A 69,578-nucleotide genomic window follows, 5' to 3' on the forward strand; every position below is an offset into this window, starting at 1 on the left:
CTCCACGCCCAACAAACTTATCCCAGAGATAAGTGGCACCGCGCAGTTCTCCTGCCTCAAGGTGTGCGCCGAGAGCAGCATGGAAGAACTTCTCTCCTGCTCCCGGCGAACAGCCGCGCCTGTTTAAGAAATCTAGATAGTACATTGCTTCTGGTAGCGCCGTGGAGGAGTCGCTTGAAACAAGCGTAGTGAGGAAGGCGTCTTAGGCAGGCACGTTGTCAGGATCAACACCAATGGCGCGCACCATTTCGTCGAACACGTCGCGCGCGGCCCGCGGGTCGGCGACAGCCTCGCAGCCCTCGAGGAGGATGGCGGCGCGGGCGTCGTCCAGGCGGTCGGCACGACAGAGCGCGGAGAGGAGCGAGTTGAGCGCCGGCGTGTCGTCCATGAACGCCTTGAGCGGGGAACAGCCGGGGCTCGCCGCCAGGTAGGAGAATACGGAGACGGAGGCGAAAGTGTCGAGCGAGAGCAGCCGCCGCGAGTGCATGGAGTCGACGGTGTCCCACATGCGCGCGAAGAGGCGGTTTGTGCCGAGGATGTCGACGACGAGGTTCCACGAGTAGGGGGAGTGGTTCCCCGCCCAGTGAAAGAAGGCGGTGGCGGCGCACGGGTGCGCGTAGGATAAGCGGAGCACCTGCTCGACGTCAGCGGTGGTTACGCCGCGGATGTCGGCCTTGTCGAGCGCGGAGTCCACGTCGTCGTCGGCGCGGGAGGCCAGGATATCGCAGAAGATGCGGGTCTTGGAGGGCAGGTCGGGGGCTTCCTTGTTCGTGGGGAACGCCGGCGGACGGGTCGTGGGTGCGCTTCGCCGCTGGCGATGCCATCGTGGCTGCGCTGTCGGACGGCCGCTTCGCCCGGTGATGGGACATCACGGTGGGGGAACTCGAGTGGTGGCCTGGACGGTGGACCGGACCCCGAGAAGCTGCACTGCTGCAGGTATAGATGAAAACGGGACCGGAAATTCCAGTAGCGACGGACACCGTATACCGCATTAGCCCATCACATACCATTTTTGCATTAAAAACAGTAAACGAGAAACCGACACCGTATTTTAGACTGGAACATGAACACAATCAGTCAAGGAATTTTCCCGACCGTATTCACAGCTCCCGTATTCGGATAGGAAAATTTCCGATGGTATTCCCGTATCTTGTACCCCTAAACCTCATATTCAGCCCACTGATTGATGCAGCCCACGAAACCTCCCGCTCTCCCGCGCCACAGGCCCCGCCCACTCACGTCCGCTACTCCTTCCCGTCCGTCCCAAAAACGACGACCAAACCCTATCCGCTATCCCCGAGTCCCCGACTCGACGACTCCCGTCCCGTGCGGCGCCGCCTCCGCCTCTCTGCGAGAGCGAGACTGGCTGGCTGCCCCTGACGACTGCGAGCGGTCGAGCGCTGCGCGCCTGCGACGCTGCCCCCAGCCGGCCAGACTCCCGTAGACCCGCCTCCGCCTCGGCCTGGCACGCGCCAGCCAGCCTCCTCCCATCCTCCGACCCCTAGCCGCATCAGCTGTTAGCGGTCTACATCAACGAGTAAAGGTCAGGTGCTGTTCTGGCTGGAAAGTGGTTCGCCCATGATGAGACACCGGAGGGGGGCCTTCAATAGTTGGATTGACCTACCGCCGGTTGCTGATCAGCGTGTGCCGGTGTAGCGCTACCTACCTGTTACCATCTCCTGCGTGTGAGGCTGCACTGATTTTTTCGTCATGATGCAAGTCACAGCCGACGACGGATTCAGAACTGAAAACTGATGGGTGGCATCTCCCTCCACATAGCTATATTGCTGCATTAGTCGCATCTGGACTAGAACACGGATGCCAGAAATGGTGAGCTGTGAGACTGATCGGGTGTGTGCAATAAACTAGTAGATTCTGAAGAAGTAGATGTCAATGATTTTTGTTTCTAAACATGGAGGGGAAGTCAATGTCAGTGTGGGTTCACTGGATGAGGCAAGGCGATATCAATATACAGTAGTTGCTAAGTTTCGGTTTCAGTCATCAATTATGTATCCTTCATGGTTCAACAATATAACAACGCTCTAGACGTTACGAACTTGTCCACTTGTTTGCATAGGGTTGCTATTGTTGCATCGAGCTCATTGTTTTAAGTGGTTACATATATTGATGTTCCTGTTTTGTGTTACCGCTTCCCGATCGTAATCGACACGTTCCCATTCGAAATATTCCGCTCCCGATATCCCGTAATACCTGTTTCGTTTTCCCATCCGGCCTTCCCGTTCCCGTTTCCGTTCCCGGCAAAAAAAATACAGGAGCGGGAATGGTTAAGACATTTTCCTGACCGTTCCCGACCGTTTTCATCCCTAGCTGTAAGGGTCAGGTTGGGCCGGTGTGAAAGCTCTAGTTTGGTTTTGGTTAATTGATGAAACCCTAAGTGCTAACCTAGTTTATCAAGATGATTATGAGATAGGTAGCACTACTCCAAGTGATGAAGCAATGGCGAAGATCATGACAATGGTGATGGTCAAATGCTTAAACTTGAAAAAGAAGAAAGAGAAAAACAAAAGGCTCAAGGCAAAGGTATAAAATGTAGGAGCCATTTTGTTTTAGTGATCAAGACACTTAGTGAGTGTGATCACATTCCGTACTATTAAGAGGAGTGAAACTCGTATCGGAATGCGATTATCAAAGTGCCACTAGATGCTCTAACTCATTGCATATGCATTTAGGATCTAGTGGAGTGCTAACACCCTTGAAAATGTTTGAGAAAATATGCTAACACTTGTGCATAAGGTGATACACTTGGTGGTGTTGGCACATCTACAAAGGAGGTGGTGTTTGCAGGGTCGGCGGGATTCGGCGCTTTCGGGAAAATAGAATGCCTATTTTCTATTGCGCCGGATGCAAATTCTTGTGGTTGGCTCATTGGAGTAAGGGTGAAGAAGTTAGAAGTGAAAACAAGTTGATCGCGAAGACGCTGGCGTTGGTCAACTGACCGGACGCTGGACCTGAGATGCACCGGACGCTGATTTATGCGTCCGGTCAAACTGACATTGCGACACAGTGACTAGGGTTTAGCACCGGACGCTGGACCTGAGATGCACCGGACGTTGGTTTCTGCGTCCGGTCAAACTGACATGGCGACACAGTGACTAGGATTTAGCACCGGACGCTGGTCTGTGTCCGGTCAAGGTAGACCGGACGCGTCCGATTGAAGAAAACCGTATTTGGACCCTTACTGTAAATGACCGGACGCTGGTGGTTCAGCGTCCGGTCAGTTTTGTCGGAGCGTCCGATCAGTTAATAGCTGTTGTGATCTGGCGGCTCAAGTTTAACTCAGAATGACACGTGGCTTACATCTGTGGACTGGACGCTGTGTCCAGGGTCCGGTCAGTATGACCGGAGCGTCCGGTCAGAGCGCGTTTTGCCCAGTGAAGGGGTATAACGGCTCTATTTGATGGGGGCTCTATTTATAGCCCCATGGCCGGCTCAAGGGAGAACTCTTGCATATTTTCATTGACATAGCAACCTTGTGAGCTTAGCCAAAGTCCTCCCACTCATCTCCATCATTGATTCATCATCTTTGTGAGATTGGGAGAGAATCCAAGTGCATTGCTTGAGTGATTGCATCTAGAGGCACTTGGTATTTGTGTTGCGCTGCGGATTTCGCTTGTTACTCTTGGTGGTTGCCATCACCTAGACGGTTGGAGCAGCGGTGGAGGATTGGCACGAGTTGGTGATTGTTCGTGGCCATCTCCGGTGATTGTAAGGGAAGTTGTACCTTCCCCGGCGGAGCGCCGAAAGGTAACTCTAGTAAATTGCTCGTGTCATTGAGTTACCTCATTTGTGGGTCGGTTCTTGCGGTGTCCTATCGTGTGGACGAGGTTTGTGAAACACCTCTTAGCCGCCGAACCACCAAGTGTTGGTTAACACAACGGGAACTAGCGTGTTGGCAAGCACGTGAACCTCGGAAGAAAAATCGATTGTCTCTTGTCATTTGCATTCTCCCGGTGATTGGCTTAATGTTCATCTAGTGATTGGTCCATCCCCTACACGACGGTATAATCACCCTACTCACCTATTTACATTCTTGCAAACTAGTTGATACAAGCTCTTTAGTGTAATTAGAATTGAGAGCTTGCTTTATTATTGTCATTCATCTAGTTGAGCTCTTTAGAGTAGCAAGATTGAGAGCTCTTAGTGAGTAGTTACATAGCAAGTTTGGGTGCCTAAGTAATCATTGCAACTAGAATTGTTGGATAGGTGGCTTGCAACCCTTGTAGAGCTAGAGCAAGTTTGCATTACGCTATTTGTCATACTAATCAAATTGCTCTAGTTGATTTGTAGATTTTTAAATAGGCTATTCACCCCCCCCTCTAGCCATATTAGGACCTTTCACGGTGCCGGTGGGGGGTTATTTATGTCACGTATTATTTCCTTCGTGCCTCTTCCCAAAATAATGGGAATAATTTTACAGGAACCGGTTCAGGAAAAACGCAGGAAGAGGAATTTTTTTCGCAATCCAAACATGCCCTAACTTTGACTAAATTTATAAAAACTATTAATATTTATGTATATATAATTAATATCATTAGATAGATTGCTGAATCTATTTTTCTGAAAATTTTATTTGGAGATACAAATGTTATATATTTTCTATAAATCTAGTCAAATTTATCGGCACACAAACCAACAACGACAAAAATTAGTATAGTTTTGGAACCGACCGGAGGCAGAAAATGGGATATCACTAACAGAGTTTGTCTATGCCACGCTCGGGTGTTGGAACATTCAATTTTTTTCTTCACTGTCTTCTTCCTCCTCCCCACACACCGCCGTTGCCTAGTGCCCACCGCCCCATCGCGTCAGATATCGTCAAAATTTGCAAGCCAGCGTGAGACTCCCTCATGTTTTTAGATTTTGCACGTTTGTAGTTAGCTTACAAAGATCGCTACCCACCTAGCCGCCACCCTATCCGTCTCCACCTCAAATGTTGCTATTCCTCACCTACTCATTGGCGTGCAAACCGCCACTCACCACAGACAAGCAAGTGCTCCGCGTCGGTACGCCTCACCGGCACGGCCGCATAGATCCACCAGTAACTAGGCCGGTACTCATCACCGCCATGGTTGCTCGAGCTCACTGCCGCAAGATCCAAAGGCAAGGGTAATGCTTTCTCGCACTTCCCTTATCTATGTTTCTTGGCTTTTTATTCCCCTCGTATCTCATCTGAGTACGAATCAAAGCTTCCATCTGATCATTAAGGAGCTCACGAGCATATCCCCGCAGGTGCTCCTACTCTGATTCGGGATGACAGCGCTGCCGCTTCTATTGCTGGCCCCGCTCCACCACATCCTAGTCAAGATGGAGGAGGAGGCCACCAACAAGAGGAACGAAGTAGACATCCTCATAGATGATGTCTTGGTCCTTATCCTCCTCCGCCTCACTGCCCGCACCTTATGCAGCTGTAAGTGTGTGTCGCTCCTAGTACCGCCTCATCTCTGAATCCAAGCACCATAAGGAGCTGCCCCAGTTTGTCGCCGAATTCATGTATGGCAACTGGAAAGGCAAACGTCATCGCCGATTCACCAGCTTCACAGGTGAATACCCCTCCTTTTCCTTCTTGTCCTTCCCCATTTAGGATTTAGTCATCTCAGATTGCTGCAGAGGCCTCTTTCTCTGCTAGTGCGTTGGGCTTCGCTGTGTTGTTCGCAATCCGGTAACTAGTAAATCAGTGGTACTGCCGCATAGCAACCTTTGTTATGGTTCAGCTCGCTTGGGGTTTGATCCCACAATCTCTTTCGCACTTCCATGTGGTAGAACTGTGGGTAAGGTCACCTGGGGTGTTAGTTGTCAGCATCTACTCATCCAAAACTAGAGCATGGATGCATAAAGAATCTGAATGGAGAGATGATATTCTAGTATGCAAATTTTCAGAAACTGTGTTTCTTAATGGTTTTATGCACAGGCTGGAGGTGTCCCACATAGTTGTTGATATGGAGGGAAAGACATGGAGAAAAATTCTTAGGCCACTAGGTCCTGCATTGTCCATCCATAGAGATCAGGGTTAGTTGTGTCTATTTACTGCTTATATTTTCAATACGTCTGACCTTTCAATCTCCTTGAAGACTATGGTACTAGTAAATGGACATTGAAGCATACGGTGAACACGCTGCAACTATTTGGACTAAACAATATTGAACTCAATTTCAAGGCTGCCAATGCAGACTACAGAGTGATTGCAGTTCACCTAGAATGGAATTTGATTTTCCTTATTAGGGACGACAGAACACTGATGGCATATGACATGAGCCGTAGAAAAGTTCATGTCCTTCTTGCCCGGGTCGTCCGCTATCCTAAAAGTACCTGGAGTATTTATTTGAATGGACCTCACTATCTGCCTTATGTTCCCTTATTCATGGAGTCATTAGCAGAGCAGTAAATGTGTATATGCTGTATTTTATTGTTAGGACAAGTCTTTGTTTAGGTAGGGAGTTGTTTTGAGTCTATATATAGTTCAATTTTGGCTTGGTAACTAATCCAATGGTATGTTGAATAATATTAATTCTACTGCTTTGCATTGTGCATGTTTTGGAGTCTCTGTGCTTTTGAATGATTTTCATGCAATGGCTATGGGAGGAAAAAGAGGGGTTCCACGCTGCATTGGCTGCCAAGCTGATCAAGGAGTGCCAATCTGAAGGAGCAGAGCGTATCTACCTCGTTTTAGTTATGTAAGTCTGTAGGGAGCAGAACCTTTATTATGTTATCTATGTACCGCTTGTGTTAATTCATCAGTTGACATAATTGTTATGTTAATGTCGAGCATTGTTATTATAACAAGTACTCTTCGTTGTGGACATGATAAATGATGTGTAATGATTATATATGTATGGTGTGTGTGTTCAGTAAGTTATTAAGGCCTAGCTAAATTAGTAAATACATTGTGAAAACCGGATGCAATTCTATCACCGTCGAATATTAGGGCCGTTGGATGTTTTGTCATCACCGCCGTACCACTCGCCTTCGGTGAAGCAGACGACCATCACCACCACTATTCGTCTGATGCGGCAGGAGCCAATAGTGCATCACCGCCAAATCGTTTAGTAACCCGACACCGACTAAAGGATCATCACGGGTGGATCGTACTGCAACGCTACGGTGACAATGCCCTATGACCAGACGGATCATACACTGAAGCGACGGTGATGTTCGCCTCGACACAGGTGGGTCACGCTCCAATGCGATGGAATAAGGATTTGATCACGGACGGATCATAAGTCATGTGGCGGTGTCAGTGGATACCCACACGTGGGGTCATGCTCCAACGCGATGGAAGTAAGGACCTTATCACGGACGGATGATAAGCCAATACGGCGGTGTAGTGTACACCGCTGACGGTCTCAGATAGCGACAGTGAGAGCTATGAGTATCACTGCCGACAACTTACCGCCGAGGCCAAAATTGGACTGCGATGTGGGTTACGACGCAGCTGTGAAAGGTGAGTATAGTAGTGAAGGGCGGGTTGTCTCCCTCTCCTCTGGCAGTGGCTCGTCGTTGCGATAGCCAAGGGCGGCAGGGCGCCATGAAGTGACGAACGAAGGTAAGTGAAGACTAATCACTCGAGCCCTCCGCCTTTCCTGCTGAAAAAAAAACAATTGTCTACTCACTTTTGTTTGGGAGCCTCTTTTTTGATGAGGTGCTTGGGAGCCATTGGATCTTAGGCGTTGTTTAGTTACACAGTGGTAATGTCAACACAAATGGAATCATTCCTTCGCGGGAATGGAAAGAGAATAATTGATTGCGTGTTTTGTTTGGTTCGACCACGCTCTGGCTTGTTCGGCTGGTATTAAAGCCGGCCGGGAGTGGAATGGTTTGCCCAATAATTCGAATGTAAACGGCGTACTGCAGTGGGGGATGGATTACCGTGGCACTAGATCCTGTTGGTGATGAAACAGACATAAAGTACCACCAGCAGTTCCCACTGTGATCGGTTCACATGCATTCATATTTGGAGAATGGATGCGAGGTGGTAAGTCACGCCGTCACTTGCTAGAGCAAAGTCACCGAATCTGCCTCCATTCTAGAGATGGGCCTGTGTGGGTCCACAGGAGTAGTCGCCTCACGATGAAGAGCAAGAAGAGAGTAGCAAAGCCTGAGATCCAGGCAAAAAAACATGCTCACGAAGAAATGGGGATTAGACGCAGAAGACCAGGCGGTCGACACCAATGCTTTTGTGGCATATTTGGATACAATCCTGAATAAGTTGTCTGGGCTTTTCATGTGTCCGTAAGTTGCCTGTTGTTGATAGAAAAAAAATGCCTGGTCAGGTAGATGATATGTATTCATGGTTGCGTTTGGACGAAGGGCTGGCGCAACATCAGCAGGGTGGAGGGCACGTGCGCAGCCAGCCCCCGGGCACACTTGACTTTTCGGACGCAGGTTTGCTGGGCCCTCGATGCAGGGCGGCTCCATGGCACGAGCGACTGCTCTCCCAACGCGGCTGGGAGGAGGGTGCGGGACGACCGCCTCCGTGGTTGCAACCAGGGGGGATGGCTGATGAGCTCTACATCGAGTGGCCTCACAAATATGCACGAGTTCACGTGACGAGCTGGCTTTGCGCTTGTTTGATTGATAAGTCATGGCTGAAAGTACTGATAACTGATTTGGTGTGAGAGAAAAATACTGTTTGTTGACTGAAAAAGTACGATTTATAAGTCAAACAAATCCAAACGAACAGAGAGCTTATGGTTAGTGGTTTATTGGACGACGTGGCCCGATCCACCTGTACGCTTTTTTATGCATAATTCCTCGAGCGTCCGGTTTTCGGTTTAGTGGGTGAGAGACCCGCTAACATTCGTATTGGACAATTCACGTGATGGGCCGGCTCGATCCTATAGCTAGCGGGTTATTGAATGATGTGGCCTGATCCATGGACCCACCTTTTTATGTAGGATTCCTACATTATTTTATTATAGAGAAGATTCATAAGGTGCAGTGGAGCCTGTTGAAGCCGATGATGAGCTTTTAGGACATCCGCAATGGCTTAATTCATAAGCTAGCTCTAAATATTTTTTCATATTTAATAGAAGAGAAAGAAATGCTAACTCTTGATCAAGAGTTACGGTCATATGTATATTCCAAGAATACGTGGGAGTGTAATGCGGGTCTAATCATGCTATGAACCATTAGTAAAGTTAACATTATTGAGGAGGTTGACTTCAACGGAGTATCTATATGTGAGACCCATGAGTATCCTCTCTCCTAAAGACTTATTTATAGAAATAGTTTATTTTTAGGTTTTTTTGTTAGAGAAGATAAAAATAGGTATTAAATTTTTTTTATCTGTAGCGCTAAATGAAGTTATTTTGCGACGTTGTCGGAGATAGTTGCAAGCTAGGAGGGCGGTTGGGGCGGGCAACCGGGCAAGGGCCAAAATGGCGGCTCTCGCGCTTCGAGGTGATGCGACCTGGCGTCCTGGCCTGGGCTGTTTGTTTGAGGCAAGTGGCGAGAGCGGCGGTGGGCGGTGCCGAGTGGCCGCCGCAGCACCGTTGCAGCAGGCCAAAACCGGTCCACTTTTACTGCTGCTCGTCTAGTGCAGTGCAAAGCAAAACCAGCAGCGCAGTGACCAGTGAGTGACCCCCCCCCCCAACTTTCCTCCCCCGCCCGTTTCCCTCTCTGCCGCCGCCGCACAAGAAGGTAGCCCCTGCCTGCGGCATGGCGACGCTCTCCCTCGCGGCCTCCTCCGCGGCCCGGCGCCCGGCACTGCTGCCGCCGAGGCTGCTGGCGGCGAGGGCGATGGCGACGTCGCTCTTCGGCCACGTCGAGCCGGCGCCCAAGGACCCCATCCTCGGCGTCACCGAGGCTTTCCTCGCCGACCCCTTGCCCGACAAAGTCAACGTCGGCGTCGTACGTAATCTGCTCCGCTCCGCGAACCTCTGATCTTCTCTTCTCTTCTCCCCCCGCGGTTGATCGCTGGCTGTCGTGCGGAATCTTGCTTTCTAGCTTTGTCCTCCGTTCCTGAATCCTGATGAACGGGACGGGTGCTCTTCTGCCGCAGGGCGCCTACCGGGACGACAACGGCCAGCCCGTCGTGCTCAGCTGCGTGCGCGAGGCCGAGCGCCGGATCGCGGGCAACCTCAACATGTGAGACATCTCCCCTCCTCCTTCGCGACAGGTCCCCCTGCATTGCTTTCTTCTCCCCATTTCCATGCGATCCGGCGAAAATGACATCTTTGGAATGATGCTGCGTGTTGCTCGATCCATCCACCGCGTAGCTTGGCTTCAGCTTACTTATTAGTATTAGATTTTTGCACTGCCCCGCTTCCCCCCTTACCGTGAAATTGATTTTTGCTCATCCTAGGCATGCTAATGCTAAGCAGTCTTCAGGTTTAGTAATGTAAGGATGCCGTGGGTTCTGACCATTATATCCGCTAAATTTGCAATTCAGGGAGTACCTTCCGATGGGAGGCAGTATCAAGATGATTGAAGAGTCACTGAAGCTGGCGTACGGAGAGGATTCTGGCTTCATCAAAGATAAGAGGATAGCAGCGGTGCAGGCTCTTTCAGGCACTGGTGCCTGCCGGCTCTTTGCTGATTTCCAGAAGCGTTTTTTGCCTGATTCGCAGATCTACATACCAACACCAACGTGGTCCAAGTGAGTTGACACCTTGCTGTGACACCAAATGTTATTTTGTTTACTTCACAGGAAAAAAAAGAAGGAATGAGGTAGTAGGGCTATGGAGATGAGTGTGCACTGCACTCCCTTGCAATTCGTTTGGCGAAGAGTTGATCTCAACTTATGTTTACCTGCTATGTACCTATGGACCATGGTAGCCAACTAGCCATCCAGGATTCTTTACAGAGTTAACATTGACCTTTCATTGTGACTTTATATTGGCTTATAATGTGGGGACTTCTCCAGCCATCACAATATTTGGAGGGATGCTCAAGTGCCACAGAAGACATTCACATACTACCATCCAGAGTCAAGAGGGCTTGATTTTTCAGGATTGATGAATGACATCAAGGTGGTTCATTTCTTTAACATTTTAACACGTTCAATATTGTTTCTTTTTGTTCTTCCATTCTTGCTGCTTCCCGTATGTATTAAGCTTTTTATGGATTCATTCTTAAATCTCGTGTCCTACCAGCTACAAATTTAGCTCCGCTTGTTACTTTGGTAGCAATTTGTATTCTCCATTGTGCATTTATAGTTCTCTTGGTACAATACAGATACCCAGTCAGTTTAAATTTGGAAATGGAACCCTGAGAGACTATTTTCTGCTCAGTGAATCCGTTCTGTTCTGCTGAGTGCTGAGAATGTCTGAAATTCCTTTTGTTTATGTTTTTTCTGTCATCTGCAGAATGCTCCAGACGGTTCATTCTTTTTGCTTCATGCATGTGCTCATAATCCTACTGGTGTAGATCCTACAGAGGAACAATGGAGAGAAATATCCCATCAGTTCAAGGTAAGGGGAACTGAACTGGGGAACAGAAAAGTTACAGCATTTCCTGTGAACTCCTACAAGCCACACCTATCAAATTTCACTCTTGTTCCTCTATAGGTGAAGAAACATTTTCCATTCTTTGACATGGCATACCAAGGGTTTGCCAGTGGTGATCCAGAGAGAGATGCCAAGGCAATCCGAATTTTCCTTGAAGATGGACACCAAATTGGATGTGCTCAGTCATACGCAAAGAATATGGGACTTTATGGACAGAGAGCAGGATGCCTGAGGTATTTAGTTGACCAGTGCCTTAGCTATTGTTTACATATAGCATTGTCACCTGCTGTACTTCTTAGTATACCGACATGCGTGATTTTTTGAAATGACATGTGGCTAGTTCTCTAATATAACAGCTGTTGGATTTCTTAGTATTCTTCATTGGGGTTTTCTATGCTTCTGAGAGAAAGAGTTGTTGGATTTCTTACGATATAGAGCATTCTAAAGAAAGGGGGAAGGGGGGGGGCAGACTTAGACTTAATGAAAGACTTGTTTTTTTTCCAATTTGAGTGCACCTTATTGCATTCTCTCTGTAGCTAAGTGGATGATATTTAATATAATTGGTGCTCCATTGTTTAAACTTTTGGTCAAATAGTGTCTATTGTGTGATTACTTTTAGTTTTTAGATAATGGTAGTACACTAATCACTATAATGTGTGCTTGTTACCAATATTGCAGTATTCTGTGTGAGGATGAGATGCAAGCAGTTGCTGTCAAGAGCCAACTGCAACAGATCGCGAGACCAATGTACAGCAACCCACCTGTTCATGGTGCACTGGTTGTTTCTATAATCCTCAATGATCCAGAATTGAAGGGTTTATGGTTAAAAGAAGTCAAGGTAAATTGTGAATCCTACATAAGTACTTAATGTGCTTAAATGGCTAGATGGTTAAATCTATTGTTAGTGAATACAGAAGAATTTTATCAACACCCTACTGATTGTTTCAGGGTATGGCTGATCGTATCATTGGCATGCGGAAGGCACTTAAGGAAAATCTTGAAAAGCTAGGTTCACCTTTGTCATGGGATCATATCACTAATCAGGTAATACAACTATGAGAAATCACTTCCATGTTTCTGAAATCTGAATATAGTTATTGATATTTAGAGTAACATGTATATTCTCCAGTTTACAACAGTGACCCGCAGCTGGTTATCCCAAGGCTGAGGTTATCTGGTTTGTATCATAATGTCGTTGGAGTTCAGTTTGGTGCGTGGTTTGGATTAGTAAATAAAAAAAATACAAGGCCCTTTGAGCTGGCCAACCTTGGGACTAACAGTTGGGAATAGATAATGACAAACAAGGGCATCTAGTGTCTTTTTTACTTAATGCTTTGAGCACAGATAAGTCTGAGATACACCCCTTTGATCATTGATTTTTATAGTGACATCTAGCAGAATGTGTGGCAATTGTGATGATATGTAAGTATTTTTTTTAGAATGAAGAGGAATCCATTACTGCTATTTTCATGAAGCAAAAATTGTTCATTCATATTAGCTATCAAAATGTTTAGTTCGATATTCTAGGAAAGAAGTACAATGGAAGGACTATATCCAAACTTTTGAAGTTCCAAACGAAGAGCCGGTACATCAGCCAATCATATTTTGAACTAACCAGGACCAATCTCATCATGTGTTTCTGAATTTGCTGATACCTTTACTGGATAGCAATAGATCTCCTTGCAACATGTCTTTTCCCGTGCCACTGCATTTTGTTTCAGTACCCTTTTTTATTAGGTCAGACTCAATTTACGGCTTGTGTGGCCGTGGTGAATTTGTATCTGAATAAAGGGTACGTGTCTTTGTATAGATCGGAATGTTCTGCTACAGTGGGATGACACCTGAACAAGTTGACCGCTTAACAAATGAATACCACATTTACATGACACGCAATGGGAGGATAAGGTACACTTCCTGATTTTTTTTTTTTTTTTACATCACGTTGATTCATTGATCTGTTTCTTCATACCTTCCGAAGAATGAATCTAACTTCATTCCCGTGCCAATTTCAGCATGGCTGGTGTAACAACAGGAAATGTTGCTTACTTGGCAAATGCGATTCATGAGGTTACCAAACCAAACTGAGTTACGGTCCCTACCTTTGGCCGATGAAATGGGGCTTTGAAGTGCCTTTTTTTTTCTTTCCTGACATAATAACATGGTGGTCCTGGAGAAATAAGTTCAGCCTACTGGTCCCACATGCATGGAGACCATTTCGTAACACATTCTCTCTATCTATTCTGGGATGAGCCATGATTCCACTACAACCATCAGACATTCATGCTCCCATCCCTCTATCTTTGTTTCGCTAGCAGCCTCACCTCACTGCTGCTGAGGAATGGAAGAGATTGTACCAAGTCCATAATGGTCAAGATTCCACACAGAAGGGTCCCTGGAGAAATAAGTTCAGCCTGCTGGTCCCACATGCATGGAGACCCAGAGATGTAAAACTTCAGTTTTGAGAGCTACATGCTGATCCTGTTCCTTCTATTTTCTGTCTCCCGGTCTTGTCATGACAATTGTTACACCAGCTGCAAAAGGCTATATAGCATAATGTAAAAACTTCAGTTTTGAGAGCTATATACAGATCCTGTTTCTTCTAGTTTCTGTTTTCTGGTCTTGTCATGACAATTGTTTCACCAGCTTCAGAAGGCTGTAGCATAATGTAAAACTTCAGTTTTGAGAGCTATATACGATCCTGTTTCTTCTAGTTTCTGTTTTCCGGTCTTGTCATGACAATTGTTTCACCAGCTGCAAGGCTGTAGCATAATGTAAAACTTCAGTTTTGAGAGCTGCATACTGATCCTGTTTCTTCTACTTTCTGTTTTCCGGTCTTTCATGACAATCGTTACACCAGCTGCAAAAGGCTGTAGCATAATTTATAGTGCGAAATTTAAGAACTGATTTGTCCAGCGTTTCAGTTGTTTTGAAGATTAGAGTCGTAAATTAAGGCGTGCCTGCTAAGCGAATCTGCATTTTTCGTTATGCTATTGACAACCTTCATATTTAGTCGAAACATTTAAATTAGCATTGATTGGGTGGGGCATGCTTGGGGCTGTAGAACATCGACCAAGCGAGGCTCAAATCAAATCATTAAAACTCTGCACATATATCAATAAAAAAACTAAATTAGCTTTGGTTGGGGTGAACATTTAAATTCTGCTCAGATCAATCCAAAATTTTAATTTTGGTTAGCTTTTTTTTTACAACAGTTATCTTTGATTGGGGTGCAATTTTGCTCATTTCACATATCAGTCATCAAATATTTACATTAGCTTTGGATGGGGTGAACATTTAAACTCTGCTCAGATCAATCAAAAGTTTTATTTAGCTTTGGTTGGGGTGCGCCAGGCTTGGGCTGTAGTGCAACGCCCAAGCGACACTCGAGAGGCCCAGTAGCAAGCTACTGTTGCAACCTCTCCGCCACAAAAAATAAATTTAATATCGAAGTGGGCGCATGGCCCACATATCAGATATTAAACTGATAAGAACAGATACTACACTTGATCTTAGCCAAAAGGCCGAGAAAGGTATGAACACCAACCGGGCACCCTCGCCTTCTTTTGTAGAGCGCCTCGCGCCCCTCCGCGGCTCAGCAGGCGATGTGGGACTAACAGCTGCGCCGCCTCTACTCGCCCCGCGGTCTGGAGCTCCCCCGTGGGCGCGGCGCGCTTGTTTGGGCCCAATGCTAATTTCCCGTTTGCGGCTGACATGTTCAGCCCTCCTATGCCGGCCCAGGTTTGTAGTCTCATGGGCCGTTGCTGTAAAAGGGCCCATGCGTGACGAACTGAGGGTGCATGTCGCAAGCAGACTGTCTCTCACGGTCACGGCCTCCTATACTGCTTTTTTTTCTTTCTCAGAAAAAAAAAAAGGAGAGCTTGCCTCAAGAAGACAGCAGTACAGCACTATGAACTGAGGTCAAGTTAGGCCCCGTTTAGATCCGAAAATTTTTTGATTTTGGGTACTGTAGCACTTTCGTTTATATTTGTTAATTAGTGTCTAATTATGGACTAATTAGGTTTAAAAGTTTCGTCTCGCGATTTCTCACCCAACTGTACAATTAGTTTTTTTTTTCGTCTACATTTAGTACTCCATGCATGTGCCGCAAGATTCGATGTGATAGATACTGCGTAAAAATTTTTGGGTTTTAGGAGGAACTAAACGGGGCCTTACTGCAACTGGCAATGAGAACTTAGAACTGACGTATTTGTATAGAGTGCACAATTTTTCCAGCAATTTTCTGGTGGAAATATTACCAAATTGTGGATTGAAAACTCTGTAGATCTCAACGTAGCTAAAATTGTTTATACCTATCACAGTGAAAGTGTTTGTTGGAGAAATTAAACCACCTCCATGAATATTTCGAACATGTCACGGCACGATGACCGGCTTATGGGTGGCAGATGCAATGTAAAAACAAAGCTAGGGGGTAAAACTATAGCTTTGAACTTGATGGATCATGCGACAAAATAACCATCATGGCCACCCCAGCTCCATGTTCAAAATGATCTGTACGGTGCTTCAACACCCAACAAACTCTTTCCAAGTAGAACTACATCCAGGATATACATGTTTTGTACAATTTTACCGTTTTTCTGTTTCTTTTCGCTCCAACCAGACCGACAGCAGCTGTCATCTGGGACCAGATAGCTCAATTGGCTCTATTATGAAGGACGACGAATCATGTGGGTCCTCGTGTCTTATAGAGAAACTGTAAGGTACGCCATTAGGAAGAGGTTCCCTATTCAACTCAGCGCTGCTTTCCGCCAGCGTGACGTTAGCTTCAAGAGCGTGCAGAACTTCTGACATCTTAGGCCGCAGTATAGGGTTCGTCTGTGTACATTGGATGATCACATCGACTGAACATTCCAGCTCGAGAATATCAAATGAATCTCTGAGATCCCTGTCGACCAGCTTATCCAGTTTCTTTTCCTCCTTTAGCTCCCTAACCTGAAGAGGAACACAGGTGTCAAATCTGTGCAGCGTGGGGTTGAAATACAGTAAATAGTACGTAAATAAGTGCACAGAAGTTTACCCAATCTAGAATCATGCCTTTCTGAGACTGGCCATGTCCATTGCTCAAGGTTTTAGGACCAGTAATCAGTTCCAACAGGAGAATACCAAACCCATAAACATCAGTCTTCTCTGAGGACTGTCCAGTTGAGAGATACTCAGGAGCAATATGCCCAATAGTGCCCCGAACTGCAGTAGTAACATGTGATTCCTGACGGTCAAGAAGTTTTGCCAATCCAAAATCCCCAACGATTGCTTCAAAACTTTGATCAAGCAATATGTTTGCAGCTTTGACATCCCTGTGAATGATCTTAGGATTGCATTGTTCATGAAGGTAGAGTAACCCCCTGGCAGCGCCAAGAGCAATCCGCATGCGTTTACTCCAATCAAGAGATGGTTTTCCATTACGGTAATCTGAAAATTGCAACCCCATATATTACAAAGTGATAAGGATATATAAACAGATGATATGACCGTGGCAAAGAACCAACCAAAACACATAGTATTAGGCAAAATATTTACAAGGAATGCGAAGGACTTGCACAGAATGCCAATTGTAGACTTAAATAACATTGAAATGTTGTAGACAATTGAGTTACCTCTCAAGCGGTCAGCAACACTGCCATTTGGCATGTATGGATATACAAGCAACCGTTCTTTCGAGGTCATGCAAAATCCATACAGACGCAAGAGATTCCTGTGCACAGCGAGGCCAATCAACTCAACTTCTGTTTGAAATTGGACTTCACCGGTAACATCAGGATCTTTCAATCTCTTCACTGCCACTAAAGTTCCATTTCTCAAACAGCCTTTATACACAATGCCAAAACCTCCTTGACCTAATATATTCTTCGAATTAAAATTGTCCGTTGCACTTTGCAGGTCATGAAATGAGAAATGCTTCACGTGACCCAATTCAAATTCTAGATCTTGATCTACAAACAAACAAAAACGTCAAATCATGTATATTTAACCTGTAAAGAGAGCATACTACATAGGCTTGGATAATTACCAGCAGAAGCAAAAGGCAAGCGCCATCCGCGGCTTTTAGAGTTTCCACCCTGGACGCTTGCTGTGAGCCATTATTCAGAAGAAGACTGGAAGGAGAAAACGAAGAAAAAAATCACAGAACAACAAATGAACACAAGTGTATTCCCTCTACTTCGCCTTGCCTCCAAATTTATAACCGCAGGGGACCTCTATAATGGGCTCATCGAGTTACGCGCGAGATTAGGGGGCATGTGTTCACACCAAAATTTGTTACTCCCTCCGTCCTAAAAAGAATGCAATTCTCGCTTCCCGGGGAGTCAAGGGATTTCAACTTTAACCAAAATTACACAGAAAATACTAACATTTATAATCCAAAATAAATATCAATAGATTAATGACAGAATATATTTTCATAATAAGTCTTTTTTGGGGACGGAGGTAGTAAGATGCACAAGAAGCCCAAAACTCAGAGAAGCGTGCATGAGTGCCGAATGTCATCCCAACTTCCAACACCGTCCCTAGCATTTGTTAATCCAAGAACCATTGTATACCTCGTCTTCCCTGATACGTGTTCCCTAGTTCACGCATCTTAATTGCACTGAGTTTGGGTGCATCTTCAAGGTGAGTGTTAAATGTCCCAACTTCCAACACCATCCCACCACTTGTTACGCCGGGAACTATCGTATACCTCGTCCTCCCTGATGCGTGCTCCCTAGATCACGCATCTTAAACTGCATTGAGTTTAGGTGCATCTTCAAGGTTGGCCTATTTAAGTCGAGTCTGGGTGCACTAAGTCTCTCGCCCCTCCCCTTCCCTCCTCTCCCTCCAAGTCCCTTAGCATTAGACTGAGTGAGAGAGCAGCAACTCCTTTCGTCCACCATGGTTCATGGTGTACTTCAGCGGCTCCGCCGTTGCTGAGAGAAGGCTTTCAAGATCGGGTTCTGCAGCGGCCTACTGGTGGTCGTTCGTCTTGGGTGTTAGAGGAAGTACCGCGAAGAGATGGGGAAGAACAATACCATCTTCGGTGCCCTGGGTCGCCTGATGACAGGGTGGCTAGGCTCGTTGATGGTCGGCGTGCGGGAGACTTCCAGGTTAGAATATCTATAGGAAATGCTGGAGGGCGGAGGGTGCCTTGATATTGTCAGGAAACCTTTTGAGCCCACAGATCTCGACCAGGGATCTCTCGACGTCGTGGCATACGTTCCTCCTCGACGTTGACGAAGACGGCGCGGGCAAGGCTCCTTGCGGGGTTCCTCATCCTCTCGGATGTAGAGGGAGTTCCATGAGGTGGTTCTTCCCCAAGCTTCTTCCAGGCGTCATCCCTTCTTGTGGCGAAGATTTGGAGGCGCGGTGACGGTTAGTTACGCCTTCATCCGGCTTTTACGCTTCATGAGATGTCTATCGCTCGGTGCGGGGATAAACCTACGGTCATCGCTAAAATTTGGCTTATGTTGATTTGTTGTGAGAAAAATATTGTTCGTTTGCTGAAAAGTACTACTGAAGTAGTATTGAAGAACAGAGCCAAGGTTTTTGTCATCATACTGTAGTTGTTGATAGATCCTTGTTATTGTACGTCTAGTGAATGAAAAGTGTAACAGAGTTAATCGAAAAAATGTCTTTTGTTGATTTTGAACACTGTTACCTCACTGTGATGTTGGTGGGGTGTTGGTTTGTATGTGCAAACCGCCATATGGTACGGCTTTGTAATCACGTCCATTGTTATTGTAGAGATCAGTACCTTTATTATGCAACATTAGCTGACGAACTTTATCATGTTAGCGTCCATTGTTATTGTAAAAAGAACGCTGTGTGTTCAGTAAGCTACTAAAGCCTAGCTGAATTACAATGTACAATTATGTCAACGTCGAATATAAGCATCGCTGAAAAAACTGTATCACCACCGCTATTCGTCGTTAGGTGCTAACATCTTCTTGCTGTAACCTACAAAAATAATGTTCATAATATTTTGTTCCTTTCCAACGTTCAGTTTTTGTATGACACGCCCATCGTTAGGTGCTACGTACCATCTTCTTTAAGACCCAATCACCACCGCCAGTACCCTTCATCGCCGATATTGTCAAAATTTGCAAGCCAGCGTGAGACTCCCGCGCGTTTTTAGAATTTTTGGCTCATTTGTAGTTAGCTTACAAAGACAGCTACCCACCTAGCCACCACCCTGTCCGTCTCCACCTCAAGTGTTGTTATTCCTCACCTACTCATCAGGCGTGTAAACCGCCACTCACCGTAGACAAGCTAGTGCTCCGCACCGGTATGCCTCACCGGCATACCCGCACAGATCCACCGGTGATCCAGGCTGATACTCATCACCGCCGTGGCCGCTCGAGCTCACTGCCGCAAGATCCAAAGACAAGGGTAATGCTTTCTTGCACTTCCCTTATCTATGTTTCTTGGCTTTTTATTCCCCTCTTATCTCATCTGAGTACGAATCAAGCTTCCATCTGATCATTAAGAAGCTCATGAGCACATCCCTCGTAGGTGCTCCTACTCTAATTCAGGTGAAAGCGATGCCAGCTTCCATTGCTGACCCTGCTCCACCACATCCTAGTCAAGATGGAGGAGGAGGCCACCAACAGGAGGAATGAAGTAGACATCCTCATAGATGATGTCTTGGTCCTTATCCTCCACCACCTCACCGCTCGCACCTTGTGCAGCTGCAAGTGTGTATCGCTCCTGGTACCGCCTCATCTCCGAATCTGAGCACCATAAGGAGCTGCCCCAGTTTGTCGCCGGATTCATGTATGGCAACTAGAAAGACAAACGCCGATTCACCAGCTTCATCGGTGAATATCCCTCCTTTTCCTTCTTGCCCTTCCCCGTTCAGGATTTAGTCATCTCAGATTGCTGCAGAGGCCTCTTCCTCTGCTAGTGCGTTGGGCTTTGCTATATTGTCTGCAATCCGGTAACTAGAAAATTAGTGGTACTGCCGCATAGCAACCTTTGTTATGGTTCAGCTCGCTTGGGGCTCAATCCCACAATCTCCTCGCACTTCCATGTGGTAGAACTGTGGGTAAGGTCGCCTAGGGTGTTAGTTGTCAGCATCTACTCATCCAAAATTGAAGCATGGATGTGTAAAGAATCTGAATAGGGAGAGGATATTCTAGTATGCAAATTTTCAGGAACTGTGTTTCTTAATGGCTTTATGCACATGCTGGAGGTGTCCCACATAATTGCTGTTGATATAGAGGGAAAGACATGGAGGAAAATTCTTAGGCTACCAGGTCATGCAATGTCCATCCATGGAGATCAGGGTTAGTTGTGTCTATGTACTGCTTATATTTTCAATACTTCTGACCTTTCAATCTCCTTGAAGACTATGGTACTAGTAAATGAACAATGAAGCATACGGTGAACACGCTGCAGCTATTTGGACTGAACAATATTGGACTCGGTTCTGAGGCTACCAATGCGGACTACAGAGTAATTGCAGTTCACCTAGAATGGAATTTGATTTTCCTTATTGGGGATGACAGAACACTGATGGCATATGACATGAGCCGCAGAAAAGTTCATGTCCTCTCTGCTTGGGTCGTCCGCTATCCTAAAAGTACCTAGAGTATTTATTTGAATGGACCTCACTATCTACCTTATGTTCCCTTGTTTATGGAGTCATTGACAGAGCAGTAAATGTGTATATGTTGTATTTTTTTGTTAGGACAAGTCTTTGTTCAAGTAGGGAGATGTTTTGAGTCTATATATAGTCCAATTTTGGTATAGTAACTAATTCAATGGTATGTTAAATATTATTAATTCTACTGCTTTACATTGTGCATGTTTTGGAGTCTCTGTGCTTTTGAACGATTTTCATGCAATGGGTATGGGAGAAAGAAGAGGGGTTCCATGCTGCATTAGCTGCCAAGCTGATCAAGGAGTGCCAATCAGAAGGAGCGGAGCACATCTACCTCGTTTTAGTTACATAAGTCTGTAGAGAGCAGAACCTTTATTATGCTATATATGTACCGCCTGTGTTAATTCATCAGTTGACACAGTTGTTATGTTAGTGTCGAGCACTATTATTATAACAAGTACTCTTCGTTGTGGACATGATGAATGATGCGTAATGATTATATCTGAATGATGTGTGTTGAGAAAGTTATTAAGGCCTAGCTGAATTAGTAAATACATTATAAAAACCGGATGCAATTCTATCACCGTCGGATATTAGGGCCGTTGTATGTTTTGTCATCACCGCCGTACCACTCGCCTTCGGTGAAGCAGACGGCCATCACCACCACTATTCGTCTGATGCGGCAGGGGCTAATAGTGCATCACCGCCGAATCGTTTAGTAACCCGACACCGACTAAAGGATCATCATGGGTGGATCGTACTGCAACGCGACGGTGACCATGCCCTATGACCAGACGGTTCATACGCTGAAGCGACGATGATGTTCGCCTCGACACAAGTGGGTCACGCTCCAATGCGATGGAATAAGGATCTGATCACGGACGGATCATAAGCCAAGCGACGGTGTCAACGGCTGTGGGTATGCATTGATCCGTGACTGCTCTCCCAGCAGTCGCTCGGTGTAGGGCGGCTCCATGGCACGGGCGATTGCTCTCCTAGTGTGGCTAGGAGGAGGGTGCGGGACGACCGCCTCCATGGTTGCAACCAGGGGCCATCACCTTCTCGATGACTCTCCGGGGGGGATGGCTGATGAGCTCGTACCTCGGGTGGCCTCACAAATATGCACGAGTGTTTGGTTTCCCGGTTTAATGGGTGACGAACCCACTAACATTTGTATCGGTCGGTTCAGTCGGTTCACGTGACGAGCTGGCTCGATCTTATGGTTAGCGGTTTATTGGACGACGTGGCCCGATCCTCTTGTACGTTTTTTGATGCACAATTCCTCGAGCACTCGGTTTTTGGTTTAATGGGTGAGAGACCCGCTAACATTTGTATCGGACAGTTCACGTGATGGGTCGGCTCGATCCTACAGCTAGCGGGTTATTGGACGACGTGGCCTGATCCATGGGTCCACTTTTTTATGCAGGATTCCTACATTATTTTATTATAGAGAAGATTTGTAAGGTGCAGTGGAGCCTGTTGAAGCCAATGACGAGCTTTTAGGACATCCGCAGTAGGTGACTCATAAGCTAGCTCTATTTTTTTTTTCATATTTTAACATAAGAGAAAGAAATGATAACTCTTAATCAAGAGTTAGGATCATATATATATTCCAAGAATACGTGGGAGTGTAATGCGGATCTAATCATGCTATGAGCTATTGCTAAAGCTAACATTATTGAGGAGGTTGACTTGGAACTCATATCTAACTTTTACTGTTGCGGTGCGGATACCCTTAGACTGTGTCCTCGACCTCCAACGGAGTACCTGTATGTGAGACCTATGAGTATCCTTTCTTCGAAAGACTTATTTATAGAAATGGTTTATTTTTAGTTTTTTTTGTTGGAGAAGATAAAAATATAGGAAAAAGTCTACTCCACCCCCTCAACTATGGAAGATGGTCTACATAACCCCCTCAACTATGAAACCGTCTGTTTTACCCCCTGAACTTTCCAAAATCGTCTAATTTACCCCCTGGGCGGTTTTCAGGGCGGCTGTGCTACAGTAACGACGGGTTGCTACAGTAACAGCGTGTTTGCTACAGTGTCGTCTGTTTTGAATTTCCTTTTTTTTGTTTATTTTCGTTGAATTTTTGAAAAATCATAGTAAATCATAGAAAAATCGTAAAATGAAAAATCTAATTTTATTGGACTCCACATGAGTAGATCTACACAGTGAATATATAATACGGTATGTTTTAGTACAAATTTTTTTTGTAGCTTTAGATTAATTGGAAAATCCAATTTTGTCTGTAATTAATTAGAATTTATCTATAACTAAGTTATACATAGTCCAATGAGTACGAAATTTTTACTATAGTTCAAGCATACAATAATTAGCGTACCATAAAAATTTCACCACAATTGGACCATAGAAGCTGCAGCTATGAATTATTCCAATTAATTACAGACAAAATTGGATTTTCCAATTAATCTAAAGCTACAAAAAAAATTTGTACTAAAATATACCGTATTATATATTCACTGTGTAGATCTACTCATGTGGAGTCCAATAAAATTAGATTTTTCATTTTACGATTTTTCTATGATTTACTATGATTTTTCAAAAATTCAACGAAAATAAACAAAAAAAAAAGAAATTCAAAACTGGCGACACTGTAGCAAACCCGCTGTTACTGTAGCAACCCACCGTTACTGTAGCAAAACCGCCCTGAAAAACCGCCCAGGGGGGTAAATTAGACGGTTTTGGAAAGTTCAGGGGGTAAAACAGACGGTTTCATAGTTGAGGGGGTTATGTAGACCATCTTCCATAGTTGAGGGGGTAGAGTAGACTTTTTCCTAAAAATATATATTAAATTTTTTTAGCTGTAGTGCTAAATGAAGTTATTTTGTGACGTTGCCGGAGACAGTTGCGAGCTAGGAGGGCGGTTGGGGCGGGCAACCGGGCAAGGGCCAAAATGGTGGCTCTCGCGCTTCGAGGTGATGCGACCTGGCGTCCTGGCCTGGGCTGTTTGTTTGAGGCAAGTGGCGAGAGCGGCGGTGCCGAGTGGCCGCCGCAGCAGCGAATCGTCGCAGCAGGCCAAAACCGGTCCACTTTTATTACTGCTCGTCTAGTGCAGTGCAAAGCAAAACCAGCGGCGCAGTGAGGGCATGTTTGGATAAAGACCGATTCTGAAATGTTTGGACCGGACACCTGTATATAATCTTTCTGTAATTTATTTGATTGACATCCTGAGAAATCTGCCTACTACAAATTGCCTATGAGTAGGAGTAGGAAATCAACTGCCTGGGCTCCAATCCAACTTCCCTGGACCTGGTCACCCTACAAAAAGCCACGTGAAACATATCAACCAAACGCTGCCCCGTTCCTCTGTCTACCTCCAGGACGTCAACCAAACAAGACAGCACATGCAGGGTCCTATCCAAACATGCCTGAGTGACAAAAGGCCACAGCCACAGCCACAGCCTTCGCGCGCAAAACTTTCTTCCCCCGCCCGTTTCCCTCTCTGCCGCCGCCGCACAACTGCACAAGAAGGTAGCCCCTGCCTGCGGCATGGCGACGCTCTCCCTCGCGGCCTCCTCCGCGGCCCGGCGCCCGGCACTGCTGCCGCCGAGGCTGCTGGCGGCGAGGGCGATGGCGTCGTCGCTCTTCGGCCACGTCGAGCCGGCGCCCAAGGACCCCATCCTCGGCGTCACCGAGGCTTTCCTCGCCGACCCCTCGCCCGACAAAGTCAACGTCGGCGTCGTACGTAATCTGCTCCGCTCCGCTCCGCGAACCTCTGATCTTCTCTTCTCTTCTCCCCCCGCGGTCGATCGCTGTCGTGCGGAATCTTGCTTTCTAGCTTTGTCCTCCGTTCCTGAATCCTGATGAACCGGACGGGTGCTCTTCTGCCGCAGGGCGCCTACCGGGACGACAACGGCCAGCCCGTCGTGCTCAGCTGCGTACGCGAGGCCGAGCGCCGGATCGCGGGCAACCTCAACATGTGAGACATCTCCCCTCCTCCTTCGCGACCGGTCCCCCTGCATTACTTTCTTCTCCCCATTTCCATGCGATCCGGCGAAAATGACATCTTTGGAATGATGCTGCGTGTTGCTCGATCCATCCACCGCGTAGCTTAGCTTCAGCTTACTTATTAGTATTAGATTAGATTTTTGCACTGCCCCGCTTCCCCCCTTACCGTGAAATTGATTTTTGCTCATCCTAGGCATGCTAATGCTAAGCAGTCTTCAGGTATAGTAATGTAAGGATGCCGTGGGTTCTGACCATTATATCCGCTAAATTTGCAATTCAGGGAGTACCTTCCGATGGGAGGCAGTATCAAGATGATTGAAGAGTCACTGAAGCTGGCGTACGGAGAGGATTCTGGCTTCATCAAAGATAAGAGGATAGCAGCGGTGCAGGCTCTTTCAGACACTGGTGCCTGCCGTCTCTTTGCTGATTTCCAGAAGCGTTTTTTGCCTGATTCGCAGATCTATATACCAACACCAACGTGGTCCAAGTGAGTTGACACCTTGCTGTGACACCAAATGTTATTTTGTTTACTTCACAGGAAAAAAAAAGGAATGAAGTAGTAGGGCTATGGAGATGAGTGTGCACTGCACTCCCTTGCAATTCGTTTGGTGAAGAGTTAATCTCAACTTATGTTTACCTGCTGTGTACCTATGGACTATGGTAGCCAACTAGCCATCCAGGATTCTTTACAGAGTTAACATTGACCTTTCATTGTGACTTTATATTGGCTTATAATGTGGGGACTTCTCCAGCCATCACAATATTTGGAGGGATGCTCAAGTGCCACAGAAGACATTCACATACTACCATCCAGAGTCAAGAGGGCTTGATTTTTCAGGATTGATGAATGACATCAAGGTGGTTCATTTCTTTAACATTTTAACACGTTCAATATTGTTTCTTTTTGTTCTTCCATTCTTGCTGCTTCCCGTATGTATTAAGCTTTTTATGGATTCATTCTTAAATCTCGTGTCCTACCAGCTACAAATTTAGCTCCGCTTGTTACTTTGGTAGCAATTTGTATTCTCCATTGTGCATTTATAGTTCTCTTGGTACAATACAGATACCCAGTCAGTTTAAATTTGGAAATGGAACCCTGAGAGACTATTTTCTGCTCAGTGAATCCGTTCTGTTCTGCTGAGTGCTGAGAATGTCTGAAATTCCTTTTGTTTATGTTTTTTCTGTCATCTGCAGAATGCTCCAGACGGTTCATTCTTTTTGCTTCATGCATGTGCTCATAATCCTACTGGTGTAGATCCTACAGAGGAACAATGGAGAGAAATATCCCATCAGTTCAAGGTAAGGGGAACTGAACTGGGGAACAGAAAAGTTACAGCATTTCCTGTGAACTCGTACAAGCCACACCTATCAAATTTCACTCTTGTTCCTCTATAGGTGAAGAAACATTTTCCATTCTTTGACATGGCATACCAAGGGTTTGCCAGTGGTGATCCAGAGAGAGATGCCAAGGCAATCCGAATTTTCCTTGAAGATGGACACCAAATTGGATGTGCTCAGTCATACGCAAAGAATATGGGACTTTATGGACAGAGAGCAGGATGCCTGAGGTATTTAGTTGACCAGTGCCTTAGCTATTGTTTACATATAGCATTGTCACCTGCTGTACTTCTTAGTATACCGACATGCGTGATTTTTTGAAATGACATGTGGCTAGTTTTCTAATATAACAGCTGTTGGATTTCTTAGTATTCTTCATTGGGGTTTTCTATGCTTCTGAGAGAAAGAGTTGTTGGATTTCTTACGATATAGAGCATTCTAAAAAAGGGGGAAGGGGGGGGGGGGGGGGGGCAGACTTAGACTTAATGAAAGACTTGTTTTTTTTTCCAATTTGAGTGCACCTTATTGCATTCTCTCTGTAGCTAAGTGGATGATATTTAATATAATTGGTGCTCCATTGTTTAAACTTTTGGTCAAATAGTGTCTATTGTGTGATTACTTTTAGTTTTTAGATAATGGTAGTACACTAATCACTATAATGTGTGCTTGTTACCAATATTGCAGTATTCTGTGTGAGGATGAGATGCAAGCAGTTGCTGTCAAGAGCCAACTGCAACAGATCGCGAGACCAATGTACAGCAACCCACCTGTTCATGGTGCACTGGTTGTTTCTATAATCCTCAATGATCCAGAATTGAAGGGTTTATGGTTAAAAGAAGTCAAGGTAAATTGTGAATCCTACATAAGTACTTAATGTGCTTAAATGGCTAGATGGTTAAATCTATTGTTAGTGAATACAGAAGAATTTTATCAACACCCTACTGATTGTTTCAGGGTATGGCTGATCGTATCATTGGCATGCGGAAGGCACTTAAGGAAAATCTTGAAAAGCTAGGTTCACCTTTGTCATGGGATCATATCACTAATCAGGTAATACAACTATGAGAAATCACTTCCATGTTTCTGAAATCTGAATATAGTTATTGATATTTAGAGTAGCATGTATATTCTCCAGTTTACAACAGTGACCAGCAGCTGGTTATCCCAAGGCTGAGGTTATCTTGTTTGTATCATAATGTCGTTGGAGTTCAGTTTGGTGCGTGGTTTGGATTAGTAAATAAAAAAAAAATACAAGGCCCTTTGAGCTGGCCAACCTTGGGACTAACAGTTGGGAATAGATAATGACAAACAAGGGCATCTAGTGTCTTTTTTACTTAATGCTTTGAACACAGATAAGTCTGAGATACACCCCTTTGATCATTGATTTTTATAGTGACATCTAGCAGAATGTGTGGCAATTGTGATGATATGTAAGTATTTTTTTTAGAATGAAGAGGAATCCATTACTGCTATTTTCATGAAGCAAAAATTGTTCATTCATATTAGCTATCAAAATGTTTAGTTCGATATTCTAGGAAAGAAGTACAATGGAAGGACTATATCCAAACTTTTGAAGTTCCAAACGAAGAGCCGGTACATCAGCCAATCATATTTTGAACTAACCAGGACCAATCTCATCATGTGTTTCTGAATTTGCTGATACCTTTACTGGATAGCAATAGATCTCCTTGCAACATGTCTTTTCCCGTGCCACTGCATTTTGTTTTAGTACCCTTTTTTATTAGGTCAGACTCAATTTACGGCTTGTGTGGCCGTGGTGAATTTGTATCTGAATAAAGGGTACGCGTCTTTGTATAGATCGGAATGTTCTGCTACAGTGGGATGACACCTGAACAAGTTGACCGCTTAACAAATGAATACCACATTTACATGACACGCAATGGGAGGATAAGGTACACTTCCTGATTTTTTTTTTTTACATCACGTTGATTCATTGATCTGTTTCTTCATACCTTCCGAAGAATGAATCTAACTTCATTCCCGTGCCAATTTCAGCATGGCTGGTGTAACAACAGGAAATGTTGCTTACTTGGCAAATGCGATTCATGAGGTTACCAAACCAAACTGAGTTACGGTCCCTACCTTTGGCCGATGAAATGGGGCTTTGAAGTGCCTTTTTTTTTCTTTCCTGACATAATAACATGGTGGTCCTGGAGAAATAAGTTCAGCCTACTGGTCCCACATGCATGGAGACCCAGAGATGTAAAACTTCAGTTTTGAGAGCTACATGCTGATCCTGTTCCTTCTATTTTCTGTCTCCCGGTCTTGTCATGACAATTGTTACACCAGCTGCAAAAGGCTATATAGCATAATGTAAAACTTCAGTTTTGAGAGCTATATACAGATCCTGTTTCTTCTAGTTTCTGTTTTCTGGTCTTGTCATGACAATTGTTTCACCAGCTTCAGAAGGCTGTAGCATAATGTAAAACTTCAGTTTTGAGAGCTATATACAGATCCTGTTTCTTCTAGTTTCTGTTTTCCGGTCTTGTCATGACAATTGTTTCACCAGCAGCAGAAGGCTGTAGCATAATGTAAAACTTCAGTTTTGAGAGCTACATACTGATCCTGTTTCTTCTACTTTCTGTTTTCCGGACTTTCATGACAATTGTTACACCAGCTGCAAAAGGCTGTAGCATAATTTATAGTGCGAAATTTAAGAACTGATTTGTCCAGCGTTTCAGTTTACTTTGAAGATTAGAGTTGTAAATTAAGGCGTGCCTGCTAAGCGAATCTGCATTTTTCGTTATGTTATTGACAAACTTCATATTTAGTCGAAACATTTAAATTAGCATTGATTGGGTGGGCATGATTGGGGCTGTAGAACATCGCCCAAGCGAGGCTCAAATCAAATCATTAAAACTCTGCACATATATCAATAAAAAACCTAAATTAGCTTTGGTTGGGGTCAACATTTATATTTACATTAGCTTTGGATTGGGTGTACATTTAAACTATGCTCAGATCAATCAAAAAATTTATTTAGCTTTGGTTGGGGTGCGCCAGGCTTGGGCTGTAGTGCAACGCCCAAGCGACACTCGAGAGGCCCAGTAGCAAGCTACTGTTGCGACCTCTCCCCCACAAAAAATAAATTTAATATCGAAGTGGGCACATGGCCCACATATCAGATATTAAACTGATAAGAACAGATACTACACTTGATCTTAGCCAAAAGGCCGAGAAAGGTATGAACACCAACTGGGCACCCTCGCCTTCTTTTGTAGAGCGCCTCGCGCCCCTCCGCGGCTCAGCAGGCGATGTGGGACTAACAGCTGCGCCGCCTCTACTAGCCCCGTGGGCGCGGCGCGCTTGTTTGGGCCCAATGCTAATTTCCCGTTTGCGGCTGACATGTTCAGCCCTCCTATGCCGGCCCAGGTTTGTAGTCTCATGGGCCGTTTCTGTAAAAGGGCCCATGCCTGACGAACTGAGGGTGCGTGCATGTCGCAAGCAGACTGTCTCTCACGGTCACGGCCTCCTATACTGCTTTTTTTTCTTTCTCGGGAAAAAAAAAGGAGAGCTTGCCTCAAGATGACAGCAGTACAGCACTACTGAACTGAGGTCAAGTTACTGCAACTGGCAATGAGAACTTAGAACTGACGGTATAGAGTGTACCATTTTTCCAGCAATTTTCTGGTGGAAATATTACCAAATTGTGGATTGAAAACTCTGTAGATCTCAACGTAGCTAAAATTGTTTATACCTATCACAGTGAAAGTGTTTGTTGGAGAAATTAAACCACCTCCATGAATATTTCGAACATGTCACGGCACGATGACCGGCTTATGGGTGGCAGATGCAATGTAAAAACAAAGCTAGGGGGTAAAACTATAGCTTTGAACTTGATGGATCATGCGACAAAATAACCATCATGGCCACCCCAGCTCCATGTTCTCTTTCCAAGTAGAACTACATCCAGGATATACATGTTTTGTACAATTTTACCGTTTTTCTGTTTCTTTTCGCTCCAACCAGACCGACAGCAGCTGTCATCTGGGACCAGATAGCTCAATTGGCTCTATTATGAAGGACGACGAATCATGTGGGTCCTCGTGTCTTATAGAGAAACTGTAAGGTACGCCATAAGGAAGAGGTTCCCTATTCAACTCAACGCTGCTTTCCGCCAGCGTGACGTTTGCTTCAAGAGCGTGCAGAACTTCTGACATCTTAGGCCGCAGTATAGGGTTCGTCTGTGTACATTGGATGATCACATCGACTGAACATTCCAGCTCGAGAATATCAAATGAATCTCTGAGATCCCTGTCGACCAGCTTATCCAGTTTCTTTTCCTCCTTTAGCTCCCTAACCTGAAGAGGAACACAGGTGTCAAATCTGTGCAGCGTGGGGTTGAAATACAGTAAATAGTACGTAAATAAGTGCACAGAAGTTTACCCAATCTAGAATCATGCCTTTCTGAGACTGGCCATGTCCATTGCTCAAGGTTTTAGGACCAGTAATCAGTTCCAACAGGAGAATACCAAACCCATAAACATCAGTCTTCTCTGAGGACTGTCCAGTTGAGAGATACTCAGGAGCAATATGCCCAATAGTGCCCCGAACTGCAGTAGTAACATGTGATTCCTGACGGTCAAGAAGTTTTGCCAATCCAAAATCCCCAACGATTGCTTCAAAACTTTGATCAAGCAATATGTTTGCAGCTTTGACATCCCTGTGAATGATCTTAGGATTGCATTGTTCATGAAGGTAGAGTAACCCCCTGGCAGCGCCAAGAGCAATCCGCATGCGTTTACTCCAATCAAGAGATGGTTTTCCATTACGGTAATCTGAAAATTGCAACCCCATATATTACAAAGTGATAAGGATATATAAACAGATGATATGACCGTGGCAAAGAACCAACCAAAACACATAGTATTAGGCAAAATATTTACAAGGAATGCGAAGGACTTGCACAGAATGCCAATTGTAGACTTAAATAACATTGAAATGTTGTAGACAATTGAGTTACCTCTCAAGCGGTCAGCAACACTGCCATTTGGCATGTATGGATATACAAGCAACCGTTCTTTCGAGGTCATGCAAAATCCATACAGACGCAAGAGATTCCTGTGCACAGCGAGGCCAATCAACTCAACTTCTGTTTGAAATTGGACTTCACCGGTAACATCAGGATCTTTCAATCTCTTCACTGCCACTAAAGTTCCATTTCTCAAACAGCCTTTATACACAATGCCAAAACCTCCTTGACCTAATATATTCTTCGAATTAAAATTGTCCGTTGCACTTTGCAGGTCATGAAATGAGAAATGCTTCACGTGACCCAATTCAAATTCTAGATCTTGATCTACAAACAAACAAAAACGTCAAATCATGTATATTTAACCTGTAAAGAGAGCATACTACATAGGCTTGGATAATTACCAGCAGAAGCAAAAGGCAAGCGCCATCTGCAATAACTTAGCCAATACACGAACAACAAAACTAATATTGTGGAACAGGTGACACTTAAAGAAATTGCCAGAGCTAATTGATGATGGTTCTTGGCCTTTTGGACCTGTCTCGACATTGTCCCTGCCATTAATGTACAGTTAAGTTCCAGCTTCTAAAGAATAGATATGTAAAAGATATGCCATCTGGGAAAACAACTACCATTAGTCATTGCTGTCAGATCCGAACAACCATGTACAATTGAGGAATTGCAAAGGAACCGATTTCCCTGCAAGACTGAGAAACAAAATAAACAGTTATCCTTCAGTGAAATGTCAAAACTATCAGAAAAGAATGTTCATGCTTAGTCTCAGTTTAAGCAATGTAATAAGAGAACTTTAGTGTCAGAAAGGTGGGGAGCAAATAATCATTCATTGCAACTGACAAAAGATTTTGGATGAGAAAATGGAGTAAGACAGTACTCCATCAATTTCAAAAGTATATGGTCTATAGAATTTGTAATCTTACTTTGACATATAAGGCGCACATGCAAATTACCCTTTCTCTCCTTTCCCTTATTTATTCTCACCCCCTCTCTTCAACATTTTCTAATAAACAACCCACAAATTGTTCCATACATTATTCCCCAGAAATTAACATCATGGATACCATGGTCATCTCCTTGTGTCCTCTGTGTTCATGGTCTCTCTAATCTAGGTGCTTGACCAAAATATGCTTAAAAAGAAATGGAGTAAGAGAAATAAGAGCTTATACATACACCCCCAACAGTTACCTGTAATCATGTGCATAGATTTTTGGAACTGGGCCACTTAAATTGTTGAACTGATAAGTCACTGAAACATATCACCTTGTCAGTTTAAAGCCAAATAGCCAATAGTTACAACTCAATTATGTGAAAAAGAGAATCAGAAAGAAACATACAGGAATGTGAGACCTGGAAGCCTAGCAACATCTGCCGGAATTGACCCAGACAAGTTATTCCTATCAAGGCGTCTGAGAGATCGACAAAGCAACAGTTTTAATACAAAATACATGTTGTAAACTTAAGAAACATTTTTTAAATAAACTCACAGATAATTTAGTCGAGTCAATTGCCCCAATGAACTTGGGATATCACCAATGAACTCGTTACTAGAAAGGTCAAGAGCATTCAGATTGATCAGCTTCCCTATCTCTGGAGGAATTTCACCTGATATTCTGTTGTTCTGTAGTGACCTGAATCAAACCAACAATAAGGTCAGCTATTGAACACAGGTACTATCTCATTTCACAAGGATGGATAGTAGTCATAGTTAGTGAAATCCAACAGGAAATACGACACAAGTCCAGAATTGAGAAGGAAATCATGAAATAGCCAATGTTCTTAACTTTTAAGATGGGTGAATGATGCAGCATTATTTTCAAGTTGGATGATCAATCACACAGAAGGGCGGGCCTGGTGCAAGCGGTAGAGTCTTACCGCCTGTGACCGGAAGGTCCCGGGTTCGAGTTGCGGTCTCCTCGCATTGCACAAGCGAGGGTAAGGCTTGCCACTGACACCCTTCCCCAGACCCCGCACAGAGCGGGAGATCTCTGCACTGGGTACGCCCTTGATGATCAATCACACAAAACCAAGAAGAGACTTCTGCTTATGCTTCCTCATTTGGGAGCTAACCACTGACCTAAGCAAACATTTCGTGGTAAACAGATTTGTGAGGTGAAGCCGTGAAGGTTCTAGATCCACTATGCCAGTGTAGCACAATATATGGATAAACCAACAGTCCCTGGTTATATAAGTGTTATAATAAAGGAACGCTATAATTGAAATTAGGAGGAAAAATAGTTAGCTTTGTGTAACTTAATTCAACAAACCACCGAATGTTAGGTAAGGAAAATTAAAAGACAAATCATCTTCTCTACAAAAATTTGAAACCTATCTATTATGATAAATCAAACCGAGCAATTACACAAACAAATCGGTCGGATTCAGAAAACAACACATATATACTTAGGAGCTATGACACACAGCATCAGGTGTGTATACAAATGGGCATTCTGTGTTCAAGAAGCCATAGAAGGTCTAGAACACCCCGATGGAAACTCTCCTAATTAACATTGTCAATGGTAGGATAGTGGGTTCTATTTGCTTCCATATGATTCCAAAAGGAACTGGGGACACCCAAACCTGCCTTGTTAGCAATAAAAAGTTACAAAAGAAGAGTCATGAGGAAACAGGCTGTGGTTTTGGTGTGCATGGACCATGGTCTCTTATATTTGTAGACTATCATATTTTGCTTTGTTGTTGTCCTGACTTTGGAAGGTTGATGATCCAGGCTTATAAGTGGTACACGGGTCCTACGTAGGATTTCCATTCAAAATAATGATAAACCAAGAGTGTTATTGCAATGTTCCTTCACTGCTCTGCAATACTGCAAGTGACATGATAGCGAATACATCTATCAGTGTTGGACTAAACTAGGAGCTGGGCGAACTGAACAGACCAAACATCACATTCATCTTTCCTAGTGTCAATTCTTTTCTACAAAAATTTGAAACATCACAATCATCCCATTCTTCAACCAGTTCAACTCGAATGCATGCCTATTTTACAGTGCTGTGAACGTGAGGCACGCGATGTTACTACTATGGTAGAGTTGTTGGGGATTAAACAAACAAGAAGCAACCGAAATGGAAAGGTAGGTTCGTCATCCTGAAACGCTCACATTGTCTGGAGGTGGCTGAGGTTCCCGATGCTCGGCGACAGCGTCCCGGACAAGCCGTTGTTGGCCATCTGGCTGCAGCTCCGGTACGAAACGAAACAAAGCACTGTCATTGACCCGCAACAAACAGCCAACGATGGGAAAAAGGGTCCGGGATCAGAGATGGGGGAGAGAGAGGTCACTCACAGCGAGACGACGAACTTGTCCGGGGAGCAGGCGACCATGGACCAGGTGCAGGGGTCGACGGAGTAGATGTCCCAGTGGGCCATGACCCCCCTCTCGTCCCGCAGCCGGCTCTTAACCGCCATGAGCGCCGCCACTGCACAACACAAGCCAAGCAAAACCGCGCCTAGAGCATCAGAAACCCCAAGTCACCAAACCCTAAACCCCCTGGAAAACCCAGCCACGGCAAGCGCGCGCGCGCACCTTCGTAGTTGACCCCCTTGGGCGAGAGCGGCGGGTCCCCGGCCTCCACGCCAGGCGGCAGCAGCGGCTAGCATCCACGCCGCGACGGCGGCGGCGGCGAGGGGAGGGAGCCGCGGTGCTGCCGCCATAGCGAGCGGGGGGAAGGGAGACTGGGAAAGCGAAGCGTAGCGCGAGCGCGAGCGGAGGCGGCGGCGAGGGCGTGGGTGGTGGTGGTGGCCATGGTATATTACCCGGCTCCGGCTGGGGCGTATCGAGTCCAGTGCAGTGACGCGACGGACACCGCTGCGTAGATTTTAGAGTGGGGTTTAATTAAGGCGAGAGAGTGGAGTAGATTAAGAGGAGGGGCAGGCGGGTGATTAAGGGCAGTCCCAATAGTGCATTGATGATGGTTTCTATCCTCATTAAATGACTTGCCACGTAGGCAAAATGTTGATATGACAACGTAATTAATGAAGAAAGAGAGCAAAAATCATAGAAATGGTTTCTTCATGAAGAAACCAGGTCTACTCTTGACCCAATGCACCAAGAAACCATGAAATCGTCATTGGGAAGAAACCACCAGTTTCTAGGGAGCTCGTGTCGCACTCCCATTGAAGGAAAAAATAGAGTTGGGAGAGAGAAAGAGAAAATAGTTATTACTCATAGAAACCATGAGTTGAAAAACAGTACTTTTTTTTGGTGCGATATCCTATATTATAAAAATTACTAGTTTCTTTCATTGGGAAAGGCCTAAGGGCACTCACAATGCAGAAACCACTATAGTTTCTATGGGCATTAATTGTACTGCCACCTAAGCATTTTGCTGATGTGGCAAGGTAGTTATTGAAGAGAGAGAACAAAAATCATAGAAACCGGGTCTAAGTTAGAAACCATGTCTACACGAGAACCAAGACATGAAGGGATGTGATTGGTAGCGAATGGAGAGAGAGTGTATGTGATTGGATAAAAAATTGTTCTGTAGAAATTATCCATTGGAACCATAGTTTCTATATATAGTGTCTATGAAAATTAATAGGTATAGAAATTATACGTAGTTAGCATTGGGACTGCCTAAGGAGTCAGAGAGAAGTGAAGTGGAGACGGGTGGCTGCCGAGGACGGGTGGGGAATTGTGCCCAGTGTTTGGCGTCCGGCCTCGATTCCCCTTCTTTTTTTGTCGCCGCGGTTTTGTTTGTTTTCCTGGGTGTGCCGACACTCCTGGTCCTAGAACCTAGAACAGAAGACTGGGGAGGGTAGAAAGAGAGGGATCCTATTCTATTCCTCGAGATGGACGGAAACTTGGAAGGGTTGGCCAGGGAATTGGCGCTTCCGGTCTGCCAATTACGCCAACTGCTCTCCTTGACCGGTTTTGTTGTGTTTTGTTCGTCTGCTTGCTCCTTTCTGTTTTTCTTTCTTCATCAAACGGTTGTTTGTTCGTTCTGAGAGAGTCCAAATGTTGTCTCTCTCTCTGCTTTTCTCATTGCTCCGTCCTCAAATGGTTTTGTCATTTAGGCACAAATGTTGAAAATCGGTGTGTACTATCACTCCCTAGTCCCTACCACTCTCATGTTAACCTGAACCTCCGCCTCTGTTGATATAGGGGAAATGTTCCCGTAGGATAGCTTTCTAGGCCTGACGTAAAAGTAGATCTGGATATTACATATGTTTTTTAATGGTTTTTAAGTATTTTCAGGTGTATTTCCCCACAAGATTAAAGTCATTTATGATGCGGCTTCTGTTCAGTCTGCATCACTATTGGAGACGGAGTCTCAAATCACATTTTCATCTCGGGACATAGAAAATGGCTCCGAGTCCTTTTACGCCTCCGTCCGAGCATATTCGGTGTGGCTCCGTCCGCTCTGGTGGCGGAGCCACAACCAGAACCGTATCAAACAGCTTCTAATAAGTGGGTGGTATATAGAGACACTGTAATCCTGGTTCGAACCTGAGGTCCCATATACTCAATGAGCCTGTTCGCTGGTTGATTTCTGAGCTGATAAGTCCAACTGGTGCTGATTTGTTGTGAAGAGAAAAACACTATTAAGTCCTACCTGAAACCAACAAACGAACAGACTAAATAGCGGAATCTATATAGCTTCACCTGCTCACTTCGAAACCTGCAGCACCGTTCATTTCCAATCTGAACCTGTCAGTACCGTGACTATTGACCATAGAATACTGAAAATTATGCAGGGATACAACGCAGTAATAGCCAGTGTGAACTCTAGAAACCTTTACAAGGAACAAAACAACGGTATGCTTTAGCAACTTGCAGGCTGCCAAGTCAACTGCAAAATCTGAGCAGGTGTATCACGGTGTCGGCGTCGCGACAAATAAAGCGAATAAATGGCGGCCTGCTCAACCAGACAACCACACTAACGAACAGAATCAATCGCCAATGGACCACGCCACTGCCCGCCGTAGCCGACAGAACCCATTCGCCCTCACCTAGTCACCTGAACCTTTTATTCCCCCATTATATCTGTGTTGGCTCTTCTGCCTTTGCACTAGACACATGCCGATCTGATGCTACTCTAGGATGACAATTCATCCAGGATTACATCATCCATATATGTAACAGAGAAGTTCAGAAACTCATAGCAAGGAAAATGATATACCATTCAGAAGTAATTTTTTTTCTTACAGGAAGCTGCAAGAAACAATTCCCCGATCAGATCAGCACGACTGACAATGAAAACGAATTTGTTTCCAACATGGGATATGTGGTTGGAAATAGGCAAGGGGAACAATAAATGAGTCGATCATTACCATAGCACGATATAATTTTCCATTAATAACATTTACAGAATTACACTGACTGACAACAGGGGATATGGAACACTTACAGGCGCACTACAACATTTAATGTTGGAGAAAGTAATACAATAGCAGGGATTGAATTCCTTCAATAGCTTCACAATACACCGACCCCTTCCCTCTCACTACTTGGACAAAATCAGATTTTGCATTAAAACAGGCGACAAAGACTGGCTGCAAGAACATAGCACATCTACTTATGCAACACATTGGCGCCAGCTCATGTTTGGCTTTCCAATAATGGTCAGATTCTACACCTTGAATGTGAGGAACATGCAGGTTGCCTTCGGCACAACGAAGCATCAGAAGAGCAAGGTTTAAACACCATAGAGCCTTCGCCTATGGTCTGGTAGTGGGCAATAAAGTGAGCCCAAGATGCCGCCTAGCATGGTCTGGGATCAACCTGTCGATGAGCTCTGGGGAGGCATTTGCTAGCTGCAAATTAACAGACAAATATGTCAGTATCTTTCACTTGTAGAAAGAAAATTATGTTCAGCTGTTTCGTGACATTTGTTGAATGCACGCTGAAATGACCATTTCAGTCAAACATGACTACAGTTCCCCACATGCTTTGCCTAGTTCTTTAAAAGAAAAGCACATGCAGAGCATTAATGTGTGTCAGTCTTGAAACTACTTACTTCCTGTTTAAAGTTGAACAGTGGAGGAAATGGCCGTCCATTTGGCAACCTCGCATGTGGTTCTCGCAACTCATCAAAGAATGGGTGTGCACATGCTTCAAGCTGCGAGAGTTACCATAATTAGCAATAAAATCAACACAATGAAGGAAAGCAGGAGTGGTTAGGCTAGGCATCTCAGACTTGATGGTTGATGCATTACAACATTGTCCTCTTAAAAAGATATTCTAAATGCTGTTATCTTTTCAAGTCCAGTAATTTCACTTCCAAGGAGAGGAAATTTCACATGGTACGAATTACAGTGCAGAACTGAAATCCAGCTGAGAGTAGTACAGGCATCTGACTCTATAAAGGCTAACAGCCTCCTGACTTCTTGAGTCTTGACAAAGGTAATCCAGATAAGGCCTTGTTTGGATGTAGTGTCGGATTTGCATCAATCCACGTGTTGGGGTGGATTGGAGTGGAACTTGAACTAATTTCCACCCCAATCTACCACAATACATGTGGATTGAGGTGAATCCAACAACATCCAAACAAGGCCTAAGGCAATCAAAGGCCTCCATGGTTCCATTTTAACACTTGGCACAGACTCCAAGAGGTGAAAAGCTTACAGAAAAATCCATTTTGGATGGTATAAAGTGAAGCATTGTCTTGCTACAGAGGATATCTGGTAAAGGCTTGTACACCATTTATGAGGATAGAAAGGAAAAGGATATGGCGCCATCATATCCAATCATCGGTACTATTTTTCTTTAATATAGAATGAATCATCAGTACTAACTTTATACACACAAACTGAGATGATTGAAACATTTAACACCTAAAATAGAAAGCGATGGGTAGACATGACCAACCAACCTAGGAAGAAACAATTAATGTCATAACTAAGCTTTGCAATCATTGATAGGTAGATGGCTTCTTTAGTTGACTAGAATCAGTCAAATAGGCAGAAAAAACTCACAGCAGTGCATCGTAGATTTGGTGAATACTGGAGCAAACGTGAAGCGAGATCTATAGCTTCTGGAGGCATCCGCTTGTGGAAAATCTGCAACAGTAAAGGTATTTTAGTTAAGTTATGTATCATTCAATGAAATAACGTGATAAATAAATTTCACATACCTTGTGCCATGGGTGAGCTTTGATCTGAGGAAATCTAAACTCGGTGTAGTTCGGATTCATACATCGGATTTCCTCACGTGTTGGAGTACCAAGAACCTATCAGCAAAGCAAATCCATTCAATACATGGAAATAGAAAGACACTAGTTAGCACATGTCTTTAGAACTAATATAGTGCAGTCTGCAGAACAACCAAGTACCTTTATTATCTCAACAAGCTGATCCACAGCACTTTCACCAGGGAAGAGAGGCTGGTAAAATCATTTTAACAAAAATGTGTTTAGTTCTAAGTTTGCTGTCCAGATGGATACATAACCACAGGAAATCTGTGGGGAAAAGCAGAGAAGAGAAACTAACCTGGCCAAGAAGCAGCTCAGCAAGAACACATCCAGCTGACCAAATATCAATTGATGTTGTGTACTCAGTTTCCCCAAATATGAGCTCTGGAGCACGGTAATAACGTGAGCATATATATGATATATTTGCTTCACCTTTGACCTGATCAAATTGTGAATTAAAATAGGATTAAAATGAGTAAAATATATATTCTATATATTCAGAAACTTGAAAAGCAACAAAACTACATTAAATGAACTGGCTCGCATTAAAGAAGCAGCAAAAGAGGAGGCAGGCCTGGTGGAGCACTGGATTCTTCTCTCATCCCTTTTGTGCCACTGAAGCACATACTTAAATTTGAGTCCACAGATCCTCAGAGAGAGGAATTTCATCTAATCAGTGGTGTAGGAATTTTTTCCATAGAAACTTTTATAATAACAAAAAGAAGCTACTTCATCACTAAAACGATGTAAACGATGTATAACGCCTTCTTTAGAACAATAAAGAAAAGATATGGTATTAGCTGTAGAAAAGCTACAGGGCTGCATTAACTTACCAACATTTTGGCACTCCCAAAATCACATATCTTCACTTGGTGAGTCAGTGGATCAACCTATAATGAATGAAGTGATTATCAGATTCAGATTAATTAAGAATTAAGATATTGTGAAACCAAATTAAAAAGAAATATGGACAGGCCATACCAAAAGATTCTGTGGTTTCACGTCCCTGTGGCAAACTCCAGGTACTGTGTGAATATAGGCTAAACCTCGAAATATCTGCATAAAAGGACCAAGAAAAAAAAACAAAATCACATCCAATCTAGTGTAAATTTAACAATGAAGAGTAGCAGAATTTCCAAAAGAGTATAAATGACTTTTTACCTGATAGGTATATAATTTAACATAAATAAGCGGCATGCTCTGGTTCATATTGCTGTAATGCTTCAACACACGATATAGTGACTCAGGAACAAACTCCATCACTAAGTTAAGGAAAAGTTCATCTCTGCTTGTGGTAGAGAAGAAGCAATGCTTCAAGGAAACAACATTGCAGTGATCCATGGATCGCATGATCTGCAGCTCCCTGTTCTTGTAGCGCTTGTCCTGCAAAACCTTCTTAATCGCAACAGTCTCACCAGTCTCCAGACATTTTGCCTAAATGTACACGCAGACAATACAATCAGGGTAATGGGTAACTAAAAACAAACAAAAAAACTTAGGAAGGTTTATAGCAAAGCAACCATCCTTTACCTGGAAGACGATTCCAAATGATCCGGTTCCCACAACTCTCTCTGCCATGTAGCTGATAGTCTAAGAAGCAGCAAAGCACCCAATCCCAAGTTAGGAAAGATATAGCTGTATGCATGAGTCAATAATGTCATGTGACTTTTGGTGCCCTGAAAATTACCCTTTTAGGCTCTCCATTCTTCCCTCCAATGGTTGTCGAGATTATATGACCCGTGACTGGATCACTCCCTTCAATCATAGAACCAGCATGCTGCCACAAAGTAAAATCCATAAGAAAAGGTGGCTGACAGCACAAGGTAGTAGAATTGGGGAATCACAGCCACCCAACTATTGCTAATTCACACAAACTAGGCTTGCTAAAAATGGAAACTCAACAATTCAGGAAATCCTTATCGACAAACAGAACTGAAATCGCCACAAGCATAGTTTTTAAGGCGTCGCCTAGGCGACGACTAGTCGTCCAAGCGGGTTTTCAAACGCGGCGTCGCTGTCGCCGCATCCTCCTGGCGTATGGCGTCGCCTCGCGGTCGAAGTCGTCGCCTAGTCGTCCTTCTCGCTGAGGCGGCACGCCGCGGGACTAAAAGGCGCGGGGAAAGAGCGGCGCCGCGCGCTCCAGCGGGCGGGAAAAGAGCAGCGCGATGCCCTCGCGCGGGAAAAGCAGCAGCGCCAGCGCCTACACCTCCCGCCAAAGGCTCCCAATCCCCATCGCGTCTGAGAGAGTGAGAGAGGGAGAGGGAAAGGAAGGAGAGAGGAAGAGAGGAGAGGGCGGCGACGCACCTCAAATCCGGCGGCGGCGCAGGCGACTGCCCCGCGCAAGTTCGTCCCAGCCGCGCGAGGCCGCCCGTCCGCACGACTCTGCTCCGTCCGAGAGAGTGAGAGGGAAAAGGAGAGAGGAAGAGAGAAGAGGGCGGCGGAGCACCTGAAATTTGGTGCCGGCGCCGCCGCAGGCGGCTGCCCCGCGCGACTCCGCCCCATCCGCACGACTCAGCTCATCCGCGTGACTCCGTCCCGTCCGCGACTCCCGCCCCGTCCACGATTCCCGCCCTGTCGCGACTGCTCCGTCCGCCGTCCGGAGAGCGAGAGGGAAACAGAGGAGAGAGGGGAAGAGAAGAGGTCGTCCCCAATCCCCACCTGATCTGCCCCTTGCCTTCGGTGCATCCTTTTCTCCCTCCTTCCTCTGCTCTGCTGCGTGGACTCTGTTCTGCATCTTCTTCCTCTGCTCTGCTCCTTCTACTCTGCTCTGCTGGTTGCTTGCTATCTGTGGCTGCTATGAACTAGCAGCACTAGTAATTAAGTTATGTTATGTCACTAGAGTCTAATTTGCTCCTATTGAGAGATGAGAGATTTCAAATTTGCTAGTTTGCTACTTTTTGTTGTGTCCTGTTACTGTAGCCGCACTATTTATTATGATATTATATGGTATGATTTGCTTCTGATTTCTAGTGGTATTATATATTAAGACGTTAGTAAGGCCGTCGCCTCGCCTCGCGCCTTAAACGCCTAGGCGTCTGGAAGGGGGTCGGGCGCCGTAACTATGGCCACAAGACAAACATAAATCACAAACCTGCTAATCACACCATGGCTTAGACAGGAGAGTGAGATTAACTGTCCTAATCATCTAAAAAGGAATTACCTAGTTTAATTCCCCCATTTGGAACACAGTCATGATCACCTAGTACCAGTATGCAAAGGCGCCCCAAGCCGGCATGCTAAGGCCAACCGGTCTGGCGAAAACAGGGGGCGAGAAGCTTGCATAGCGCGCGCGCAAGGAGCAGGAAGGCAGCGCATCTCCTCCCCGGCAAGCAACGGTCCTCCTCCTCCTCCCCCCAAGAGAAATCGCGCGGGAAAGGCACGCAGCTAGACCTAGCCTCGCGCGGCGGCAAGGCGCAGATCTACGGACGGATCGAACGAGGGAACCACCAAACACGACGCGGGGTAAACGAAACACGTGGGGGGCGGCGGAGCAGAGAGATCCGGGAGGTCTGCGCGACCGCTCCGGGCTCGCCGGAACCACACGCCAGCGGGGGCGGACAGGGGAAAAGAAACCCACTCACCTTGGCGTCGGCGGGGGCGTGTGCTGCGGCGGCCGCGGAAGGCGGCGGGGAGCGGCTGGTCCACCTGCATCGGGTCCGCGGCGCCGGCGGTGTGGGCCCCACCCGGCAGCGCGGCCATGTGGTGGGTGGGGCTGCTGCGGGGCAGAGACGACGCGGAAATGGACCTCTTCTCTCCCTCCCGTGTCCTGTAGTTCCCCCTCTCTCTCTGTCTCGGTCTCTCCTCGGTGAGGAGGTTGGGGAGGCGGCTGGGCAGGCAGGCTAGGGAGGCAGCGCCATGACACCCGCCCCGAGCCTCTTTTTTCCGCCTTGTTTTTTTTTTATTCCCGTCCTCCGCCACCTACTACTCCACGCTGCTACGAGAATGAGGAGCTTTTTGGACAAGGACCGGAGCATTTCGAGAATACCGTACCAGTGTCGATAGCGCTGTAGAAGTTTTACACATGGGTCCCTAAATAGTTGTGTTTGTAATTTTAAGGAGTATGGGATGGAAGAATGAGATTTGGCAGTGGAGAAGGCCGGAGGGGGGCATGGTCAATGTGTCAGTCCGGCTGGCACTTGGAATCTCCCTTGCGAAACGGCTTTCCCCTCTCGCTCGCTTCGGCGGGTGGGACCTACTACGTCAGACAATATAAAATGACGCGTTGTTGCAGCTTACCGTTGGCGAATTTTTTTAATTTTAATATTTTTTATAACTAATTTTAAATTTAACATGGTCGGTTTTTTAAAAAAAACTAACATTTTTGGCTGCGCCTATTGCCCTGGCGCGGCCAAATGCCTGTGCCGCGCCAGGGCTGACGTGGCGGTAACCGGGTCCGCTGAGCGCTGACGGGTAGATCCTGTCGCGTCACCGATCTTGACGCACCGCGTCACGGAGCATGGCGCGGCTGCGCCAAATAAAACCCCGCAGCGAGGTCGCCCGCCCGCCCGCTACCCTGCCCGCCCGCCCGCCGCCAGCCGCCTCTGCCCCGACACCGCGCAGCTCCCGCGCCCGCCTACGCCGCGCCCGCCTGCCCACGCCGCGCCCAGCCACTCCTGCCACGCAGCGCCCGCACCCGCCTGCCCACGCGCGCGCCCGGCCACTCCTGTCGCGCAGCGCCCGCGCCCGCCTGCCCACGCCACGCCCGGCCACTCCTGTCGCGCAGTGCCCACGCCGCGTTCGGCCAGTCCCGCTGCGCAACGCCCACGCCGGCCGAGCCACGAACACCGGCGCGTCAAGGCCGTCAGCTCCTAAGGTATCTCCCTCTCGATTTCATGTTATTTTGATTATTATTATTTTAGGATAATTAGGGATTGAGGATAATTAGTTATTTATGATAGTTAGTAATTTTGGATAGTTAGGGTTTTATGATTCTTATTGATTTATGATAGTTTGTCAAATTTAGGATACTTACTGATTTAAGATAGTTAGGTTAGTGAATTTATTTGTGATTTACGTGGATAGTTTTTATGTTCGAGGTTGTGTGTTCTAGTATAGTTAGGAATTTAGGTTTAGGGATTGATTAGGTATTTATTAATTAGTTTATAGTTAGTTATTTAGTTAGAGATTTTGGGTATACCTATTAGTTTACAAACGTCAATACTTACTAGTGTGTGATACGTTGATTTTGATGACTTTATGAAGTTTCGTTAAATGCTTATATTCCTAGTGAAGTTGTTTATGTTACAAGTGCGTAATATGTCTGTTAATGTTACTTTGAATATATACATGTGCTTTCATATTGTGTTCGTATTGCATAACAAGTAGTTCAAATTTTGCAATGCTACATAATATTAATTTGAATTTTGTTAATTTGAATACTCTAACGTTTTTTTATTAATTTGTAACATGATTGCCCTACCCACACAGCACCTGTTGTACTCCATTCTTGAGGTGGAGTACGACGACCAGCACCGAGCACATATCTTGAGTGACAACAACGTAGAAGTGGCCTTGCCTCCTTTGAGGCCCCACACGCACACCAGGGCGCACCAGTGGGATGAGCGTTACGCGCCGTACATACGGCGTGCCGGCTTCCTCGAGCTTGTCCGTGTTGTCAACCACGGTCTTCTACCCCTTGATCCAACACTACTTAGTGCAGCTATAGACAGATGCGAGTGCATTCTTTGTACGTAAACTTTTTTGTAACAAATTTGAGGCAAGTAACAGTCGTTTTATTCTTATATCAGGTGGAGGCCTGAGACCCACACGTTCCACCTACCTTGTGGCAAGATGACCTTGACCATACAGGACATGAAGGCTATTTTTGGCCTTCAATTGGGGGGACTTCCAGTGACAGGGATAGTTGACAACGATCACTAGAGGGAGTTGGTTGTTCAGTTTACTGGCTTTCTTCCATCGGATGACGAGGCTTTCAAGAAAAATAAGTGAGAAATTAAAGCTTATTTAATATTTGCATTGCTTTCCTGCAGCCATCGGGTCTTATTTTGTTTGGTAAATTTCAGGAAAACTTCTGGTGTTTTGTCGTCCTGGATCACGGAGCGCTTTGATTACTTGGACCCATAGGCTGAGGAGGCTCAGATCGACAGGTTCGCTCGAGTTTGGCTCTGGCACTTTATTGGTGATTTCCTCTTCCCAGACGTCTCGAGCAACACCATTAGCTGGATCTTCTTTGACATACTACGCCAGTCATAGGAGAACATAGTAGCGTACAGCTGGGGCAGAGCAGTCCTGGCATGGACGTATCGACAGCTATGTGTTGCCTGCCGTCGCACCTCAGTGTACGTGAACCTTAGGGGTTGCTCGTCCCTACTCTAGGTTTGGTGTTGGAAACGATGGCCCGTTGGAAGCCACTTAGTACTGGTTTACCGGTAAGTACTTCGGTTCATTATATTCTTCGATGTGGTTACATATGATGAGTTTATTAATGGCTAATTCATTATCGTGTTCAATGCAGCAATAGAACAGGCAGGATACACTCCCTATAGCTCTGTTTATCTGGACAGAATCAGAGTTGGTTAGAGGGAATACGAGGCGTAAGTACAGGGAGTACACGGACGGTCTCAACATCAGGTTACGTTCTCTTTACTATCATACATGTGTCTTGTTCGATCTACACTATATCATAACCTAACTCAATTACAAAATTTTAGGTGCATTGGTGTCCTTAGGATGCTCCGGAGCTCCAGTACTATCTCAGTCCTGTCACTAGGGATGAGTCAGACGAGTATCGGTGCAACATCCCTCTTATTTTTTCCACATGGTCGAGATTCACTTGCCCATCAGGGTCTACAAACAGTTTGAAAGAATGATAGGCTGCCCACCACCGCTTTACTCCACCAACTAAGGATTGCACGAGTGAGTTATCGATTAATAACAGAGCTACAATTCAGAGTTGTGTGTGGTATAACTAGCATCGTTTTGTTATAGGTATGACCGTAGGAAGAGGTACAAGACCAAGGATTGACGCGTGACACACAACGCGCACATCCACTTGTGGGAAACCAGGAAACGACAGTCGGTCCATGCGGGTCCTCCACACGACCAGCATATCTTCGACGAGTACTTATTGAAAGCTCTAGTTTGGTTTTGGTGAATTGATGAAACCCTAAGTGCTAACCTAGTTTATCAAGTGATCATGACATAGGTAGCACACTTCAAGTAGAAGAAGCTAATGAAGATCATAGCATGACAATGGTGATGGCATGGCGATGATCAAGGGCTTAAACTTGAAATGAAGAAAGAGAAAAACAAAAAGCTCAAGGCAAAGGTATAAACCATAGGAGCTATTTTGTTTTGGTGATCAAGACACTTAGAGAGTGTGATCACATTTAGATTTGATAGCCGTACTATTAAGAGGGGTGAAACTCGTATCGGAATGCGGTTATCAAAGTGCCACTAGATGCTCTAACTCATTGCATATGCATTTAGGATCTAGTGGAGTGCTAACACCCTTGAAAATATTTGTGAAAATATGCTAACACATGTGCACAAGGTGTTTGCAGGGTTGAGATGGGTTTGGGTCCCTCTCTCCCTCCCGCCGAGCTTGCTCGGCGGGATTCGGTGCTTTTGGAAAAATAAAATGTCTATTTTCTATTGCGCCGGATGCAAAATTCTTAGTGGTTGGCACATTTGAGCAAGGGTGAAGAAGTTAGAGTTGAAATGGAGTTGGTCGAAATGATGCTGGCGTCGGTCTACTGACCGGACGCTGGGTCACTCAGCGACCGGACGCTGAAAGGCTGCGTTCGGTCGAGCTGTCAGACGGCACAGTAGGCTAGGGTTGAGCACCGGACGCTGGCTGCGTCCGGTCAAGGTGGACCGGACGCGTCCGGTCGGAAAAACATGCCTCGGGGAGCTTACTGGAAACGACCGGACGCTGGGGCTTCAGCGTCCGGTCAGTTTTGATCGGAGCGTCCGGTCAGCTTCGTAGCCGTTAGAATCTGACGAACAGCGTTTGAAGCTGATGACGCGTGGCGTCCATCGAGCGACCGGACGTTGAGGGCCAGCGTCCGGTCAGTATGACCGGAGCGTCCGGTCAGAGCGCGTTTTGCCCAGTGAAGGGGTATAACGGCTCTATTTGATGGGGGCTCTATTTATAGCCCCATGGCCGGCTGTGGCTCACTATCTTTGGCCATTTTCATTGACATAGCAACCTTGTGAGCTAAGCCAAAGCCCTCCCACTCATCTACATCATTGATTCATCATCATAGTGAGATTGGGAGTGATCCAAGTGCATTGCTTGAGTGATTGCATCTAAAGGCACTTAGTGATCGTGGTTCGCTGCGGATTTCGCTTGTTACTCTTGGTGGTTGCCGCCACCTAGACGGCTTGGAGCAGCAAGGATCGTCGAGCGGAGGTGGTGATTGTCTTCGGCTCCGATCGTGGTGATTGTGAGGGGTTCTTGACCTTTCCCCGGCGGAGCGCCAAAAGGTACTCTAGTGGATTGCTCGTGCCTTGTGTGGTCCTCATCTTGTGTTGGTTGTGCGGCACCCTATTGAGGGTTTGGCGTGTGAAGCCAATTAGCACGTGAACCTCCAAGTGAGTGAATCGCCACAACGAGGACTAGCTTGCCGGCAAGCAAGTAAACCTCGGTAAAAAATCATTGTCTTCATCATTGATTCCGAGGTGATTGGTCATCGTTGTTATTCATCTTCGTGATTGATTGGTTCATTCATCTACACGGCGGTATAACCCTCTTGATCACTCTCTTTACTTTACCGCAAACTAGTTGACAAGCTCTTTAGTGTAGCTAGTTGTGAGAGCTTGCATGCTTGGTTGGTGTGGCTCTTTAATTAGCCTTTGAGAGCACACTAACATAGGGTAATGTCATCGCTCTTGTGTGAATTGACACTATCTAAACTAGAATTGTGGTAGGTGGCTTGCATTTTGAGTAGGCTAGCGCAACACTCGCTTCGCCTCATAATTGTCTAACCATTTGGTTAAGTGTTGTTGTAGAAATTTTTATTAGGCTATTCACCCCCCCTCTAGCCATTAGGACATTTCACCTGTGCTGGCTTTATAAGTCTACAAGGACACATATCAAGTCTCCGTACATTGAGGAAGCGATTAACGAGGACTCGGAGGAAGATATGATCGAAGATGTGTACGACGTTGCCACTAGAGAGGACACATAGCTACAGAGAGCCTCGCTACAAAGATACGTGGTAAGATACTTGAATGGTATGATTTGTTATCCATTTGGTATTAAGTATGTATACTAAAATTGTTCAACCGCGTTTCTGTACCCAGATGACACAATTGTCGAGGCTGTCCAACCAAGCAGCGTACCGGCTTCACGAGTCTAGAGGGCTGGGGCCAGGCGTTCTCGTGGCTTTTGTGGAGGTAAATATAAACTTGTTCATTTTGAAAATGTTTGTTCAGTGTATATGCGTCTGGAAAATGCACTAACTTTAACGTCTATTTATGCAGAATGTGAAGAAGAGCTGCAAGAAGCTAGCTCAGAAGCTGAGCGACATGGACACTCTTTATGAGCAACCGCCACTCCCGGCGCGGTCGGGTGCCACGTCTTCAGTCTCTTTGAGGACATCAGCCGGCTCTTCTCAGCAGATGACAAGTGCCACTTCCGCGGTGCGTACACCACCACATCATAGCGCTGGTAAGGACCCTGCAACCGAAGACGAGGAGGACGACAATGACGACGACGATCAGTGGGAAGATTGGCCGCAGGACGAGATCGACATGTGTCAGCTAGGTGGTGTCCCGCTTGGTACCCAAGGAGCCTCACAGGTACTAACAAAGGTAGTTTTATTAAATACGTACGCTACATGAACTAACGATCATAAAGAATTCTAAGTAATCGTGCATATCACATGCTTGCAGGGTACGAGCCGTACGCACCGGCAACGCGACCACACCGACGTTGGCTACACTCCTAATGTTTTGCCAACAAATCCGAAGAGACAAAGGCGTCTGAGGGATCCTTACACTCCTGGGTCTTAGTTTGTTAGGTCGAACTATTATTGGCGTCCGAAACTTACAGGCTTAGTTGGTTATGTTATGTCGAACTTATGTCAAACCAATTAAAATGTTATGTAGCAGCTTGTCAATTTATGTTATTTGCTTCATATCCGTTTCAATGTGTCGCGTCATCACTGCTTGCGAGATTAAGTAGCAACTAGTTTGGAAACTGGCAGTTCCGGGGTATCTCGACGCCGGTGGCCGGTGTCTTGCGCGAGGGGTCGAGGAAGTTAGGGTCCATGGTCGCGTCGCCGCCGATCCTATAATATGGGGCCAAAAATATCATTGGCTTATCAAATTCTCTATTCGGCCGTAAAAAAAATTTAACAAAATATAAAAACAAATTCATTATTGACTTTACGTCAAGCAATACTTATAATAACTCCCACTATTGGTGCGACACGTTCCGGGATGGCGGCGAGCGCGACGGCCAGGCTTGCTTGCTGCTCGGGCAAACATGACTGGCATCGGGGTTTTATTTGGCGTAGCCGCGCCATGCTCCGTGGCGCGGCAGGACCTGCCCCGTCAGCGGTCAGCGAACCCGGTTACCGCCACGTCAGCCCTGTGCCGCGCCACCATGCATGGCGCGGCACAGGCATTTGGCCGCGCCAGGGCAATAGGCGCGGCCGAAAGTGTTAGTTTTTTTTAAAAAACGACCATGTTAGATTTAAAATTAGTTTCCAAAAGTGTTAAAATTAAAAAAAACGCGGACCTCATCGGTTTAGGTGTGTATGAATGGTGACGTGGAGGAGCCTCGACGTAATTATTAGTGATGCAAAAAATTGTTTTTGTTGTTTTTCGATGGAAACTTGGGTATTGTTTAGGATTTATTTAGGTCCTCTTTGGTTCATAGGATTTCCAAAGGAAAAGAAATGTTGGAATCAGTAAAAAATATTCAGTGAAACCACATTGTATTGGTTTCCTATGATTTTCATGTACTCAACCAAATATCCCTTCTAACAAAATTCCTCTGTTTTTCATTTCACCGTTTTTCACATGCATTTCTATCCTATTCATGCGTTTTCTAATCCTACGTTCCAAAGGGGGCCTTAGTATTTATTTATTAGGATGGAGATTCAAGGTCCTCTTTGTTTAGAGTCACTAATATGGACATATGGTCATGGAACATTACGCAATCAGGAATGGTTTCGTCATTTATATATGTACTGATATGGAGTATTTTTTTAATTGAAAAGATGTATATGGTGAACGATGCGATGGCAGGTAATTTGCCAAATTGTCGTGGATAATTCTAAGTACAACCTTTATTCCGGGGCAGAGCTAGAGCAAATCCAACTAAGTACGTTTGCTTTGTGGGTATAATGATTTGTGAATTGAGGTTGAAACATGCTTCTGGGTTGGTGTTTGCCTCTTACTCCGTCCAACTCCTCGATTCAGGCGACTCTGACGCTGCTTCTCCTTCGTTGAATCGCTGCCACCAACCTCTGTCCGCCTTCCTGGCCTCCATCTCGAATAGCACCACCGCAGGGCAGCAGCTTGCACCGCCACACTGGAGTCTCATCTCGCCGAAACTAGAATCACGGCATACGCCAACCGGAACTAGTACTGCTCCAGCATGATGAGCGACGATGAGGCATGAGGTCCTCTACGTTCCTTCTCGAGGCTAGATGTACCAGACCCTTATTTTCATCGATGGCGATCCACAAAGGCCAGATCTGGTGCCTGCCGCAGAAGAGCAAGCCAAGTCCGACGAGGTCTGGTGGTGGTGGCGTACTGGCGTACATCACGGTAAGCAATGTAGTTATGTCTCTCATTTGCTTGTTCATGGTGAAAGCAAGTGCGGGGCGTCAGCAGTGGACGTTGGCGCGATGGGTGCTCAAGCGGCGGGTCACCTGGTCGTGTTGTACAACCCCTGTTGGGGGAGATCAGCCAAGAGACCGTCGAGCTGAATCGAGTTGAAATAACCTCTCGTGCTCTGTCCCACTACTTCGTTTTGGGTCCTCTGTTCTTTCGAATTAGCACTAGATTATGCACTTTTTATTGCAACTCAGTTAACTCCAATTCTTGATGTGTCAGTCAATGAGTACTTGTCTATGCTCTTCCGTCCATATCAACTCAGTTCTCCAATTCTTGTTTCAGTCGGAGCCATTGTCAGTAACCTATTATATAGTAATATATTGTCCTGTCAAGGCCTAAGAGTTTAATAAGAACACATATACTAACGGATTAGGATTAGGATTCCACCTTCTCCTTTCCTTCTAGGATAGAGCATTTATGTTTTACAACATTCCATTTGGGCGATTACTACGATATGCACATGCCTCATTAAAAACTCCATCCAAAAATCCAGTGGGAAAACGGTTCTTGGAGAAAAGAGTACATCGCATTTTTTAATTCCATTGCACATGTTGTCTCATTAAAAACCTTGTGTGAGAAATCTTCAAGTAAAAAATCACATAAAAAAAGTACAGCATTTAATCTTCTTGGTCATGTATTCTTCATGATACTCTATTCTTCATGAATAGATATTTATCTTCATGATCTATGCATAAAATGTTTTAGCAAATATGATCTACATGATCTTTGTAATTCTAGTGGGTTTAATGACCTTCAAGGTAGATTTACTCAAATTGCTCCCCCTCGTAAAGCCATCCTCTGAACTTCATTATCCAGTCCACACTTTTTCATAAATGTGTGCTTAATAATGGTATGCAGTACCATAATATCAAAATATCGGCTTACCATTCTTCAATGAATTATAATATGAGTAAATAAGAGCAATATGCTTCATGCATAAATAACCACTTATTAGTTGTGCAAAACAAATAAAATTTATCCCTCAGGGTAATAAATCCTTTCAAAGGATTATGGGATAAATAAGTTACAATATTCAATATCTTCTAGATAGTGGATCAAACTTATACTAGAGTTTGACTACTTATAATTCTTTCTTAGTGGATTTTCAAATTATATGTTCTTCAAATCTTCAGGATTTTAATTGTACCACTAAATAATAAATCAACTCTTACATTTGGCATTTAGAGGATAATTCAATTGCCAAAATCAACATTATTCTTGTATCTTCTATGGTATTTAGAGGATATCAACACTTCATTGCTAGCTTTACATTACACACCTTATGAGTGTTTGTATGGCACCTTCTGAGTGTTTAGGATTCCTCTTTTTTATTCTTGGGTCTACATGCACTTCAGGGATTACTGGTGTTTATTCAAGAATCGACTGGTAAATCCTTCAAGGATGTTCTCATTCTTAGTGAATAATATTTCTCTTCTATGAGATATATTCTCTATTACATGAGGGATTATTATGTGATATACACAATGAGACTGTGTTATTCACTACAAAGTCATTCGATGACTATTCCTTCAAGGGCATGCTCTTCTTGAGACTTTAATATATTCATTTAGGAATATATTATATCTTAGACTTCTTAATACTTGGTATGAAATATAATTTCCATATATTGCAATTATATTCTTCAGGAACTATATGGATCTTCATAATCCATTTAACTGCATATTTCATATTCGTTCATTTCATTTGCCAGAGACATAGTAGAGCGTTTATTTCTTCTTAGAAGGAGATTCAACCTCCATTGCTTTCTTTATTGACCTGACATAATCGCTACAAGCGACTTTGCCATAGACTTTGTTTTCCGGATCCGGGTTCTCATAGGAGAAACATTTACAATTATAGAGGTAGCGTTGTCGGCAACTATTATTTTCTCCTAATATTCTCATAATATGAGATTATTCTATCTCTTTGTTATTTTTCAAATAAGAGATAATTTATTATTCTGCGTACCCAACACTTGATTATGACCTTTCCCTCCTCGTCTCTCATGATCAACATAGTAGGTGAAAGTATAACACATAGACACAAGAGATAGGGAGATTATTCTTTATTTCTCTGAATATTGGTGATTACAATATAGAGCTCCCATATATATATATAATACTGCCAAGGCCTAAGAGTTTGGTAAAAGCCCATATACAAACGATCTAGGATTATGATTGTACCATCTACTTTCCTTCTATGATAGAGTCCGTATGTTTTACAACAACCTCCACGTCATGTTGCTGACATGACAAAATACATGTACTTTGAACCATATACCACACAATAAACAACATTATGCACTGTAAAGTCTTGTTTGATGGAGCTCTATCTGATTCTGATTCTCTACATAAGCTGATTCTGTGAGAGAAGTGATTCTGTGGCTAAAAATAATTCCATTTGATTCTATAGCATAAACTCTCAAAATCACAATGGAGAATCAGTTGAAGAATCAGAAGAAGCTACTTTTTTTTAGTTCCGAGCATCTTAGTTCATTTCAATGAATCACTTCACAAAATTAGCAGATAATCACTTCTCGCTGGGAGCTCTACTAAACAGGGCTTAATGTGTGGTTTGCAACTTGATGTACTCAACTAGTACATGGTCACAAGGTGTTGTACGGTAGACGCAATTTACTCTATGTGCTTAACTGATCAACGATTGGCCAACAACGTTAATGTTATATAGCGAACCGGAATAAATTATCATAATTAATTTTATGATGCTGTGAATTGCAAGTATCTGAATAATCATACTGCTTGACTCGTTAAATTAAAAGATAAAAAGGTAGATTGAACTATATGTTGTCTGTCAAGATAAAAGATAAGCTCTGTGGATTGAGTCCTAGTTTTGTTATCTGTACAGGCCAGCAGCTTCGTTCACTCGTCCTGGACCTTTGCTTGGATCGCGACCATTGCTTGGGCCGGAAAGACCCAAGCATAGGCCAACCTCCGCCGCCTTGATGATGACCAACATTTGCTGAGCCACACAAGTTGGGCCGCTCTAGGCCATCGCACCGATAAACATCGAACGTGAGCAAAGAAAATTTATACCTCCCTTAACAGCGACGGTCATCCATTTTTTCCTTCCTAAAACTACAAAACCAGTTTTTTTTTACCTACTAAACTTTTAAAATCGTTTGTTTTTCAGCTTAGATGGTTTTGATGGTGGTATGATGTGAAGCCATGCTAGAAAGGGTAAATCAGATAAGGTAAAAGTCCAGGAGGTAAATCGAACTAAAAATATTATTAAAAGGACATACAAAAAATCATAAAATTAGTTTTCAAAAATTTATCCAAATATTTTTACATGAAAAAACAATACAATTACAAATCCTAAAATCTGGTTTAATCTTAGAAAATCCATACAAAATTTATTTTACATCGAAAAATTATGAAACTAGTTTCACTTTTTTTTTTCTAAAGTTATGCTCTATCTTATGGTGGCTAGCTTGAAATTGTTTGAATCTCAATAGACACATTTGGTGCTTGTTTACTAGTAGAAGCTCTTGACGATGTTCCACTGGCGCTTCTACGTAGTCAGACGGTCAACATTGACTTATTATAACAGATAATAAAAAAATTGTACTATCAAATAAGCTTCAAAATGAGCCCATGAAGATTCAAAAAAATTCAAGCTAGGCACCATAAGATCGCGTATGGTTTTGGAAAAGACAAACTTGAAAGTAGTTTCATAATTTTTTGAGGTAAAACAAGTTTTTTAACATTAAACCAGATTTTTGGATTTTTAATTGCATTATTTTTCAAGCAAAAATATTTGAATTATTTTTTTGAAAACGTATGTTTTAGATTTTTGGATATATTTTTTTAAATATTTCTAGTCCCATTACCTCCTTGAACGTTTAGCTTAGTCTGAATTACCACCTCTAATGTGGCGCTACATCAGCAAAACCACTGTGAAAACCACCCCAGGTGCAAAAACAAACGATTTTAAAAGTTAAGGGAGGTAAAAAAAACAGGTTTAGTAGTTCAACGAGAAAAATCGGATGATAGTTGTGGGAGGTAAATTAGACTTCTTCCACAGAGAAAACCCGAGAGAGTTGCTTCTCTATTGTTGATGGAGTGAAAGAAAAAATTATCGCTGAAAAGTCTGTATGTGGACGAGTCATAACCTACTATAATATCTAGATCTAATTTATTGAATATAAGAAAGAGCTCCACCTACACCTGTGTCTCTGATGTGTTATTCTCGATTTCTCTTATGTTGTGTTGATCGAGGACGACAGAGAAGACAGCGTCCTAACCACTAGGAACGGGTAGTTCACGATATGTTATTAACACGAGTCTTTACCATCTAGCAATGTCATTATCTTCTCGAAGAGATCAGCGCCTGGCGTTCATCCGGACGCCCACGTCTGCTGCCCGTCCGTTTTTATGTCCTTAGGGTGTTTATAGATGTAGCTTCGTGCTCCGCGCCTACTACTTGTACATGGATGTAGCTCCATGCTCTGCTTCGCCTTGTGCTTCATGCTTGCTGCCCGCCCATAGATGCAGCTTCGTGCTTCGCGCCTGCTGCCATGCCCATGGATACAACTCTGTGCTCCCCACCTGCTACCGTGGGCGCTTCGCTTCCCACGCGCATATAGGGACCACCGCATCTGAGGGGACCACCTTAGCCTGCGCCTACTTGCCGCGTCTGCTCATGAAACACTCGTAATATAAAGCATTTGCTGCAAAATACGTTCGAAACAGATGAAATATTTACATACGCTTGCAACATATGTGTATGGACACTGTAACATATGCGACATCCAGACAAAATACTTGAAACATACGTTTGAAACGGCTGAAACATGTGAAACATACACATGCAACATACGTGTATAGCCAGTGCAACATATGCAATATTTAGATAAAACACTTGTAACATACATTTGAAACAGCTAAAACATGTGAAACATACATTTGCAACATACGTGTATAGTCATTGCAACATACGCAACATCAGATCTACCTTTGCAACATCCTGATAAAACTTAACGTATGCAACATACATCTAAAACGCATGAAACATACGGGTACAACATGTGCTCATCTACTTGATGCCCCTAATGGACGCTCGTTGACGTGGAACTTGACGCCGGCACGGAGCTCGATGCCACGACGCAGAGGTCAGACCTCGGTTGTGCGCAGCGTGAGTCCAGGCGGGAGGCGCGACGTGCGGGCGACGTGAGGCAAGAGGCATGGGTGGGGGCGCGAGGTAGGAAGCGTGGGGGCAGGCGGGTTCGTTCCATCCGGCCAGAGAGACGGTAGAGAGCATTACCGTTATCTTCTTCGCCGTGTCTAGTCTCGAAGATCAACATTGAACTTAGCGTGAGCAAAAAGCCTTCCTTTGCACGGTTACCAGCGGCAAAAAGCCTTCCTACACTACACGATCTGCCTTCATCACGCTGCTATGAACACCTCTTGCGTCTCCAATCGCAGCTGCCCTGTGCGGCTGTGCCCCATGGCTGACCGACCACCGCCTGCATGTGGTGCTCTGTACAGGGACTGACTCTATATGGCACATAACCGAGGCGCCACAGAGGCTAAGAGCAAGTAACCGAGGAATTACAACGTGTTTAACCAGTCCATAATCGAGACATGGAGATCTCCCTTGATCCTGTGAAGGTGAACCATAACCTTTCTCTTAAAAAAGTAGGTTTCCACGAAGAAACATAGGCTGCTTGTTGTCAACTATTTGATACATTTGATTTTGCAAGGTTTTTTTATACCATGTTTGTTTTTACCATTACATCTTTGGCGTATACTTTTAGAATTCTTCAAATGTAAGAGATTTTGCAAGTATTTGAACACAATGCACATATAACTTGCACATTTTGAAACCAAATAATTAGTAGTTATTGATGTTTTTAGTTTTCAAGGTTTAACTAAATCTTGTCCCAAATGAGAAGTTGTTATGAATTATGACCGGAGGGAGTATTTATTATCTAAATGAAATGAGCTCTTTTATAGTGGTTTGAGGTACTTCTTGGTTTCTCTTGGTTCCTAAGCAAGTTATTAGCTCTAAGTAATTTGACGAGTGGAAGGTTAGTATGGTTATTGAAGCTCCCCCCTCCCCCCGCCACCCTCCCCACGCAAGTCTAAAGGACGTGAGCAGGCCCCTGGACGTGAGGCTGCCCTGCCATCGGCCCTAGCAGCGGCCGCCCCGCCCTTGCCCTCGCCATCGCGCGGCGCCGGCGCCGTCAGCCTGCCCTTGCCAGCACCCGTCTCTCCTCCCTCCTCCCCCCAGCACCCCTCGCCCACGCGTACCCAAACCTGAACCCCATCGCGGCGACGCCAAAGGACGCGAGGTTGCACAAGCCCTAGTCGCCGCCGGCCTATCCTCGCTCGCACCCGTCGCTCCTCCCTCCTCCCCGTCGCCCCGCCTAACGCGAGCGGCCCCTGTAGAGAGTTCCCACCGCCAACATCCTGTCCTCGTTGTCCTGTACACGCTGCACAAGCCCAAGGACAACGCCGGCGCTGAGGTCGACCGCTGGTACGCGCCGGTCATGACAGCTATCGCACTAGGTGTGAGATACTTCCTCTCCCTGATTGTCACGGTTACTACTAGTGCTTCCTGTTGTGTTCCTATCAGTTGTCATGTTGTTGCACGAGCACAAATGCTGTTGCCCATTGTGAATTCCCCAAAGTGATGATTGATAAGTAGCTGTCTTTCGAACATGGATGTTTGCTAATGAAGAAGATATATGTCTTATCTGCTTGGAGCTGCACTAAGATTCTGTATAATTAATGGCGAAATGGGTTTTCTTTGTTAAGATCTGACCAATTCCTGCTTGGCATCGAGAATTTTCTAATTGACTTGCTGTTTTGGTAGTTACTACAGTCCAATATAATAGTTCTCCGTTGACAATACTCATTGCAATTTTCTTATTTTATATCATTTGAACGCTGCGTGCCTTAGAGTGATCATGAATCGTGATGCGAAAAATGTGACTTGATGCGCCACGGCTGAAAATCTCTTGACAGTTCTCTATGGTGCATATATTGAATGCATGCATTTTCCTTTTGGTACTAAATACGTAGTTTTGCTCCGGTGGTCCTCTTTACAACAGTTGCACGTATCTCAAAGCACGTGGTTACGTTTGGATCTGGACTCGGGCTGACCCTGTCCGTGCCCACTCGGGGTCCAACACCCCAGCCCAGAGTCATTCTCGATCTGTGTACACACTCACGCACATCACTGCTATCTCCCTCCCTCCATTTCTCGTTCGAACAGGAACTGGAGAGGTGGCCGGCGGCGGCGGCGGCAGCCATCCAGCAGGCGACGCTACCTCCGCCGGATCCTCCTCCCCGGCATCCCGGCCGGTTTGCCTTCCTCAGCTCGCATCCCCCGCTCTGGCGCTGGTATGTAGTGTGGGCGGACGGCGGCGGCAGCGCAGCGGCGGGGACGGCTGCGGCAAACAGCGGTGGACTTGGGGCACGGGGCCGGCGGCAGACGCGACGGGCTTTGCGCCGATCTGCTTGGGCATCCCCCGCTCTATGCTGGTCTTGTAGTGCGGGCGGTGGCAGCGGCGTTGTACGGTGACGGCGGCGGCGGCGGCATAAGCGACGGTTGACGATCATTTAATCACTCTGCGTGGTGGCCACAGCCTCCGCCGCCTCTCAATTTTCAAGAGATCCGGTGAGCCACACACATCTCGAATCTTGGTCACATTGCAGGGATGGTTCACGTTCATTTCCTGGAGGCAACATTGATGTGAATTTCTAAATTAGGATTAGATCAGTAATCCCGCGTAATTGATACTCATGTGCTGGGACTGGGATAGGCTTAAATTTTGAACTACTTGCTTAAAATTTAGAACCAAATTTTACAGGATCAACCCCTCTGGCTTTAGCAGCTTCTCTGTGGGAAAGGAATTTGTCTAGAAACGCTTCAACTTTTGTTAATCTCTTGTAAAATCAAAGGGGAGATGGAAATATCCTGTTCGAATATCTTTTTCTTTCCTTTAGGTTGTCTGTTGCCTTGCCTTTCCTACATAATATGCTACCTGCACTCATCCGGATTTTTTTTCACTGCTCCAGCATGATGAGCGAAGATGAGGCACGAGGTCCTCTACGTTCCTTCTCGAGGCTAGATGTACCAGACCCTTGTTTTCATCGATGGCGATCCACAAAGGCCAGATCTGGTGCCTGCCGCTGAAGAGCAAGCCAAGTCCGACGAGGTCTGGTGGTGGCGGCGTACTGGCGTACATCACGGTAAACAATGTAGTTATGTCTCTCTTTTGCTTGTTCATGGTGAAAGCAAGTGCGGGGCGTCAGCAGTGGACGTTGGTGCGATGGGTGCTCAAGCGGCGGGTCACCCGGTCGTGTTGTACAACCCCTGTTGGGGGAGATCAGCCAAGAGACCGTCGAGCTGAATCGAGTTGAAATAACCTCTCGTGCTCTGTCCCACTACTTCGTTTTGGGTCCTCTGTTCTTTCGAATTAGCACTAGATTATGCACTTTTTATTGCAATTCAGTTAACTCCAATTCTTGATGTGTCAGTCAATGAGTACTTGTCTATGCTCTTCCGTCCATAACCCTGTTCAATCGTTTCTGTGGCTTATAAGCCGGCTGATGTGTTTTGTTTTGAGGAAAAATACTGTATCATGGCTGATAAGCATGACTGATACGATCAAGCGAACAGGGTGGTCACGGCGTTCCCAACAATTCTTGAGTTTTGCTTGAAATGTGACGTGAACTGCAGCCAGGGCTCATAATGGATAACAGAGGTGAAGATGAACATGAGGAAGAATTGGACTTCCATCTTGGGGCTGCTGATGATAGCAGTTCGGATGATGAAAACACGTCGTCGAATTCAAGGTTATCATCAATGGGAAAGGATATTGGTGGTGATGCACAAAGAGATGCACCGGTAAATTATCCATATGACTTCCTATTTATTTGATCAATATTGTGGGTTCGTGGGAGCTAGTTTGTGACGGTGTTTCATATGTCCATACTGATGAAACAAAACATTTGCGTCTGCAGAGAGATGGCAACTGTGCTTATGACCAGGATATATTTACGAGAATGGCAGCTGGTGCAGAGATGAACAATACATTGGATGAGTACTGGGACATAGTCAAAAAGACCTTTGCAACTGAAGGGGAGGCTTACATTTTCTACAACAAGTATGCGAGGGACAAGGGTTTCAGTGTCAGAAAGCAGAAGGTGAGGCGTGCCAAGCACTCTGGACAACTATTGTTCTGGTGGTTCTTGTGTTCTCGAGAAGGCAAGCGAGAAACAAAATGGCCAGAGAAGGAGGATTTAAGCCGTAGACCAAGACCTCTAACTCGATGTGTTTGTCAAGCAAAACTGGATATCAAACTGGATCGAACCCGTGGTGTATGGTATGTGAGTAATTTTGTGGACGAGCACAACCATGGTCTCGCCACAAAAGATGAAGTTCCATTCCTCTGGTCTCACCAGAAATTGAGGGATTTCCAGAAAACAGAAATCATGTCAATGGAAGCTGTTGGGATCCGCAAGCATGTCATTATGGATGTTCTTCAGTGCAGATATGTTGGGTACAGTGAAGTTGGCATCGTTAGGAAGAACATATGTGGTAAGAACCAAACATCAGGAAGCTAAGGGAGTGATCTAGCAACTTGTGACAGCATCAGCTTCCGCTAATTTGTACCATTGCTCTTCCGTTGTGTCTCCATGCTTTTTTTAGACCAAAGGCCTTAACCCTGCCTATATTGAAACCAAAAGCGTAACTGCTGGGATTGCCAGCTTACAGTATAGCGTTCAGACAGCATAACGAAACAAAGAACTGAGTTTAACTAACTACACACATGAGAATTTAGAAAAGTAAAGGAGGGAGCAGCTAAGCTATCTCTGCGATCTTCAGCGATCAGTCGATCATCACAAAACACCTCCAGAAAGACACCTCCAGTGAACCTCTAGTGTTAATGCGTCTCCATTCATTACAAACAAGCAGCCATCTCTCACTCGTAGCACCGCATCAAAAGCCCCTCTGTGGTCGCTCTACTGCAACATTCACTCGAAGAGGGCGGCCGTCCAATTCCTATGGTTAATTAATAAGATAAGAATTAACATTAGTTCAGTGCTTCCATGTTTGCCTTGTGCACTGGTATTTCACTGCTAAGAAAAAAGAACTGGTTCCGAGTCCAAGAGCTTGTTCGGCTGGCTTTAAGCCGGCCGGCCGGCTTATTCTGACACTCACAAAAGCACTGTTCGCGTCCTGCCAGAACAGTATTTTTCTCTCACAACAATCAGCCAGAACAATATTTTTCAGTCCTGCCGAACAGGTGCCAATATTCTCAGGGTATCAGTTGTAAATCATATAGAATTGAAATTGTCCTCACCTGTCCATCCAGAGCAGAAATAGCATCATCGAGTTCCTCCTATGCCACCATTGATACATGAGCGCCCAGTTTCTCTATCCTAGACAACCGTAGCATTAACAACTTCCCCGTGCTCGCTGAACAATTGCAACAGCCTAGAGTCATCGACTTGCCATGGCAAGTTGCCAACATAAGCTCTGAAAGCAGGTGCAAATGGTTGAACATCTCAATGGCTTTGTCAGCTTCCTCAGTGCTCATGGTAACAAAGCCAAACCCACGGCTCTGGCCAGTCTCTCTGTTGTAAATAACCTAAAATTGCACAAAATGATATCAAGTTTACAACATTGACAGAACAAATTTAACTAACTCAAGGAATATTTCTTAAAAAACAACAACAGTAGCCAAATAATGCATTTCTGAGAACATTAGACACAAGTACCACATACTTAGCCAGATGAGTATATGGCAGAAAAATACTGGGGCAACACACACATTTTATCATATGAAGGCACCATAAATGTACAGTTGTGCACATAGCAGACAAGTCATAACGAATACATAGAATCAAACGTTTACTGACCAGCATTTAGTTACAGGCAGCAACCGGAGAGCCATACTCACAAAGCTATTGCTGTAAATTCTAGGTTTCGGCAAGCGCAACAAGCAATTATACCAATTGAACATCGCACGTCGAAGTCCATAGGAAATTTGAAGTTTCAAACAAAAAAAAAGGGGGGGGTAGACGAACCTGGCCATGCGCCTGGTATCTCCGCCAGCGCCGAGGGGGAGGTGGCGCGGATGCGACGCCACGGCGGTCGCCGGGTCCGCAGCTGCTGCTCCTGCGCGCTTGTCGCCGCGCTCTGGCCGCGGCTGCTGCTGTCGTCCGCCTCCGCTTGACCAGCCGCACACCGGCACACGCGGGCCCGCGGCCAGGCACAAAGCAGTGCAGCCACCCGCCGCTGACCGCCCGTCGTGGCGCCGCGCCGCAGGCCACAGCCGCTACCCGACCACCGAGATCTGGTAGGAGAGGGACAGCCTCACACCAGCCACCGCCCACCGCCGAGTCGCTAGCGAGCGCCGCGCACGCCCGAATATATAGGAGAAGTACTAGAGGAGAAACTGACCTGGATGCGGAGGCGGGGGATGCGGCGCGGCCGTCCAGCGGAGGTACCGTCGTCAATCTGCAGGATGGCTGGAGCCGCCGCCGCCTCTCCGGTTCCTGTTTCTACGAGAAATGTGCGTGCTGACGGCGAGACGAGAGGAGAAACAGATGGGAACGGATCGAGTGGACTGCGCCTGGGCATGGGCTTGGACACAGTCAGGGTCAGCCCGAGTCCAGATCCAAACGTAATTAATTTGAATTAATCACCTAGGTGCTTTGAGATGTGTGCAACTGTCGAAAAGAGGACCACAGGAGTAAAACTCATACCAGTGGGGGTGTTCGGCTGCTGCTGGCATGTTTCAACTTGTTTTAGTTTATCCTTTCTCACGGAACATTATTGGATTATCCGAAACTATCCGAAATCTATTGTGCAGTGCATCAGCCAAACACGCTCAGTAACTCTAAAAATGTCTCACATGAATTGGGGCCTGAGGGTGCTCGCTAGTCATGTTCGCTTTATTGAAAAATCAGACTAAAAATACTAATTAGTTGTGAAAAAAATATTATTTATTTACTAAAAAGTAAAAAGTAGGGCTGATAAGCCGAGCGAATGCAGAAATGCTGTGGATAGGTTCAGAGTACGGGATCCCTTATTCTTGAGACGCCATTAATTGAGATTGAGACGCCGGCTCGGCCGGCCCGGTCCGGTCAATTATCCTCCGCCCTGGATAATGGAAACAGAAGGATTCCGGCTGTACACGACATGTATGGGCGAGCGCATGTGTCATGTGTGGATAACTTGTCCTGGAGGCAGAAAGTCTGTTCGGCAGAACTGAAAAATAAGTCAAAATATTGTTCTAGCTGATTGTTGTGAGAAAAAAATACTGCTATGACTGAAATCACCCTTTACATATTCAGTCAGCCAGCCAGCCGAACAGCCACACAGGAAGGAAGACAACGAGAGCCCGTGACCTGGAGCAAGATGAGCAGGCCTCGATCTGCTTAGGGTCTGCATGCACCCATTTGCAGCTGCCTTTGTGCCTGTTTAGTTCGCAAAATTTTGTAAAATTTTTTAAGATTTTTCGTCGCATCGAATCTTTGACGCATGCATGAAGCATTAAATATAAATAAAAAATAAAACTAATTACACAGTTTAGACGAAATTCACGAGACGAATCTTTTAAGCCTAATTAAATTATGATTGGACACTAATTACTAAATAACAACGAAAATGCTACAGTACTATTTCTCAAAAAAAATTCGCCAACTAAACGAGGCCCTTCTTTGACAATTCCCCTGCTCACAAGTAGCACATTTATGTGCTCCTTGGGTCTTGGTTGTCGATTGTCATATAGGTGTATCTCTGACTCTCCGTGAGCACTGCCACTTGATCCTCTGCTGCAGCCTGCAGGGCAAATAATAACCTTTCCAATCTTGGCACCTATACAAGGTACCATATACAAGGCAGATGTGCAAATGCAACGAGGACTTGTTTCATTATTTGCCTTCGTCTCTTCTCTTCCAATGTGCCCCCAGAACATTAATTGATGATACATGTTCACATTGATTTCTTTTGCTGATGTTATCTTTAAACGGAGGGAGTATACATATCAGAGGCTTAAAACATTTCTTGCACATCAGAACCTGTTCTTCTCCATCCATGATTTAGTCTACCTACTCGATAGAGAAAAGAAGAAGAAGCCCGCAGCAGCACCATATACACTTGTACTGTTTTCTGGACTCGATCACTTGGAAATGGACTCCGGACGGCACTTTCTCCACCCGCTCAGCTTACAGGATGCAGTTCAGTGGGTCATTCGGTGCCTTTCGGAGCTACCACATTTGGAAAGCACTTGCTGAGAACAAGTGCAAGGTATTTACCTGGATACTTATGCACGGGAAAGTGCTAACAACAGACAACTTGCAGGGAAGAGGGTGGCCACATCAAGATCACTGCACACTCTGCAATGAGCCCCTGAAAACCGGCCTACACCTGTGTTTGCAATGCCCCTTTGCCATGGCGGTTTGGAATCAGATCTTAGCATGGGAGCACTTTGAGGACATCCTGAGCCAACTATAGCATGCCCCCTCTCAGATCTTTTCTTGGTGGAAGGGCGCAACAGAAAAAGTTCCTAGTGCAGAGCGAAGAAGATTCAATGGCTTGATGATTTACACCTTCTGGAATTTATGGAAAGAGAGGAATAGGAGAATTTTTAACAATGCCATAGAGACAGCGTTGCAGGTGGCCATGAGAATTAAGGAAGACATAGACCTTAGAAAAAGAGCTTTTTCATAGGCGTTGCTCTTCTATCCTGATTGGGGGCTTCCAGTTGATCTGTTGTGTGACAACAGCTTTCCCCTCTCTTGTACATAAACATATCTTTTTACTACCTTAATTGAAAGGCAGAGCTCATGGCATTTCTTTTTTTTTCAAAAAAAAATGTACTGTTTACTACAAACTAGAAAAAAGGTCACCATGCTCCCTCCCAATTCATTAGCATTGTAGTGGATTACAAAACATTAAATATTTACATTTTCGTTCACTCTATTTTCCCATATTATCAAATTAATTAAGCACAAAATAGCAGCGGTGCAAAGCGCAACGTCCCTGTACTGACATTGCAAACTAGTCTAGGTATCCAAGACGCCATAGTTCATAACCAATGTAAGGCCTTGTCAGCTTAAGGACTCAATGCCAAGGATACTTTGTGGGTCACAAAACAAATGAAGGGTCAAGGACGCTTTAGGCTTTACCTTGATAGATGCTGTGATACTGTCAAGGACCTCGATCAGGATCACTCTGATTTCATACAAATATTGCGGACTGCGACATGTATACTGCACATGCTATACGTACAATTAAAGCTATTAGTAACTTGCACTTGTGGTACTTCTTTGAGAACAAGAAGGAAGATACTTCAACTATATTCGACAAAGGTCCCCTTTCGGCACATGCATATGCATGGTAGGGTAAGGATTCCCCACAACTAACCAACCACGCACGCCCCGCCCCAAGCTACCACAATCAGATCAGAATTCAGACAGGGACCTGCATCAACAAACCCGGCCAGTGGGCACCTTTTTTTTTCTTTTTTTTTGATCAGCGGTGGCCACCTTTTATTTGCACTGCAATTGGCAATTGGGCATTCAGATTCGCTAATTAACAAGTCCTTCTCCCCAGCAAACACAGACCTCTGCCATGTCCTCGCCATCCTCAACTTGGTATTACTAGTAAGCTGCCGCAATATAATGTTGTCTAGCCGTACTCTGCGGGGAAGAAGCTTATTCAAATGTACTGTACTTACAACGGCCGCAGTACATGGATCGATCGGTGAGAGATGCAGGGGCCGTTTCGTCGTCTTCACACACGGCCGTGTCGGGTTGGATCGGGCCACAAATCTCGCATGTGCCGGTGCCGGCGTGCTGCAGGGTCGTTCATCCACTCCACTGCTCACTGCCATGGACGGATCTAGCGGTGGGGCTAGGGGGCTTCAGCCCCCTACCCATCCTGAGCACGTGGAGTTTCTCTAAGTCATCTTTTAAAATTTTATGCGTACATATATTAGGTAGGAGAGGCTAAGATTAAGAGAAGATAAAAAAACATCTATTCTTTTGTTCAGCCCCCTAAATTTTTTCGTGGCTTCGTGACTGCTCACTGCTAGTAGTACGATCCAAACGCGAAGGAAAAAAGAAACTATTCTCTATGGGTTATATTTACCATATCGATCGACGTTCGACGATCGTCAGTGACCATTGGCTACGCCGTATGCAAGCTTATCCATGGCGGCGTCAGCTAGCTTGAGCAGAGTCCAACCAAGGTCTTGTTTAGATTGTAAGTTTTTTCACTTTCTCTCCATCACATCAAATCTTTGGACACATGCATAGAATATTAAATATAGATAAAAAAATAACTAATTACACAGTTTGATTGTAAATTACGAGACGAATCTTTTGAACCTAGTTAGGCCATGATTAGATAATAATTGTTAAATACAAACGAAAGTGCTACAGTGCCAAATACTAATTCCTAACCTTAATCTAAACAAGGCGCAAACATGCATCATGGACTATAATGCTACTAGTAGTAATGACTACTGTCTACTGCGGGGCAGAACAGCATGCAGAAACGTGAAAGGGGCACCAGCTAGCTTTGGATGCATACATGCACGTACCAGGCGGACCGGCCGGGGTCTCTGTCAGCGCCTCGGCGGCAATGTCGAGCCAGCGCACTCTGCTTTGGCCTCTCCTCTTCGGAGACAAGATACTAGTTGCAGCAGGCGACCGGTTAACAGGTCACTCAAGAGTCAAGATCCATCGGCCATGTTGTTGTGCTTGATTATTAGTCCTAGGCTCCTAGCTAAGGCACTGTAGTACTGTACTGCCAACTATGTTTCTTGTTGTCAATTTGTTTCGAAAAATGTGTGGTGATATATCAGTCCCAATCTGTTCAGCGTAGAGTCGAATAGATCACTAGGTTACGCTTGTCCCCTGCTGGATATGCAACCGTCATGGGACTCCTCATGTAACAATGTAAGTTCCTCTGAGTCGCTGGGGTGTCTACCTAGTATTCGTAGAACTGCTTGGCCCTGCAAATTAAAATCGATAATGATATGACGTCGCCCGCACTCCGCCTCCCGCAACTTATCAAGCGCCCCTCGTCAGTCCGCTTCTCCAAAAAAAGACAACGCCGATCCCTTCTCCAGCGCAAGGCCGCTCGCCGTGGCCTTCTCCGGCGTGGTGGCGCCGCATCCGCCGCCATCTCGCGCGGCTCCACGCTCCTCTCCCCACTACGCGCCGCATAGTGTGGCCACCCGCCGCCGCCATCTCCCGCGGCTCCCCATCCCCGCCTCTGTCCCCTGCGCGCCATGCCGTGCTCCGTCCTCCACCGCGCCCAGGCCATGCGGCCAAGAGAGGGGGCCATCGCTACCAGGCCTAGGCCAAGCGTAGGCGCAGCTGGCCGCTGCGTGCCAGGCCACGCCACCATCCTCGGCCGCTGGCTAGCCGGAACCACCCCCTCGCTCTGCGCTGCGTCATACGAAAGAAGGGTGAAAAACACATGTTGCAAGCCAATATTTCAACTGTTTCAGATGTTTCATAGGTATGTTGTAAGTGCTTCACGTGGATGTTGCAAAAGTAGATCGAGATGTTGCATATGTTGCAAGTATTTCAGAGGCATGTTGCAAGCATTTGTTCAAAAATGTTTAATCTATTTTTCAGACGTATGTTTGAAAGCGTTTTTGATTTGGATGTTGCATATGTTTCACACATGTTGCAAGAGTATGTTCCAATGATTTCAGCTGCTTCAGTCTTATGTTGCGGTAAGTCTTTTTATGTTGCAAGTGTTTTATCTAGATGTTGTATATGTTTCACACATATGTTTCAAGTATATGTTCCAAATGTTTTATCTGTTTTAGACGTATGTTGCATTCAAGTGTTTCATGTTGCAATTGTTTCATGTTTTAGAGGTGTGTTCAGAGAGTCATGAGGGCACGGCCCGGGCACTAGGGGATGGGGCGCGGCTGGGTGCCCGCGGATGGGGCGCACTGGGGGCTAGCGATGGGGGGGTGTGGCACGCCTGGGTCCTACGAGGGCGTGCTCGTCCTCATCCCGGCTCTCGGGTCTCGCCCGCTGGAAGAGAGGGGAGCAGTATCGCTGGGAAGGATCCGCGGGCACAGCGACAAGGGCGGGGTGCGCATGCAGGGTGTTGCGAGGTGGACGGGGGCGAGCGGCGCACGCGTCTGTTCAGACGTCCTAAAACTCATTAAACCTTGATTCACATCATTGTGCACAATAAAAGGAATAACGGAATCTCCAATCCAATAGGAAAATATTGGAACAGAGTGAGGTTAGAGTATTTAAATAGATTATATTAGGGACTCGGATAAGCAATTTCATAGGCATGGTTGATAATCACATAATATATAGTTTATGAACCGTCTATGTAAATATGAGCTATGGACCCACGTGTCAGACTGTCTGTTCGAACATTAGCTTAATGGGTTGTGGCATGGCTGCTACGGACTGGATTGGGGGTACTTATATATAGTTTAGGTATCTAGATTTACAAAAAAAAAAATTAATTTTGGGATTTGGATGAGAATAATGTAATAGTTTAGGAACCTCTAAGTATAATTTACTTGACATTTTATGTTTTACTGATCATGAAAACTTCTAATAACGATTCATATATCAATGACACTAATAAACAAATTTATATTGAGACCTATGATAATAATTTAAGCGAGTTATTACTTCAGATAAATTTATGTATTTTAACTAAAATATTATGTCCTACCATATTCATAGTATAACTGTAAAAAAAACCTATTTTTTATAAAAAAAATAATATCACACACATAATACTTTAATACGAAAATTTAACATCTTAAACAGTGGGGAAGGTTAGTACAAATCAATGGGTGGCTATGACCTCCCCTGTCTTTGAGATTTGTCTTGGATTTGCATTGTTAGGCCCCACCTAAATCTCACTTCAAGATTCACTATCATTCTTGAATGGTGCAAGTTTAAACAACCGCTTGTGTTATAATAGTACCTAAGAGTGCGATATACAACCTAAAGTCCTTATTTCTACATAAAAAAGGTTCTAAATAAAAGATACTATAAGCCCAAGAGTTTCAAGTTAACATTAAGACGAAAATTTATAGCAGTTAAAAAGACCAAAATTTGAAATTCAAAATATAGTTTCGTGACATCACAAGATATGGGCTGCAACAAGACATATCATAAGTCAAATATAGTTTCAACTAAATTAATTGAAGACATACAAAGGTGCCATGCAAAGGGGAGAAAAGTTATGGATATGAAAAA

The 69,578-nt window shown here is 45.1% G+C and overlaps 5 protein-coding genes, 1 long non-coding RNA gene, 2 other non-coding genes and 3 pseudogenes across 10 annotated transcripts; 4 read left to right on the plus strand and 7 right to left on the minus strand.

Annotated features, from left to right (window-relative positions):
• Positions 1–869, minus strand: part of LOC136471517 (pentatricopeptide repeat-containing protein At1g77360, mitochondrial-like) — a 1,393-nt pseudogene extending 524 nt beyond the window's left edge.
• Positions 870–9,450: 8,581 nt separating this feature from the next.
• On the plus strand, positions 9,451–14,235 carry LOC136471518 (aspartate aminotransferase, mitochondrial-like). 3 transcript variants are annotated; one of them, XM_066469247.1, is made up of 11 exons: positions 9,452–9,867; positions 10,019–10,104; positions 10,409–10,615; positions 10,883–10,988; positions 11,325–11,429; positions 11,526–11,698; positions 12,144–12,303; positions 12,414–12,509; positions 13,276–13,370; positions 13,478–13,550; positions 13,781–14,235. In XM_066469247.1, the coding sequence occupies exons 1-10, from the start codon at positions 9,676–9,678 to the stop codon at positions 13,548–13,550; spliced, it is 1,293 nt and encodes a 430-aa protein (XP_066325344.1). In that variant the 5' UTR covers positions 9,452–9,675; the 3' UTR covers positions 13,781–14,235. The 3 variants fall into 3 exon arrangements, with proteins under 3 accessions (XP_066325345.1, XP_066325344.1, XP_066325343.1); XM_066469246.1 differs by lacking the exon at positions 13,781–14,235 and having other exon boundaries at positions 9,454–9,867; positions 13,478–13,672; XM_066469248.1 differs by lacking the exons at positions 13,276–13,370; positions 13,478–13,550; positions 13,781–14,235 and adding an exon at positions 12,605–13,268 and having other exon boundaries at positions 9,451–9,867.
• Positions 14,236–14,802: 567 nt separating this feature from the next.
• LOC136478654 (U2 spliceosomal RNA) lies at positions 14,803–14,999 on the minus strand. The gene has a single exon (XR_010764373.1). It is a non-coding gene; the product is annotated as a U2 spliceosomal RNA (small nuclear RNA).
• Positions 15,000–15,922: 923 nt separating this feature from the next.
• On the minus strand, positions 15,923–17,283 carry LOC136471519 (probable LRR receptor-like serine/threonine-protein kinase At5g45780). Its single transcript, XM_066469249.1, has 3 exons — positions 17,078–17,283; positions 16,501–16,892; positions 15,923–16,415 (listed from the first exon to the last, which is right to left on the minus strand). Exons 1-3 carry the CDS (start codon positions 17,145–17,147, stop codon positions 16,098–16,100), a joined length of 780 nt encoding a protein of 259 aa, XP_066325346.1. The 5' UTR covers positions 17,148–17,283; the 3' UTR covers positions 15,923–16,097.
• Positions 17,284–24,455: 7,172 nt separating this feature from the next.
• On the plus strand, positions 24,456–28,940 carry LOC136476136 (aspartate aminotransferase, mitochondrial-like). The gene is made up of 10 exons (XM_066473855.1): positions 24,456–24,759; positions 24,912–24,997; positions 25,307–25,513; positions 25,779–25,884; positions 26,221–26,325; positions 26,422–26,594; positions 27,049–27,208; positions 27,319–27,414; positions 28,183–28,277; positions 28,381–28,940. The coding sequence occupies exons 1-10, from the start codon at positions 24,568–24,570 to the stop codon at positions 28,451–28,453; spliced, it is 1,293 nt and encodes a 430-aa protein (XP_066329952.1). The 5' UTR covers positions 24,456–24,567; the 3' UTR covers positions 28,454–28,940.
• A 434-nt stretch (positions 28,941–29,374) lies between these two features.
• LOC136478618 (U2 spliceosomal RNA) lies at positions 29,375–29,571 on the minus strand. The gene has a single exon (XR_010764340.1). It is a non-coding gene; the product is annotated as a U2 spliceosomal RNA (small nuclear RNA).
• A 503-nt stretch (positions 29,572–30,074) lies between these two features.
• Positions 30,075–35,266, minus strand: LOC136476138 (probable LRR receptor-like serine/threonine-protein kinase At5g45780; annotated as a pseudogene).
• A 2,370-nt stretch (positions 35,267–37,636) lies between these two features.
• Positions 37,637–43,443, minus strand: LOC136476137 (shaggy-related protein kinase eta-like; annotated as a pseudogene).
• Positions 43,444–43,975: 532 nt separating this feature from the next.
• Positions 43,976–49,497, plus strand: LOC136468825 (stress response protein NST1-like). Its single transcript, XM_066467248.1, has 4 exons — positions 43,976–44,332; positions 48,787–48,879; positions 48,967–49,284; positions 49,378–49,497. The coding sequence occupies exons 1-4, from the start codon at positions 43,976–43,978 to the stop codon at positions 49,495–49,497; spliced, it is 888 nt and encodes a 295-aa protein (XP_066323345.1).
• A 9,048-nt stretch (positions 49,498–58,545) lies between these two features.
• On the plus strand, positions 58,546–60,929 carry LOC136471520 (protein FAR1-RELATED SEQUENCE 5-like). The gene is made up of 3 exons (XM_066469250.1): positions 58,546–58,977; positions 59,379–60,210; positions 60,327–60,929. The coding sequence occupies exons 2-3, from the start codon at positions 60,055–60,057 to the stop codon at positions 60,927–60,929; spliced, it is 759 nt and encodes a 252-aa protein (XP_066325347.1). The 5' UTR covers positions 58,546–58,977; positions 59,379–60,054.
• Positions 60,930–61,020: 91 nt separating this feature from the next.
• On the minus strand, positions 61,021–62,920 carry LOC136471521 (uncharacterized). Its single transcript, XR_010762057.1, has 4 exons — positions 62,773–62,920; positions 62,397–62,665; positions 61,670–61,957; positions 61,021–61,368 (listed from the first exon to the last, which is right to left on the minus strand). It is a non-coding gene; the product is annotated as an uncharacterized lncRNA (long non-coding RNA).
• Positions 62,921–69,578: the final 6,658 nt, after the last annotated feature.

The sequence above is a fragment of the Miscanthus floridulus genome, chromosome 8 (genome assembly GCF_019320115.1).
Source record: "Miscanthus floridulus cultivar M001 chromosome 8, ASM1932011v1, whole genome shotgun sequence".
Lineage (NCBI taxonomy): Eukaryota > Viridiplantae > Streptophyta > Magnoliopsida > Poales > Poaceae > Miscanthus > Miscanthus floridulus.

Bases quoted from the DNA above. Each gene is read 5' to 3' on its own strand.
- LOC136476136 (XM_066473855.1), top strand. From the start codon at position 24,568: ATGGCGACGCTCTCCCTCGCGGCCTCCTCCGCGGCCCGGCGCCCGGCA. The intron at 24,998-25,306 runs GTGAGACATCTC...TTTGCAATTCAG, and splicing joins ATCGCGGGCAACCTCAACAT to GGAGTACCTTCCGATGGGAG. The intron at 26,326-26,421 runs GTAAGGGGAACT...GTTCCTCTATAG, and splicing joins AAATATCCCATCAGTTCAAG to GTGAAGAAACATTTTCCATT.
- LOC136471519 (XM_066469249.1), bottom strand. From the start codon at position 17,147: ATGACCTCGAAAGAACGGTTGCTTGTATATCCATACATGCCAAATGGC. The intron at 16,893-17,077 runs GTAACTCAATTG...TGCAATTTTCAG, and splicing joins TGTTGCTGACCGCTTGAGAG to ATTACCGTAATGGAAAACCA. The intron at 16,416-16,500 runs GTAAACTTCTGT...GTTCCTCTTCAG, and splicing joins AAGGCATGATTCTAGATTGG to GTTAGGGAGCTAAAGGAGGA.
- LOC136468825 (XM_066467248.1), top strand. From the start codon at position 43,976: ATGGCGCGGCTGCGCCAAATAAAACCCCGCAGCGAGGTCGCCCGCCCG. The intron at 44,333-48,786 runs GTATCTCCCTCT...TTCTGTACCCAG, and splicing joins CAAGGCCGTCAGCTCCTAAG to ATGACACAATTGTCGAGGCT. The intron at 48,880-48,966 runs GTAAATATAAAC...CTATTTATGCAG, and splicing joins TTCTCGTGGCTTTTGTGGAG to AATGTGAAGAAGAGCTGCAA.
- LOC136471520 (XM_066469250.1), top strand. From the start codon at position 60,055: ATGGATAACAGAGGTGAAGATGAACATGAGGAAGAATTGGACTTCCAT. The intron at 60,211-60,326 runs GTAAATTATCCA...TTGCGTCTGCAG, and splicing joins ATGCACAAAGAGATGCACCG to AGAGATGGCAACTGTGCTTA.
- LOC136471518 (XM_066469247.1), top strand. From the start codon at position 9,676: ATGGCGACGCTCTCCCTCGCGGCCTCCTCCGCGGCCCGGCGCCCGGCA. The intron at 11,430-11,525 runs GTAAGGGGAACT...GTTCCTCTATAG, and splicing joins AAATATCCCATCAGTTCAAG to GTGAAGAAACATTTTCCATT. The intron at 11,699-12,143 runs GTATTTAGTTGA...CCAATATTGCAG, and splicing joins CAGAGAGCAGGATGCCTGAG to TATTCTGTGTGAGGATGAGA.